This window comes from Sabethes cyaneus, chromosome 2, assembly GCF_943734655.1.
Source record: "Sabethes cyaneus chromosome 2, idSabCyanKW18_F2, whole genome shotgun sequence".
NCBI classification, from domain to species: domain Eukaryota; kingdom Metazoa; phylum Arthropoda; class Insecta; order Diptera; family Culicidae; genus Sabethes; species Sabethes cyaneus.
Window position 1 is genome coordinate 146684993 of NC_071354.1, and position 63094 is coordinate 146748086.

General features: G+C 40.1%; 2 protein-coding genes across 2 annotated transcripts; both read right to left on the bottom strand.

Annotated features, from left to right (window-relative positions):
• Positions 1-3585: 3585 nt before the first annotated feature.
• Positions 3586-38621, bottom strand: LOC128736155 (membrane-bound alkaline phosphatase-like). The gene is made up of 7 exons (XM_053830635.1): positions 38472-38621; positions 31699-31833; positions 30565-30757; positions 20858-21030; positions 20469-20615; positions 4200-4565; positions 3586-3987 (listed from the first exon to the last, which is right to left on the bottom strand). Exons 1-7 carry the CDS (start codon positions 38619-38621, stop codon positions 3586-3588), a joined length of 1566 nt encoding a protein of 521 aa, XP_053686610.1.
• Positions 38622-47170: 8549 nt separating this feature from the next.
• On the bottom strand, positions 47171-60505 carry LOC128736156 (uncharacterized). The gene is made up of 8 exons (XM_053830636.1): positions 60412-60505; positions 60003-60202; positions 59036-59270; positions 58551-58966; positions 53810-53831; positions 48109-48308; positions 47726-47960; positions 47171-47659 (listed from the first exon to the last, which is right to left on the bottom strand). The coding sequence occupies exons 1-8, from the start codon at positions 60491-60493 to the stop codon at positions 47232-47234; spliced, it is 1818 nt and encodes a 605-aa protein (XP_053686611.1). The 5' UTR covers positions 60494-60505; the 3' UTR covers positions 47171-47231.
• Between the last annotated feature and the right edge of the window lie 2589 nt (positions 60506-63094).

The window sequence follows — 63094 nt, forward strand, 5'->3', positions numbered from 1 at the left end:
ATTTATATAAGAGGCTTATGTCTGCACCGAAAACCAGGTCTCTGACAGGACGTCATAAGAGGTTTATCAGTAACTAAAATCAGGTCCCTGACAGCTCGTCATGCTTTCGTAGTAATGGGTTGTATTCTCAGTCACCTCACTGGTCGACTGTTGGACTGCTCGATTGCTCAACTGGTTGACTAGACTGCTCGACTGGACTCGTCGATTCGAGTGCTCGACTCAACTGCTTGATTGGACAGATCGACTTGACTGCTTGACTGAACAGCTCGATTTAACTGCTCGAGTGGACTACTCGATTTAACTACTCGATTCGACTGCTTGACACATTTGCTTGACTTACTACTCGACCCTACTGCTGGACTTAACTGCACGATTGAACTGTTCGACTGGACTGTTAGATTCGACTGCTTGACTGGATCTGCTCGACTAGAATGCTCGACTCAACTGTTCGATTCGACGCTCGACTCAACTGCTAGATTCAACTGCTAGATTCAACTGCTTGATTCAACTGCTCGACTGGACTACTCGACTCAACTGCTCAACCCGATTGCTCGACTCAACTGCTCGATTCAACTGCTTGATTCCACTGCTCTACTCAACTGGCAGCTTGATTCAACAGCTATAGTAGACTGCTCGACTTCACTGCTTGAGTTAGCCACTCAACCCAACTGCTCCACTGCTTGACTTAACTGTTTTATTCGACAGCTCGACTTAACTGCTCGACTGGACTACTCGACTGAACTGCTCGACTCAACTGTTCGACTTAACTGCTCGACTGAACCGCTTGACCCGACTGCTCGACTAAGCCATTCGATTCGACTGCTCGACTCAAGTGCTTGACTAGACTACTCGATTCAACTGCTCGGCTGTACTGCTCGATTTAACTGCTCGACTAGACCACTCGATTCAACTGCTCGACTCGACTGCTCATCTCAACTGCTCGACCGAAATGCTCGACTGAATAGCTTGATTTAACAGGTCGACTAGACTGCTCGGTTTGACTGCTCGACTTGACTGTTCGACTCGACTGCTCGACCCAACTGCTTGACACGAGCGCTTGATTCGACTGCTCGACTCGCCTGCTCAACTCGATTGCTTGTCGCGATATCATATAGTCGGTGATATATCAGAGCGAACCAAGTCGCAAAATTAAAAAAATTAGTTAATTATAGCAAACGATCAAGAATTTTCTAAGCAACATTTTACTCTAATAAGACTACATAAATATTGCAAACAGCCAGAGTTAGAAGATGAATGCAGCAAACTTTGAATGCGTTTTTCTCGAAGTCAGAATTTTGCTACTCGGTTCTGTCTGACTTAACACCGATCATATGAATCGGTTTGTGGCAAACAATAGACGACAAGAGCCATATTGCCCGCCTATAGAATCAGGACAGTGGAGATAATGTTTTTATTCCGTTAAATAAAATCCAATACGACCATAAAAACTATTTGTTTCAGTTTGCGGCTATGACTCTTTTATGTACAACGTGTTAGAGCTATATTATGCAATATAAAAACTCAAAGAACTAATATAAAGATTAAACGTCTTCGCAAACACTGGCCAATGGAATGTATCTGCAGTTTTCTAAATTCTGAACAGACATTTATATTTTCCGGATCGTAAGATTCGGGCTCAACTAGTATGAAATACGTTACAATTTTCATAATTCGCGACAAGTACAAATACAATACAAAGTGATACAAAGGAGGGAAAGTTCGTGTTTCTCACGAAAATTACTCTAGTAAACTACATGTTTTATATCAAAGCAGCATCGGGAAACGATGACATCCGATTCCGAACGCTTCTGATACCATTTGGTTCGGCCCTGGATGACAGCAATTTAAGCAACGTTACTTTCGGAACTAGGGGACGAGTGGGTATTTCCAGCCCATTAAGCGGTAGCCTGAACAATATTCAGGAACTACGTTGAAACTATATTTATTCGAGACAAGATTTTTATACCAATTGATAGAATAATATTTACTAAATATCGGCGTGTATTTTGGTCTTAATAAAACGCTACTGAATTTGAGTTATAGTCGCGAGAAATGATGAAGTCGCTGCGGCTAAATTGAGCCCATTTTCTATAGTGGTGTCTGTGTTTTTTTAAATCCGACAGGCCGAATTAGCTTGCACAGCGATTAAATGCTTTTCAAAAACAGATCGAAAGAGAAAGAGAGACCGACTGATAACTTCTCGCTATTGTCTACATTCCGGGCTCATTGAAGATAATCAGTTTTGCAGTGACAACACCTTGCTGCTGGCGCTAGTGTATCATTGAATCGTTCATATACAGTAGCGCCAGTTCACTCAAATACCAGATATGTCAGCACATATATTGGTAGTAGTGTAAATAACGCACCATAAGCTGGAATTAAAAACAAAATGCTGCTAACGGCTAGTGAATGAAAATTGATTTATATTTTCATATCAGAGGGGAATTTTTGTGTTCTTCCGTGATAAAAAGAAGTAGAATTGTTCTGTGATAGTATATTCACAGCTGTTTAGTTTTTAGAATAAGTAAACGTGATCATAATTGTGTGTTTTCCAAGCCATCATCAAGAGCGGATACGCGTAAGGGATTGCTGCTAGTTTTTTCAGCCTGGTTACGTGCTAGTGGAAAAACAGTGGTTTTGATGTTTATTGAATAAAATTAAGCAAATTACTTACATTTTTATGGAAATAGTTATAACACATTAAAGCCTATGAGTGCTACATTCGTTTCAGTATTGTTATATAGCGGTAAAGTTTTTATTTGGGAAAGTGCAGCCAAAAAAGGTAATGTATGCCGAAATTAGTAGCGTGATGAAAATACCCTCCCGTACCCTACTGCTTAGAGATCTCATTTTTAACTTACGCAATGCGCCTGAATTGATGCAATATACTGCTCATTCTTTGCTGTTTGTAATACAGATAAAATGAACTCAGCATTTCCAATCTGAAACGAATGATTAGAGCGAATCAGTTGCCTGCATGTTCGTTTTGTTCTCTACATTCATTCATTCTCGACAATAGTGAATGAAACCAAATGTGAATCATTCATTCAGTTTGAGCCGCCGAGAACGACAAACGAAATTACGATAAACGTAAACATTGCTGCGAAGTTTTAATTAATTTCTGGCAGGCAGTTTAAAAAACTAAATTTTAGGATTTGAATATCAGTCAAGACTTCAAGAGCAAAATGACTCATAGGTTAGTCGGGCAATCATTCAGCACTCATGAATGAATTGTTTTGAAGGCTAGAAAATTGAGAAAGACAAACACTGTCAGCAGTTCAGTAGTCATGTCCATGTAATGATAAAAAATACTACCAGCTACCATCAATTGTATGCGCTGAATGCGTATTATGTTCGCCTTCCTGCAGGGCCGTCAATTTTTTCGAGCACTACTCGGAACATCAGAGGAGTGACATAAGAGTTTTTCTTCCAATTGTGAGCTGGTTCCAAACGATTCGACTTCTACTACACACATTTATTTAAAGCAATTTAAGCAACAAATATCAATACAAATTTGATAAAATTATATCTTTAAGTTTCTAAAGTGGAGCTCCTTCGTGTGGTCTGATTTCATTTGTAATTATCTTAAGCGAGTAACTTTACGATGAGTGCGAATACTATCACGGAAGTAGAGATGACGACACTGGAAACTCCATCACAAACATCCGTAATACAGGATGCAAAAGAGATAGCGTGCGCGATAAAGTTTTGCTCATATCCGCCGGACAGCATGAACGCCCACGGTCCACTGGCATAGACGGAAGCGTCCTCCCCGCCGTTCACTCCCGCGCTCATCGGTACGGCAGCGCTGCACATTTGCTCCTTCTTTATAGCCGTGCCCTGCAGCACTGTCAGCGGATTTAGGCGACCTTCTGTTTGTTGATAATAGGAGTCATACGCTGGCCCGGTTGCGTAGGAAAGGCTAAGGTAAGGTTTCGAATCTTTGTCGCTTGTACCTGCCGCGGTGAGAATGTCGGTACCACAGGCCTGGATGAAAATAAAAACAGATTGAGTCGTTGTTCTATGATTTAGTTTACACAGACCGGCATTTTCGATTTGTATTTCCATTTTAGACCAAAAATGCTATTGACAGTGACGTCTGTTCAACACAGATAATTGGTTTTAGTATCACATATATCAACCACTAAAATGTTTATAATGTGTACAATCTTATTCAGCCTACATTATAGATAACTTACCGGATATCCAGGAATCGCCAGTGTGCTACCAACATCATTCATTGACACCACGAGCGTGTTTGTCTCCGAAACCATCATGACGCCCATGTTGATCGCCATGGAGTAATGTTTCACTTGTTCGAATGCTTTATACGGTTTATTCTCACGATGAGCCTCCTGAATGTTTCCATCAACCACCAGTAACAGAAAGCCCTCCGTGTGTTGCTTTTTCTGTAGCATCTCCAACGAGTAGTGGACCATCCTGACTAGCGGAGGAGTGTCCTCATTTTGACCCTCGCCGATGTCAGCCGCATACGGTAATCGGTCGTAGTCGAATAGACCCAGGAGATAGTCAATGTCAGTCGTGTTCAGCGCCCCCAGTTCAGCCTGTGTCATTAGAATAAAAAGCATACATCTCATTACATATAGCACATCTACAATTCAACAACCGGAAGGACGTTCGAAATACTGAAAGGCATCGGAGGCATACAAAAGCAGAATATATAGCCGAAGAAGGAGACACAATAATAACATCCTCATTATCTTTCCGCATCACTCATTTCCATGCCTACGAGCTAGAAAAGTGAACCGAGGTTCTACAAGGCACATCCGCGAACGACCGACCGAACGGTCGATGCTTTTCTGGGGAGGGTTCTTCTCCCGCCGTTCAAGCTCCGACGGTTATCGTGTTTTATTCAGCATTTTATACCTTTTAAAGTTGAGCGCACTCTTTAAAGTTGGTCCCCTCTGCCGAGCTCTGCACTCTGCACTCTCGGTTTCCAGCTTATACTTTTCGGCTGTTGGAATAATGAATTTCAGAATGTGGATGGAAGGTACGTCGCACAGCAGGAAAAAGGGGGAAACCTGTGACGAGGGAACCGAAATGAAATGGAATGAAAATCAAATTACGCTTCGGGAAGCGACAGTGTTTCCTATCGTTCATGCTCGGCAGAACACGAGGGTTTATCGCTGATATTTTTATTGTTGCAGCATATTTTTACGGAATAAGTGATGTGTCGGATTAATTAGAACTTTGTCGACGCTGATGGGAATGTGGAATGGTATGCGTATAGAATACAATCCCGTGCTCGTACGGGTTTGAAGCGAGTTGAACTCTCGCGTAACTTTTCAAAAGGTCCTAAGTAACAAATGTTAAAAAATCGAGTTGATAGTTGATCATAATTAATCACATGCCTATAAATATTATACGAAAACATCCATGCAAATTGATATTCATTAAATTGAGAAAATCAAAGCAGGCAAAATATCCTATGTACAATTTTGAATCATTCATGTTCCACTGTTACATCGGACATTTGCTTTGGTAACCAAGACAACGTCCAAAGTAACAAACAAATCAAACAACACAAATCTGTACTTTGGTCGTTTTCTGTCTTGAAGGGTATTGCACATCAAGTTCTAAAAATCTGATCTTGAACGCACCGAAGGCAGTTGCTTATTCAAAAGGATGCTCATAGGTTCTTCAGTTAGTGTTTATTCTGCACAGAATAGGGAAAAACAAGCGCTATCTAACCAAATGAACGGTAATTGTGTGAAATATAATAGTGATGTATTATGACTTATAAATCAATTTCAATATACTTTTCAGCTTTCTGAGTCAAGGACCTTGGACAAAATTTACTCATCCAGGTGTTGATCGTTGCACTTTCAATAATTAAAAAAAAATTGATGATTAAATATGATAGGCAATTGACTCCAGTTGTGAAAAAGTTCTGGTTGTGAAACAGTAAAGTTTTCCAGTTCTAAAATACCCAGAAAATAAACTATTTTATAGTTCAACTAAAATACTTTTAAAATACTATTCAGGCATACGATTTATGAAATTTGCCTATTACAAACTTGATCTTCTCGTTTTTACATACATTACGCGCAATTCAGATGTGGATGATTTGGAGGAACGGATAAATGACTGTATTTAAAGGGTTTTCGTTAATAAATGATTTTTATATATTATTTTCCATCTGTATTCCTTTGTTTTCTTTTCTGTTTAATGGATTTTGCAAAGTGTTTTACAACCAGGGGCACTTTTGTTGGCAAAAAATACCCTGTTTTCTAATATTATTATAACTTTTTTGTTTTAAACGAAAAAATACGCAGTCTTTAACAAAAAGATATGTATGTCTTCAAACTTTTGGATGATCCGATTAAAAAACTATGACCAAAAAACAAAACCTTTTTCATAACCGGGGACATTCCCCTATATGTTTTGTTATATCTTATGGAGAGATGGAAAATGAACGATATTTTGAAAGATATCGCCAACTTTACAAATCATGATCTGTATAACTTACGACAAACAGTGGAGCTGCGGTCGTAATCACAAGAATTTAATCTCTCAGCAGTCGATTACAGAGTAGAGAGTAACATCTTACCTAGCAGCGAGGAAACGGATACCAATGTGGCTTACATTGAGAATAGCGCACAGCACACAACTAATAGCTGGCCGATATCTGTTAAATTTGTTTATGCAATCATATGAATAAAATCATACGAATGAATCACATCTGTTAAACATAAAAATCAGATCTGTTAAGAATGGTAAATTAATCGTCAAAAGATGATAAATTATTTATTGATTACACATAGCGATTTGAACGAATGCCTTATGTTCCTAGACGTTAGAAGAAATTTTGCCCCGTTCCTGCTCATATGTACATATGTATATTGAATGTATGTTAAATATCATGATATTGAAATCATATTATAGAAATATCGCATTACCGGGAACGATGAAATGAAGATTCAAAACAACCAATCCAACAATAAGTTAATCAAAACGACCTATGTAATATGTCCAATGTACATTCCGGTTGAAAAAATGTACTATGTAACTTTTTGGGCTTATTCCATGTAAATTCTGCATAAAATTGCAAGATCTCTTTATTGTTACAAAGTACATTTATGCATCCTGACTTTGCAGAGGACAGAATAGAAAAAAATTAATTCAGTTTTAAACACTTTCAAATAATATTTCATCAATCTTTGCGCGCGCTTTACTTGCAAAAAGTGTTTTGTTAGATAGGTCCTTTTGAAAAGTTACGCGAGAACTGTTTTCTGTTTTACTAAGTTTTGCAATCAAAGATTACTTGTCATTTTTCCGCTAGAAGCAAAATTTTATATAAATAAAATATGTGACATGTTTTTGATATTATTTTAATAATTGTCAAAATAAAAACACTTTTAATGAAGCAGCGTAGCAGTTTTTCTTACAAGAACTGACTCACAGTGCAACATGAAAAGCGTTCATTAAACTTTGATCGATTTAAGCTTGACGCATTTCTTTTAATCGTGTATTTAGAAAACCTACACACTCCTCATTTTGTGCATGCAAATCGCGACTGCGAAATTGCTGATATTTGTTTAATTTTTGTGTGAAAAAAAGAGGAGGAAGTATTTTCGTGTAAGTGCGAACAGGTCTAAAAATCTCTTTTACTTTTGTAGTCGCGAAATGATGCCTCTATTTTGATTTTGACATTTGCTTTTCAGTTATTAAAATGGCGTCCAAGCAAGAGCAGCTATCCGAATTACTCGCACGTCGAGTTAGCGAAACTCTTAAAAGTGACCAAATTAACTGTTAACTACCTACTAAAGGTGTTCAGGGAACGTTTATCAACAGCCAGGAAGCCTGGATCGGAGAACATCGAAAGCCGTAAGCAACAACGACAAGAGTGACCAACACTTTTCAAGCGGAATTCCATCCTTTTCGTTTGCGATGTCGGAAACAAGCTGGGAGAGTTGTCTACAATCGCGTACCGAGCTAAAAAACGAACCGAACTGCCGCGGCATGCCGGCTGATAGGAAGGTAGTGACATCCAATCACTACAATGAACAAAACAAGACGACTAAGACACGCTCTTGGAAGCTGTACACGCTTATTAAAGTTTGATGGCGTAGCCTACCGACTTTCGCCAGATGTACGATGCTAATCTTTCCAAGCAGTGCCTGTCGCTCGTGATTCATACGCCTCCGCCACTCTCCGCTTTTAGTTTGTACTCCCCAAAATATCGTCCGCAGCACTTACCGCTCATACACGGCAAGGGAGCGTATGCCCTCCGTGAGCAGCGTAACATCTTTAAGTCCAGTAAGAACTACAGGTTTAATGAGGGGTTTGTACATTATCAGCTTCTAACTGTGGCGTATGCTTCTTGATCCTAGCATTTTGCGTTTGCTCATCTACAACTTCTAACTCATCGCCGCCAATGGTTATCGTCTATGGAAGGCACAATTTGTTTCCTTCGAGGCTCTTCCTTTCATGTGTTTGGTCTTCGATTTATTTTTAGCCCAACCTTCCAAGACTCCGCTTTCAGTCTGGTGAAGACTTCCTTCACCGTCGCAAAGTTCCTGGCTATGATATCAAAGTCATGTGCAAAGCCAAGGAGTTACCCTTGGAGAAAATCGTACCTCTCGTAAGGGTCTCTGCTCGTCGGATCACCCCCTCAAAAGCGATGTTGAAAAGCCTGCAGGATAAGCTGTCACCTTGTCTCAACCCTCGCCACATCTCGAAGGAACTCGAGAGTGTTTCCGAGATGCGCACGAAACACATCACTCACATTTACTCGATCCAATGTAGGTCTGACTGTCGTGTCAGTTTAACCAGCAAACCGTGTTCGTGCATTATCTGCCATAGCTGATTTCAATCGACTGTATCCTATGCTGCTTTGAAATGAATAAATATGTGATATGTGGCACGATATACATCCGACATTTTTGTGAGATCTGTCGGATGGCAAAAATATAGTCCGTAGCTGCACGAGCCCCCAGGAAGCCTCTGGCTGGTAATTTCCTACTAAACCATGTGCGTTCGGTGCCAGCCAGCTTAACAGGATCTGAGAAGGTGTCTTGCAGGCTGCGTTTACCAACGTTATGTCGCGTTCGTTGCAGCAGTCGAGCCGATCACCCTTTTTGTAGAGTAGTCCAAAACCAAAACTTGGTTTTAAGTTTACGGGAGCTTTTTAAAATTAAAAGTTCTATCGTTTGTCAACTCAAAAAATCAGAATTAAAATTTTGATTAATTCCCCTAAAAGTGAAATAATTTATTTTTCTACAGTTTTATTTTAATATATTGATGTATTCAGCAAAGTTTTAGAGCATATTATAACATGAAATTTTGCTGAAGACAGCAAAGATAGAAAAATCCTATTTCTTATATACGAGTTGTTAAAATCAATTTATTCTAATCTAGCTCTTTTTGTAGTTGTTGTATAACTTTTTCATGCTTTACAAAGTTGTACAAATGATAAAAATACGAAACTTTGCTCAATATAGTAAATACGAAACTTTGCTCAATGTTGTAAAAGTGTAGAACTTTTAATATAAAAAATACCCTAATGTTGACCCAGACTATGCGCAGACGGATACAAATTAAATCACATGAATCAGAAACTAGATAAAAAAAACTACAAAATCCATGAACTAGGTATACACAACCATAAAGCTGTTGATATTCGTTTCGTATTTGGTATTTTTGGAGCATATGCACTGATTTTTTCCGGTTTTCAAATTTCATAAGTGGAAATTTCTAGAGGGTGCCTGCAGAATTCTGGAGATAGTCTGGCCCCCAGGCATTCTCTCTTGCTACGCCAATGCGTATAACTGAGCAGAATATAATCCAGTAGGATTTCGTATTTGGCTACAAATGCCAAATGTGTCCCACATCAATTTGCACCACGGAAGAAACGCTGTAGAAAATTACCTAATTGACCGATCCTTTTCAAACGTTCAGACAACAAAAGCCATTAGTAAGGTTTTGGCATATTTGTTTCATTCAACATCAATACCATAACCGTATGCTCGCCCCTTATGCTTAACTCCACTCAAAAAGATTTGTGCAACCTAGCTGCAGCTTCATCTGTACGGAAATCCACTTTTTCTTCATGTCTTCCTCAGACTCGACCTCCTTGGGATGCTTCTGTGGTGTCTGCTTCATAATAGCCTAGTATTCTTCGATGAGCCTTAGTTCCGGTACGTTGAAGGTGTTCATGTCCTTGGGTACGAAAGTGACTCCGTTGGCTTCGTACCACTCCAATGCATCCTTTGAATATTGGCGCGAAGATAGATTCGGTCAGAAGATCGTAGGGCACTCGTGTTGCTTCGACAGAGAAGGCAGATGCTTCTGTAAACACTCCTTGAGGTAGATCTGTCCGTTTACAGTCCCGGTAGTCACGAATGGCGGATTCCGTTTGTCACAAGATGTATTTCTTGGCGAAATTATGTATTTCTTGGCAAACTATGTAGAGTCTGCATCCTTACTTCCTCTGGAACAATGCAAGAATATCATTTTGCCCAAATCACCCCCATATACATAAATAACCTAATTAACACAGTATAGAATGAATGGGATTTGATTCTTCTGATGTTTTGACAAAATTTGGAAGCTATTTGTGTTCGTTTCACTGGCGGCAAATAAGTTTTTATACTGTTTAATTAGCTTTTAACATGATTTTTGGGTAAAATAGGGCAAAATGGACCACTTCCTGAAGTCTGCGCAAGATGAAACCATCACCAATCGATTTCGTGCATTTTTTTTACATAAGAATAGGTATCTTGTAAGATTCTAAACCAGTGGCTTCTAATTCTTGGGATGTGAGCTCGTTTTCGGGTGACGCAATTTTTTCCAATTTTCGAAAAACGGGTCGCGATAAAAATAGAGTGTAAACAATACACTCTAAACTACTTCTACTCAAATTTTCAAGAGAAAATACCCAATGGGTAGTTTTCTACAGCGTTTCTTCCGTGGTGCAATTTGATGTGGGACACCCTTTATGTTGCCAAAATCGAAACCGTGCCAAAATCGAGATCCTTTTTTGATATGAAAAAATTAGAAATTGACTAAAAGCTATTAATCAACGAAGGCAACCTTTTTATGTTTACAAAATCCTCTATAAGAGCTATTCGTGCAGTGCAAGTAAATTTTTAGCGATCTGCAGTTAGTTCTACGGCAATAAAAATATTATTGTTTGAAACATTCTATAACCGCAAACTTATTTTCATAAACACACTTAGGGCAATATTTTTTCGTCATTTAAAGTATGTATGCGAAAACTGACTGATATTTAAGCATATTTTTAGAAGTAAAATATTTTGTGTTGCCAAAAACGAATACTTTTGTTACCAAAATCGAGGCTGATACATTGAATTGAATATTGAACCAATCCTTATATTTTTTGGTATGAGGTTCTATGACAATATCTAAAATACATTATGTAGACTTATCTTTTGATCAAAATAATGATTCTAGCTAAAATTGCACGGCTTTAAAGTTGATGGATATTTGGGGTTTCTCAAATAAACGGGGAATTGACGGTTCACTTGAATAGAGTAAGTTATCCTTTAGTGGACCCTTTACCTATAATGGAACTCGGGTACAGTTTCGGCGTTTATTATCTTGTGCTACTTATTTCCGAGAAAATATGACATGAAACAGAAAGTAATAAACATGCCACAAATTTCAGTTTATAAAGATTTGGCTGCATTCAATTATTAATGCCTTAAAATCGATATTTTCAGCAAGTTCATTATAGGTTAACAACGCAAAAAATGTCGCCATTAGTGGGCCCTCTCCATGCAAAATACACTAGAATTCCTATAATGGACCCGGTCGCTATCCTATTGTAAACCACAAGGTCCATTAAAGGAAAACGGACATTCCAATCTGTTTTCAAGAATGTGCAAAATATAGAGATTTTCAACATAAATGATATTTTTTTAGGCTTAATCGAAAGTTACTCGTATTGTAAGCGTCATCGGTATCGTGTTTAGCATTACCAGTTTAAAATAATTCATGGAAGAAAACTACTCAAGTACTAACTGGTCCACTAATGGTTAATTTACCCTAGTTTTTATTCAAATTTGTGATCATTCCAGGTTCATATAATATGTAATTTGCAACCATATATCACTGGGGTTGTTAATGTAGTACGTACTGCTAAGAAGAAGAAGAAGAAAAGAGGAGCGGCGCTAAATATTATTTATTCAAAATTTTGATGTGGATTAATACAAGTTTTAGAAAAAGTTTAGTACTTTTTTAACCAACATTTTTATCATGGTTTTCATTTACAGTCAGTCCACAATCATGGGTCACACACAATTGTGGGTCATTTTCGCTATACTGCAAACAACTCTAGGAAACATGCCCAGCAAACCACAAATCGTATAATAATATCTGGAAATCGTCTTAAATATCGCCAACCAACTCGAAATCGTACATAAAGCTTCATAAAGCGCACCTTAGTCTACATTTATTCCCACAAAATGATAGTAACTGATTCACATACGATTGTCGTCACAGAATTGTATAGCATTATGGAACTAATCATGTTGAGTCGGATTTCATCGTATACAAATACTTATGAATGTGAAATGTTTTCATATAATTTGAAGTACGTATATGGCCTCCAAAACAGTACGCATATGCTGGTTTCGTGCATCGAATGCGATTTTTCTATATACATATCGATACATATATCATATTGGTTACTTTGATATACGTACGAAAATGTTTGCTGGGTGGATATTTGGGGTTTTTCAAACAAACGGACATTTGCAACCCCAATTAAAAGGGGCTCGTGGAACTAACTTTGTCTAGAATTTTGGGGGAAGATGTAGATATCCTAATAGATTCAAAAACTGTTAAAAAGTCAATTATCAGAAAAATGGCGTTTGTGGGGTTTCTCAAACAAACGATTCAAATAATAACCCTATCGTAGTAAAGGCCCAGGCAGACAGAAATATACGTCAAAATAAAATGCACAGTTTTTACACGGTGTAACCATCAGATTAACGCTGACGGATGCGTTGACGCATAATGCTGTTTGGGCCTTAAGAAACACCAGCATTATGCTCGCTTTCTTGTGGAATGAATGGTGAATAAGATTCGAGTCGTTGAAAGTAACATTTCAAATTTGAAAAAGACTGGCAAAAATGTCAAAACTAGTCTTTAAGAAGTCTGTGCTGAAGCTCATAAAGAACGTTCACCAGAAGGTGAGTCAACTTGCATACAATTGATTGATATTTTAACCTATCTTAGATATAAAAATGGATTTCTGTCTGTCTGTCTGTCTGTCTGTCTGTCGGGATGTTCCTTATAGAATCGAAAACTACTTAACCGATCGGCGTGAAAATTTACATGTGGGTGTTTTTGGGGCCGGCGAAGGTTCTTATGATAGTTAGAGACCCCTCCCCTCCCTAAGGGGGGGGGGGGGGTTTCAATCAAATGTTTTTTTCATGTGAGTGTTTTTGGAGGCAAGAATTTTTTCTATGGTGAATTGAGATCCCTACCCTTTTTAATAAGGGAATTATAACCTCACTCCCCTTTAAGAGGGAGGAGCTGCCATAGAAATGAAATACAAATTTCCTGATGGAACCAAATCTGGTATGTGGGGCTTTTAGGGGACAGAATTTTTTTTCTATGGTGAATTATGACCCCTTCCCGTTTTAAAAGGGGGGGCTCCCATACAAATGAAATACAAATTTCCTCATAACTCGAGAACTTATCAAGCAAAGGGAACCAAATTTAACATGTGGGGATTTTCGGAGCCAAAATTTTTTTCTATGATGAATTAGGACCTGTTGCCTGTTTAGGAGGTGGGCTTCCATACAAATGAAATTCAAATTTCCTCATAACTTGAGAACTAATCAAGCAAATAGAACCAAATTTGGCATGTGGGGCTTTTAGGAGGCAGAATTTTTTCTGTGGTAAATTATGACCCCTTCTCATTTAAGAGGGGGGGGAGGGGGCATATAAATGAAATACAAATTTCCTCATAACTCGGGAGCTAATCAATCAAATAGAACCAAATTTGGCATGTAGGGGATATTGGAGTCTTGAATTTATTTTATGATGACTCTAGACCTCTCACCCCTGTGGCAGGGGGATATGGACTCTCATACAAATAAAACAGAAATTTTTGCGTATCTCAAAGACTAATCTAACTCGAGAAATTCTTGACTCTTCCATAAAACATTAGTCAATAACAAGATCACAAAAACTATCTATGGTAACACTAGCTCATTCAGAGCGACACGGCCGCGAGTGTTCAGATTGGCAAGAAGAATGCAGTATTTACATTTTTATAAACAGAATCCCGCCTTTGGGCTGAAAAACTGCTTCCGACATTAGGTATTCCGCCGAAAAGTTATTAACTGCTAATTTCCCGTTAAGGTTTTTCGCGAAATGGTATTCGGCGAAATGTTGTACAATCACGGCGAAGATTGCTATCCGCTTTCTGGCTAAGCAATGAGAGGAGTTGTTTTCTACTTTACTGTGGGGAAAAATTGCAAATTTGTATATTAAACTACCCATCCCAGGTAACCAATAAGCATTAACATAAGCAGCAAATCAGCATATCTGGCATTTTATACCGCACGTTGTTGTATATTAGCTTTTTGACTGCACAAGTGTTGTAAATTGGCATTCAAAATTCTATTCAAATTCTTCATGTCGGTAATTAGCTACAAATTAGCATTGTCAGCACTATAACAAGGTTAGCAGTAAATTAGCTGTATATTTTGCCAAATTAGCATTTAAATAGCATTTAAGGCGACTTAAATGCTTATCGGCTTGCATTTGAATAGCATTGGTGATGCTTATTGGATACCTGGGATGCTTTCATAGTTACGTAACTGCCAAAATGAATCATCTAAGGTTGAACTCCTCAGAAACTTGCAAAACTGCAGACTGTGACAAAGGTCATCCGAGATTCATGATTTATGTACAACACAGTTTAATTTCTGGTAATACGAAGTTTGTCGGATCAGCTAGTATCTAATAAAAATTGAATTTTTAGCATTTTTGTTAGATTTTTATAAAAAATTGGAGTCGTCTATACTTTCTGGAACAGTCTTAATTTGTTAATGAGTGTTGGCTGACTCAAGGCTCGCAAACTCTAAACTTTAAAAGTGTAAGTGTAATTCTAGTGTAATAAAATTTCAGCCCTTCTATAGGTACGCAAGGTGGAGAACCTGGAACTTTACTACACTTTGCTCAAATATTTAATTCAGACATAAATGCGTACCGCTTCGAATTAATTATACACATCAACTTATATAGAATGCATTACCAGTTGGCAACATTCAGAATGCTTCAGCATACTATTTATAAGCCAGTCAATTTAAATCGAAATAACTCAATGAAGGTGGATAACTGATCAAAACAAAGAAAAAAATGATTCGCCCGACATAGATGCTGTCGCTTTCGGCATACACGAACACGTTTTACATCCATTCATTATGCTGCGCTGCATAAAGGTACTAGTACACTGTTTGCTGAATCATCCAATATTTGATCTATTTCATCAAATAAATTTGAAAACCCGTGTACTGACCCAACCAAATATTCGAACAAATTTTATTTTTCAAAATGTCGCCGAGCTTTTCCAATAAAATTTGGCGGTTTGTAAAACAGTGTAATATGCCAATCAAATTAAATTTGTTTTCGCAACATTTTGCGCTGTTCGCCGGTTTGTTTGCTTGAAACTTATCAAAAAAGCTCTCAATGTTTATTATTTGAACTGCTGTCAAAATAGAATTTGGTACAGGAAAAATCGTGCAGAAAGGAAGTTTTGCAAAGGAAATGACACTGGAATAAATCAGGACATTATTAAATCAATAGTGAAAAGTTAAAAAGATTATGAATAATGAGGAGATCACTTAATATACCTGTTTTTCGAACATGATTTGTTTAACGGGAAAATAGCAGTCATTAACTTTTCGTCGGAGAGCCCAATTTCGAAAGCAGTTTTTGGGCCTAATAGCTGGGGTCTGGTTGTAAAAATATAAATACTGCCTTCTTCTTGCCAATCTGAACACAGCGAATATATTTTCATTAACAGAATTTTTGTTTCAAACAAAAAAACTGCTTTTGAAATTGGCAGAATCGATGACGACTAATTTCACCTTAAATACCCTCTAAAATTAGGCACTACCACGTATATAATACTACATATGTGAAACATTATTCTAGTAAATCTAGTAAATAGTCAGCATGTAAACGTTCATTTCAGGATCGAAAGGCTACATTCTGTTTCTGTTAACATGGATAATTTACTAGAAAATATGAACAATAATTGTATGCATATCCACCTTTTCGCGCGCTTAATGGCGGCTAGTGGGTACGTTTTTCGACAATGTTTATTTGCTTTTGGGAACTTCGCTCACGTATGCTTGAAAGTTCTAAAACGACAATTAAGGCTGGAAATATTAACTTAACGTGAACAAAGCTGCCAAAAGCATGCTAACGTTTTCCGAAAGTTGTATCCAATAGCCGTCATTACGCACGCGAATAGGTGGATAGCTGTGTGACATTCAATTTTATTCTGGTTTTGTGTGTCGCAAGTAGTGCGCTGTAATCGCACAGTGATGCGCTATCCAGCTTTTTACACCATCTGACATAATAACGGACGGTATCAGGATTGCTAATGTGCGACCAATACAGTGGTTTGTGTGCATCGTGAAAAATATTTCGCAGCGAAAAAAAATTTGGAGATGCAAACAAACCGCGTATACGTATACGCGGCGAACTGTGCGTGCGGTAAATGTCAGCAATCTCTATAATACGTACTAGTACTTCATAAACTATGTACATTATAGCAAAAATTAGACTGCAAAAATGAAATACTGCGGAAAAATAATATCCCAAATTTATGTGCATGCATAAATTTGGGACATTATTTTTCCGCAGTATTCATTTTTCTTGAATAGCAGGGGTATAGATTACCGGGTAATAAGCGCTTGATTAACTGTTATTCAACAGAAATGTTGGATATATCTGGCATCTGCTTACGACCTTTTGAAAAGTTGGTGCCGAACTTATTATATACCAAGCAATGCCCTTATGTAAAGAGCATTTTACGTGACAAAGCGACATGCTGACTTGTTGATATCGATGTTGCGCTTTCCCTGTGCTGTGCTGGTACTTTGACAATCCGCAGATGTCCCACGGGAAAGCAAAACAGAGCTGCCACAAATACAGATATTTGTGCATACATAAATTTGGGATTCATCAATTATTTCAGTTGCTGTGATTTCTGGCGCTACTAATGTTCCTGAATTTTAAAGTAGTCCATAAACTATTTATGTTATTTAAAAGAATTGGTGAATGACCAATTGGTTAAAACCACATTAAATAGCAATAAGCAATTATTTAAAAGATTAGATTGAGAAAATTAAATACTCCGGAGAAAACGGTAGGGTCCCAAATTTATGCATGCTCAAATATCTGTATTTCTGGCAGCTGTGAAGCAAAATCAATATCAGCAATGTTGTTATGGTTCGTAAAATGGTCAATTCGGCTGATATTCCAATACCAATATCAGCGACACGGCTGACATTGGTATTGATATTAGTGATGTCCGAAATTTTTAATTATTCGATTGCCGATTAATCGATCGAGTAGGCACTGGTCGATTAGTTCAGTGTTCGTGCTAGTAGTAGTGTTCGACGTCGGAACGAAAATTGAGGTCCGGGTTCCGGTCCGGTAAAAATCGGCACGAATTTTCTTATTCCGACTTTATTCCGGTCCGATTTGGCTCTGTTCCGGTTCCGGAACCTGAACAGAGCCAAATCGGACCGGATTATTAGTTTTTATAGTCGGAATAACAAAGTTCGTGCCGCCTTTTAACCGGACCGGACCGGAACCCGGACTTCAATTTTCGTTCCGATGTCGAACACTAGCTACTGTGTTACCTGACTCACTGCGCATAGCGTTGTATTCGCGGTATCGTGTTGGTTCGAAAGGTTTCGAAAAATATCGCCCTTGTATCGAAAATATCGTTAATTTTGATCACTAAAAATAACGTACTTAAACGTTATATTGCAAGTGCTAGTAGTACGCAATAATTGTATTGTGAAACTGAATTGTTATTTATGCAACTTTTTACAAGTTAAATGCAATAACAAAAGCACAACTTATAAAAAATCGGTTGTTATCGATATTAGCTGCATATGCGTTATAAACGAATAAAATGCATGGTGACGTTTTATTTCAATAACACGCATATTCGCAGTGAGTCAGGTAAAACAGTAGTAGTATTCGACTATAAATATTCGAATATTTCGTTAAATTATTCGATTAATCTTACGATTATGAACGATTAATGGGGATTATTCTCATTTTTTTAATCTTATTTAAACTATTCGATTAATGAATTACTCGTGCCGGCAGTATTCGATTACAAATTATTCGATTATTCCATGCTGTAATAGTGATGTCCGTTAGAGTGACTATATACAGAGTGGCGACAATGTCAAAATTGGAATGATAATTATCTGTCAGTGTCATTCCAATCGAGCAGACGACCTATCCAACGCGTATGCAGGAAAGAGAAAGAAAAACTTTGGAAAAACCGCATTGCATACATTTGGGATGACTTGTCGCCACTCTGTATATAGTCACTCTAATGTCCGTTAATCGTTCGATTAATTCAACTAATCGAATAATTATAAAAATATTCGAATAATTTTTAATCGAATACTGCCAGCACGAGTAGTTGAATTAATCGAATAGTTCAAAGGAAATAATATGAATGCGAATAATCCCCGAATAATGGCCGCTAATCGTTCATAATCGTTCGATTAATCGAATTAATGAAAAAAATATTCGAATATTTCTAATCGAATACCACTAGCACGAATAGTTGAATTAATCGATTAGTTCAGACAACGCTCGCCGATTAATCGCTAATCGAATAATTGAAAATTTCGGACATCACTATGCTGTAATCGATTAATCGAGAAATTACCGGACATCACTAAATGTAGAAATTGAATTTACACTCAAGTCGCTTTTTACGCGAAGGATACGTCCCGCGTAAATCAAAACCGCGTAAATTCAGAAAACCGCCCAAATTCCGAAAACCGCCTAAATTCCGAAAACCGCGTAAATTCCGAAAACCGCGTAAAAAACCGCGTAAATTCCGAAAACCGCGTAAATTGCGAAAACCGCGAAAAAACCGCGTAAATTCCGAAAACCGCGTGAAAATAGTCGCGTAAAAAATCGCGTAAAAAGCGACTTCAGTGTATATAAATTGCATTTTTTCATACCGCAGTAATTTGTATTAATTATTTTGAATTAATAATAATGCCTGTATTAAAACGTGTTTAAAAAAATTAAAATGGCTTTCAGCTTCCTGTTAAATGAATAGCCTCACTTTCCGAGCGTACTTTTTTTTGCGTATTTGCTCTGTTTGATCTGTACAGAAATCTGCTGGCGCAAACATTTTCGGGCCGAATGTATTTGATAATCTCACGAATTTCATGCTGTTTTGCAAACAGTGTACTGGCCCCACAAAATATGTCAAAATTTATTTGATTTTGTAACACAGGTAACGTCTCAGATCGAATTTTTGACATCAAATTTGACAAACAGTGTACTGGGCAAGACAAATATGTCTGTCAAATACCAAAATTTGCCCAAATTCTGACAGGAAGAAAATTTGACGATAAAGCAAACAGTGTACTGGTACCTTAAGAGACATACAAAGACCCCAAGGGACAACCAGACCGACGCGACGACGGACGGTCGGAACAGCAAAGCATACTGTCCAACAATCGAGCCAAGCGCAAAAGCTCTGAGCCGTCGCAGCGCAGATCGAAGAAGAGAACGCACCAAACCGAACACACCGAAGGGGATGGACGGCACTGCAGAAAGAATGCGAAACGAAAAAAAGCGATGCAAAAAATATACACACCGAAGAATGCAATTGACGTGAATGATTTATATCAGCCATTTTACATCGAGGCGATGTACGATAAATCAAATGCGAAATCGGTCGATTTGTGCATGCACGGCACGAAAACGATATACAAATGCGGCCGGCTGAGCTGTGAGTTGTGCCTCAGCCACAACGCACCACGGAACCGAGCACCGCCACGCCACGGCACCGCCGACCGGTCTCGATTGTAGGAAAAGGTCATGCCTTAGTCGAAGCTCGCAGCTTAGAACAATGAATTATAGTTGGCGACTGGATCGATGATGGGTGATGGGTTCAAGAGCGAGACTGAATCAATTGATTATTTACATTTCGGAACATCGCAATGTGGCCTAGGCAGAGTCAGGCGTTGCGTTTGCGGTAAAGCAATGCGGTTTCATGCGATTGAATGCATTTGACTACCTTTAACGCGGTTTCAAATTGCCACAATTTGCTATAAAATTTCAAGAGGCACTCACATACAGTCAAAAATCAACATTAAAAATAAAAACTGTTTTTAGGAAGTACCAAAAAATATTGAAGTATGCAACAAACGACTAGGTAAATAAAATGAAAATTTACTAACCAGAGTAGTTATGTAAACAGGGTTTCCAGCTTTGGACTGTTTCCATTCCTCGATAAGATTTTTACCGTCGGTACGCAAACCAGGAGCACCACTTTTGTCGGTTTCGGTGGTTGGAATAAAATTTTTTCTGCCGCCACCCAAAATAACCTGCAAATAAGATGTACCTGATTAACTAATTACCATACATGTTCAATCCAGCAAGAATTAACCGACATACGTCGGGTAGACGCAAGCAAAAAATTCGCTTGTGTCAGCCCGACTTCTAGCAAACAATTCTTACCGAAATCGTAAACCACAAAAATTGAGACCTACCAATCAAATTTTATCAGACTTATGAAAGAACATCATTTACGAAAGATTTTACTCAAATGCAGGTCAACTAAACTTACCTTAAATTGTTTCCCAATATCTCCATGGACTAGCTGATAAGCTATGTCCTTGACCTCGTCAGGGCGGCATCCAGCTTTAAAGACTGCTGCGTCGTTTTCCCAATCCTTATCACCGGAGTTTGAATACAGTGCGGCATTTGAACCGGCAGTTACACGAGATGTTGTGGCTAGACCTACAATTGAAAGCAGAAATGACTTTCAATACAGTTTGCCAATTGCTCTAAATATGACTAAACAAAGTATTTGTCTAACTAGCTCAAAAAGCATCTCCGCAATTTGTACAAAAAAAGAAGAAAGAATTACTATTTTTATCACAAATATGAGTAATTCTGAAGCTAATTACATTACAGTGTTAAACAATCGAACCAAACACTGTACACGAAAAAATTGATCACTTTGCAACCAAAAAATTGTGGATGGGGTAAAAATTGCTGGAATTTTGAGTGAAAGTAGCTAAGATTGTAATGTTTATGTTGAAAAAATTTGGAGCATCGGAACTAGAGCAGAGCCAAAATATAATATGCGACGTCGTGGAAAATTCGACTGTGTCGTACAGATGGATCAAGAAACACCTGGAAATTCATCATTCGACGCCCACCTCCCCTTTCACAACAAATAATAATAATAAATTACATTCCAACCCTTTCATTTCAATTCAATTCACTTCAATCAATCCATAAAATAACAAAAATTAACTTCAACAAATAAAAAAGGAAAATGTTTGAGGTTATTCGGTATCAATCCCCGGACGCTTCAGTAGTCGCTGATGTGTCGTCGAAACATTAGCGCATATCCACGTCATTTTGTATTTTATTCATCCACTCAAATCAGCCTGATCCGGTTGGAAAACCCAAGACTTCCTGCTGACGTCTTGCCACAACACATCTCGGAAGAACTTTTCTGACGGATTTTGTCATTCTGTGTATTTTTTACGATCATTCAACATTACCTGAACTGCGAAATATAGTCCGCAAGTGGCGCAAACTCTGTCGTACAGAGAGCTTTTGAGTGAGGGACAATATAGGTTATACGGAAGAACCTTAAAACCCGCCTTAGATTTCAGTATGATTTTATGTTCATCGATTGAATTCAACACGAAACTCGAGGGGAAATATTGCGCTTGGTCTTCCGTAGCCCCTCAAGAGTTTCTGCGACTGCTATGGCCGGTGGTAAAAATCTTCTAGGCAGGACGGTGCTCAAGGAGCCCCTCAGTGGTGTACAGCAGTTCTGTAAAGTATTATTGGGGAGTTCGTACTAGCACAAATAAATCAGTCATGTTCACACATATAGTTTTAAGATAAAAAGTTATCATTAAAACAAACTTAACTATGTATTTGTATTAAAATACATTAGTACGTTAATTTTATCAAAGCCTTCAACAGTTGTATCTTAACACGAAAACTCATATATAATTCCCCGAATAAATTTTCCACTTGAAAATTTTTTATGTGACGTCACAACCCCAACTTCATACCCCCCCTTATAGCCCTTGGCTGGTGAATGGCTATAACAGTGTAACCTGACCACTTTCAGTTATAGCAACTCTTACCCCTACCTCCTCGTGGTGCCAGCTGGTAATACAACCAAGTCCCGGGAAAAACCAGAAACTCCCCTCTGGTTGGACCCGTGGTTGTAAACAGACAGGGAGAGAGGGACACCTAGACCTTAAACTTCTGGTCTACCAGGTGTCTGAACGGTCCGTTGGGACCCATTGGGGCCGATGCCAGTAAGGTTTCAACTTCGGTAAACTGGCGGCTATGTTATTGGACATGATTCGGACACGATATACAACACGACTTAGGGCTGGCATTTGCGACGAGCTCCCCTAGTAAAGTCACGTGATAGCGACTTGAAACGGCGAGGTGGCAAACGGTGCATGTGTCTCCGTCCCGTAAAACCTGGCAGGCCTTCAAGTACGTTCCAAATCTATCGACCGGCGACCACCGGGCGGGAGTAGGTTCAGATGCTTTTTCCTGATTTACGCAGATCTGGCTCTGAGGTGCAGTTGCCCATAAGGCGCTGCCCCAACCCTCGCATGGTTCTCCCTGTTCCATAGATCGCCATGGGATCATTAAAGCGACTACTTCAAATGGGTTTGGATAGCGGCTTGAAGGGGGACCCTTTAGAATCAGAATGAGTCTTCTAAACAAATTTACAGCAAGTGCGGATACGGTGGAAAACCCGTTCGCGAGGGGAGGCATCCAACGTTCTCCACCAAGGGTGGAGAAGGATGCAACCCGAAGTGCTAGTGTGGGTGGCAAGGGCAGCGGTACGCCTGCCACGCCAGACACAGCGATGAACGGCCCATCGCTAATCAAGGCGATGGGAAAGAATAGAGAGGAACTACCCAAAGTGGTAGCCGCGTCACAGCAGCTCGATTTAATCATCGAGTTCACGTCAGGTCGCGGCAATTTCTCCAAGGACCTGAAGCAGAGCTTGCTCATGCTTCGGAGAACCTTGTGTGCTGCGACCAAAGTGCATAACGACCTCGTGGCGCATGTAGGAGAGGTGAAGACCGTGAAGGCGTCGAAGTCGGTACAAACGGATGCCTGCTCGTTGACGGCGTGTCGCAACGTGGCCCTGGAAGCCACGGAGAGCGCTACCAACAGCGGTAAGGCATCTGCTAAGCGTCTGAGACAGTCCCCGGGGGATGGCACCCCTGGTGGACTAAAAAAACGCCTGATCGGTAAAAGCCCTCAGGCTAGCGAGTTGGTGGAGCCAACCGACCAAGCAGCGGGAAACACCAAGACGGGTGGCCCGTGGATCGAGGTCACGGCCAAGCGGAAGAAAAGAAGAAGCTCCACCAAAAAGAAAGCTTCACCTAAACCGACAGGGAAGCGAGCGAAGAAGGGCGACGCTCTTATCCTGAAAACCGACGGGTCGAAATACTCGGAGGTTCTGAAGGCCATGAGAGGAGATGCCCTACTCAAGGACCTGGGCGCGGACGTGCGGAGCATCCGCCGCTCACGCACGGGCGAAATGATCCTTGAGTTGAAGAAGGACGCCACCAAGAAGAGTTCCGCATATAAGTCGATAGCGGAAGGAGTGCTCGGGGAGGGAGTGCAGGTACGTGCTCTCACACCAGAAATGACTCTCCAGCTTAAAAACCTGGATGAGATCACCGATGTGTGTGAGGTCGTACAGGCCCTCAAAGAGCAAAGTGGAGTGGTGGTGGCAACCGAGGCGGTTCGCCTGCGTAAGGGTCCTGTCGGGACCCAGGTAGCCACCATACGACTTCCGCTGGCGGACGGAAATGAAGCCCTGAAAGCTGCTAAGCTAAAAGTGGGGTGGTCGGTATGCCCACTAAGCGTGCTGAAGCAATCGGAGGCTTGCTTCCGATGCTTCGAGCACGGGCATAAGGCCTGGAACTGCAAAGGGCCAGATAGGAGCCAATTGTGCAGGAGATGTGGCAGTGCTGGCCATAAAGTAAGGGACTGCGCGGAGCCTCCCCAGTGCTTGATCTGTACCGGTAAAAGGGACGCAAAGCACGTAACGGGAGGTCCAAGGTGCCCGGCTGGTGTGCCGGCGACCAAGCCACGATCATAGTGCAAGTGACACAACTCAACCTGAACCACTGCAGCACGGCTCAGCAGCTGTTACACCAAGCAGTTTCCGAGTCGGCAACGGACGTTGCCATCATCTCGGACCCATATCGCGTCCCTGCCGGAAACGGCAACTGGGTGTCGGATGGGTCCGGGACGGCGGCTATATGGACGACAAGCAGGTTTCCGGTTCAAGAGGTTGTGTCAACCGCAGACGAGGGATTTGCGGTTGCCAAAGTGGGTGGAGTGTTCTACTGCAGCTGTTATGCTCCGCCGAGATGGTCTATCGAGCAGTTTACGCGGATGGTAGACCGAGTATCAGTTGTGCTGACTGGTCTAAGGCCGGTGGTTGTGGCGGGAGACTTTAACGCTTGGGCGGTAGAGTGGGGAAGTCGTCGCACGAACCATAGGGGTCGGATTCTGCTTGAGGCTCTGGCAAAGCTCAACGTAGATTTGGCCAACGTCGGCACCACAAGTACCTTCAGTAAGAACGGTGCGGAGTCTATCATCGACGTGACATTTGGCAGTCCTGGTCTGATAGGAGACTGGAGGGTAGATAATGGCTACACTCACAGTGACCATCAGGCGGTCCGCTATGGTGTCGGTCAGATAACGAGGCGGCAGGTGGCGAGTAGAGCCAACACTCCAACCACCCGTGGATGGAAGACATCATACTTCGATCCCGAAGTATTTGTGGAAGCGATCCGGAGAGAGTGCGGTGATCGCGGTATGCCCGATCCGAACGCTGATCATTTGGTTGAGGTACTGTCGCGATCGTGTGACGCTACCATGCCTAGGAAAGGTCGACCTAGGTATGGCAGGTCACCGGCTTACTGGTGGACAGATGAAATTGCGGAACTCCGCGGAGCCTGCTTTCGTGCGAGGAGAATTATGCAAAGAGCTCGTTCGGACGAAGGCAGGGTTGAATGTCGAGTAGCACTTGTTGCTGCACGCGCAGCGCTTAAGAGTGGGATAAAAGCTAGTAAACGAGACTGCTTTGAAAGATTATGTGCTAGTGCCAATGCGAACCCGTGGGGTGATGCCTACAGGGTCGTAATGGCAAAGACCAAGGGCGTAATGGCGCCCGCTGAGCAATCACCAGAGATGCTGGAGCGAATCATCGAGGGCCTCTTTCCGCGCCACGAGCCAAGGCCCTGGCCCCAGGCCGCTGAGTCGTCCCACGGCCGACGTTCCAGTATCTCAGACCATAGCGTAGGATGGTCGGCCTCCCAGCCGAACATCCAAAGTAACGTGGGCGACGGCGGTTTGGAAGTCGGGGAGGAAGTGACGGTTACGAACGAGGAACTCATCGATATCGCTAAATCCCTAAAGGTGAGCAAGGCACCGGGGCCAGACGGTATCCCGAATATGGCCATTAAAGCGGCTATTCTGGAGGCTCCCGAATTATTCGGGGCAGTAATGAATAGATGCCTGGAAGCTGGCCACTTCCCGGACAGATGGAAGCGACAGAACCTGGTCCTATTGCCGAAGCCGGGAAAACCTCCGGGTGTCCCCTCGTCATATAGGCCGATCTGTCTACTCGATACTGCCGGCAAGGTGCTGGAGAGGGTTATCCTTAACAGACTCGTACAGTACACGGAGGGTACAAACGGGCTGTCAAGGAACCAATTCGGCTTCCGAAAAGGCAAATCTACGGTGGATGCCATCTTGTCTGTCACTAAGACAGCTGAGGTGGCAATCCAGCCCAAGAGGACAGGTATTCGTTATTGCGCAGTTGTCACGCTCGACGTGAGAAATGCGTTTAATAGCGCTAGCTGGGACTCCATAGCCAGCTCGCTTCGGAGCGTCCAAGTGCCGGTGTCGCTGTACAGAATTCTGGAAAATTATTTCCAGAATCGTGTGCTATGCTACAACACGGAGGAGGGTCAGAAATGCGTTCCAATCACCTCAGGGGTTCCGCAAGGTTCCATACTGGGCCCGGTGTTGTGGAACGTCATGTATGACGAGGTGTTGAGGCTAAAGCTCCCGGTAGGGGTGGTGACTGTCGGCTTTGCGGACGATATCACCTTGGAAGTCTACGGCGAATCTATCAGAGAGGTTGAGTTGACGGCTGCCCACTCTATAAGCATTGTTGAAGATTGGATGCGATCCAGGAAACTGGACCTAGCGCATCATAAAACGGAGGTTATTGTGGTGAACAACCGCAAGTCGGTGCAGCAAGCAAATATCAGCGTCGGGGACTGCACTATTTCGTCAACGCGGTCCTTAAAACTCCTTGGAGTCATGGTCGACGACAAGCTCAAGTTCGGGAGCCACGTCGACTATGCCTGCAAGAAGGCTTCCACAGCTATTTCGGCATTGTCTCGTATGATGTCTAATAGCTCTGCGGTATATGGCAGCAAGCGAAGGCTTTTAGCCAACGTGGTCCAGTCCATACTCAGGTATGGCGGGCCGGTGTGGTCATCGGCGTTAAGTACCAAAAGCTATCTAGCCAAGCTGGAAAGCACCTATCGTCTCATGTGCTTAAGAGTGGCGAGTGCGTATCGCACAGTTTCACATGACGCAATCTGCGTCTTAGCGGGTATGATGCCTATTGGTATCATCATCAGCGAGGACGTAGAGTGCTTCAACCAACGTGGAACTAGAGGCATACGGAGTACCACAAGATCGGCCTCGATGATCACATGGCAGCGGGCATGGTCTGATTCCACAAAAGGCCGGTGGACACATCGACTTATCCCGGAACTATCCGGATGGGTCAACAGGCGCCATGGCGAAGTCAACTTCCACCTGACACAGATTCTGTCAGGGCATGGTTGTTTTAGACAGTATCTGCACAAGTTTGGGCATGCGGAGTCCCCCGAGTGTCCGGAATGCGCGGACGTCGAGGAAACTGCAGAACATGCTTTCTTCATGTGCCCTCGTTTCGCGGGCGTGAGAAGCAACATGATGGCAGTTAGCGGACAGGACACTACTCCGGATAACTTAGTCCAAAGGATGTGTTCTAGCTCGGACGTCTGGGGTGCGGTCAATGCGGCTGCTACTCAGATCGTACTTGAGCTACAAAACCGCTGGAAAGCCGATCAACGGCGAATAAACAGCCTAACTACCATAGTCCAGTAGTTATCTAAGAGTGTGCGTTAAGCACAATAGCCCCTCCCTGAAGTAATACCGATAAGGTTGTTCCAGGGGGGATTGAGGCTGGAGACTCGAGTAGGGTTTTAGTGGGTCTGGATCTTCACGATCTTCACGGGATACCAAACCCCACTCCCTGAGCTGTCTTCTCAGGTGTCTGATAGCAGATTTCCCTACTCGCTAAAAAAAAAAAAAAAAAAAAAAAAAAAATACCCCCCTACATCACGATTTTGTCAATCCCCTCCCCTTTATAAGCGTGACGTACTTTGTGGATGGCCCCTATTACTGGTCTCGAACTCCTTGAACACCGTGTACTCTCCGCCAGATCTCGACCCCCCCCCCCCCCCCCCCTAAAGTCTAAGCTGCTTATTCACTGCGCCCCTGGTTGCTTGTTCCAACCGGATTTGAAGCAAACATCATTTGTCCGGCTTCCTAGCAACATACCCTGCCCATCAAACCCGCCCAGCTATAGCCACCTTTTGAATACTGGCTTTGCCAAAGCACTGTGCGAGTTCATGGTTTATCCTCTGCCTCCTTACTCCGTTCTCCAATATCGTCGTCGAAGATTGTTCTTTCGAAAACTCCGAGCACTCGCAGGCTCTTCCCGAACATTATCCACTTTTCACGTCTGCATAGAACAACCAGTCTTATGAGCGTCTTGTACAGGATACATTTTATACGGGGGATTAGTCTGTTCGGCCGCAATTGCTTGTGACGCCCATAGTAAATCCGAACTCAGCAATGTGTACCATCCATCGTAAATCGAAACAGTTTGATCAGCTTTCTGGAGCAACCGTTATCGTCCATGATTGTCCATAGCTCTTGTCGGTCGCTGGTATCATTTGCAGATTTGAAGTCGATGAACAAGTCGTGCGAGGTAACTCTGTGTTCACGACCTTATTGGAGGATCTACTGCAATCTAAATATTTTATCCGTTGTTGAACGTTTTTCAATTAAGCCGGTTTGATAAATTCCCACAAATCTGTTGGCAATTGGTGATAGTCGGTGGAAAATGATTTGGAATAGCACATTGTAGGCGGCAGTGAGAACGGTGATCGCACGGCAATTCTCACAGTCAAACTTGTCGCCGTTTTTGTTGTTTGGACAAGTGGCCAGGGTTTCTGGTCCCAATTAAGCTAGTAAGCTCCTCTTCGATGCCATCTGTCCCAGCCAATTTATTGTACTTCCCTGCATGCTGGCATCCTAACTGCGTCTGTCGTTGCAGCGAGCACCTCTTCTCCGTTTGTCACCCGTCTAAATGGCTTTCCCCGCCGCCATGGTTCCACACCTAGGCGCGGAATCAGGTTTATTCAGCGAAGTTCTGCTTCCACCCTTCGGTTAGGATGTTAGGCGTTAAGGTTAAGAGGATGGCGTCGGTGCCGAATGTTGTTCATGACGCAGAGTTTTGGACGCATCTTAACCATCAGTCCGGTAGTCTGACTGAGTGACCTCCAGATTTACTTGTGTAGGAAGTGCTTGTGCTGGAAGACGATACGGCCATGTTCTTGGAGGCAGAAAAGTCTATAAGCATTACATCCATTTCGTAAACGACCTGCGGTCAACGGGTGTGCACCAAACCCTCCAATCAGCGGTTTATATTCCTCATCCTGGCCGACCTGTGCCTTGTAATCCCCGATGACAATCTTGATATCATGTTTTGGGTAGCGATTACTCGAGGTATTTACGCTCCAGCTGCGCGTAAGATTCCTCCTTGTCGTCATCAGTACTTCTGAGGTGAGGGCTGTGTACGTTGACGATGCATATGTTAAAGAACCGGCCCTAGATTCTCAACCTGCACATTCAAGACTTAATTGGCCACCCATCCATCCAATCACTTGTTTCCGCATTTCGCACATCACTATGAAAGCTGTACCCAACTGTGTGTGTTGCCGCTGCTCTGGTAGATGGTATGTTCATCTCTGAATGTACGTTGAGTCCTTCCAGCACACCTCCTGTTTCGATGCCACGCGACGTGAGATGCTTGTGGTCGTTGGAGTAGACACCAACGCCGACAACATCATGCAGAAGATGCGTGCAGAACAGCATGCGTAGACCGCCGCCGATAAGGCGATGAGAGACGTAATGACCGAGTTACAACGACTAGAGTGCGAGTAACGAGGGCTCACATAGGATAGCTGGAGCTGGGGTCGGCTAAAGGGCGAAGTAAATAGCTAGGTAGTACAGGGGCTAGGTGACAGGTGCAGTAGTTAGGGCATGACAGGTGGTGTTGCTTAAACCTACACGTGTAATGACAAACGACAGTGGAGTGCTTGGACACGTCCTACCTCCCGAAGTAATACCAAACGGTAGTTCCGAATGGGGTTGAGGAAATGTTGGGCAGGAGAGTTTTAGTAGGTAGGCCCAAGTTTGCACCTTTCGAATTCTACACAACACCATCGAGTTGTTGTCTTTAGAAGATTTTCTCAAATCTGCGTTATAAAAAACCTACCTCCTGCAGCGCTCGACGTTGATATTACGGGTCTTCAATACGATGGAAAGCACTCGAGTGCTCCCTTGTACGTTGAGAGATCGGCAGTTCCGCGTCCCGAGTTTCCAATCCATAGCCCTTTTTCATCACATGGTTCTATTCCGATAGTTACAGTCCGAATTTCTTTGTTCCTCACTTATTGCTATTTAGTTTTACTAAGACCAATCTCGTGTTTTCCTCCCAGGCCCAGGGCTTGAATCTGGTCATAATTGGCTCTAAAGATAAAACCAAAGATCTTTTCCATAAAATTACAAAAATATAGGATACGAAACTAGTTCTTCAGCCTATCAGTAATTCTTAGTTTAACTTTGATTGTTACCAATATACACTATCTACGATTCTTGTACTTATATTCGTTTCGTGGTGGCAAATTGATTCTTCGAGGTCGTGTAACACGAAAACGGAGTAGGCCCAATAATTAGTAGCATGCTGAAAATACCATTCCACAGCTTATATCAGTGATTCCCACCCTTTTTTGAGTCGCGAACCCCGTTTGATTAATTAAAATTATCTTAAAATAATCCCTCTTCTGCGCCTAACGTGATGACCTCAATAATTAATACTATTTTAACATACATTACCGACTACTTTTCCGGAATCCAGAGCCCACTTAGCGATAGATTCGAGCTGTTTCGCTTTGTCACTGACTGCCACGCAATCACCCCTATTAACCGTCGGATGGACAGCCACTGTGCCCAGATTCCCCTTCACTCCGGTCAAAAATGCTGTGCTAGCACAGGCCTCATCCGGCACCCGACTATCAACGCAATATGTCTGAAAGTGGAAATAAAAAAGCGATCAGACTAGCAATCATATCGGTTTTTTTTGCCACACACACCGAAACCCATCGTCCACATGCGGCACATCCCCAATAATTCATTCCAGCCTTTCACCGAAAATATGTTCGCAATCAATAAAAACTGACAAATCATAAAGCATTTTCCATCCAACCCACAATCTACCGTCCATCGTTTTGGTATTTTATTTTTTTCGTTTCGTCTTTCCGTGTGTTTCGCTTTACCTTTTCGTCTCATGGCACCAACCAACCTGACACATACGCTATGCTCAAACCTCAAATGCCTGAAGCACTACTTGAAATCCCCAATTTAATTCAATCGATCAACATAAAGCGATGGCAATGTTGCCATAACAGTTAGAATTTTAACCAAATGTCGTTTGAAATATGAAATAGTAATCTCGACAATAATAATACTCGTAAAGAGTTAAATTGTTTCAAACTAATTATTTAAAAACAATATCAAAATAATATAGCTCTGGCATCACTTGCTTTCAGATCATTAATCATGTTCCACTCAAACTTTAACTTTGTTCGGTACTTCTCTGACTCAACCGCTGCTCTTTAGTCCTTTGCAACCATTCCCATATAAAGGGAAACGTTATCCACTTTTCTGGTTGAGTCGGGACGGGATACAGAGACTAGATGCCCTACCATTAACTGTAGTATGGAAGGTGGAAGTGGCAGAGCGGGATTAAAAGGAACTGATTTGTTTCAATAACCACACATCACATTCCCCTCATACTGAAATTGCTGGCGTGAAGAAAATGGGCATTTTCTAATGAACTGTAGCCGAGATGCTTGGCGAGTAGGACTACTCTATTCGTGCATATGGAAGTAACAACACCGATTCTATCTCCCGAGTCGAAGCATATTTGGACATTTATGTTGTGTACAGAGATGATAGGAAACAGCTTACCCTTGCATTGCCACTCCATTTAAGCTTTTCGAAAGCAAACGTTGCGTTTTCGCCTCCATTCACTGTTCTGGCTGCAGTGATGGTTGCCTGTGACATTCCGGCCCCTACAAATATCATAATGTTCTTGGCAATATTCTGAAAGAAGGAGCGACTTTAGTTACGGGTTATTTATAGCAGCAGTTTTATATGAAGCTTGGTAATCTCGATGAATTTTAGAATACAATAGAAACTGAATGGATCTTCGTTACTTCAATACTTTTCTTTCATTCATTATTTGGTAATTCTGATATCATAACAAATAATTCTGATTATTTGTTGACAATACTGCCTGCCACACTTCGTCATATAAGGAAACTATAATACATTTAATATATGTTTTACCAAATCATTATAAAAAAAATGTTATTACAGATCAATCCCAGTTAATTTGATCGCAAAATCCAAACTAAAACCGTGCTAGAAAAAGAGACATGACATGATGAGGTACATTAGTTTGTAACTTCTAGCGTGTGGGTCAATAAATTGATAAATGTATTGATAAATAAATTGCATATACTAAAAAAATTGGCTTTTTCCGAATGGTGATAAAAGACAGCTAATTGAGTTTGATAAATTTTCCCATGGAAGGTAATTATATTAGCTTACTTGCAAAAAAATTCTACGGCTCTATCAGTCGAACTCTAACCGTGATGGCGAAACTACTTGAACTCGGCCCACTACTCGAAGTGATCGTTGGAAGAGATGGAGCGGCTGAATATCGAAGTTGGTGTCCGCGGAAGATGGAGACCGAATCAGATAGACGAATTAAGTTACGCAGGCCTTGTCATAAGACGTAACTCCAAGTAAATAAGTAAGTAAGTAAGTAAGTAATGAGCAACGCCAAAATATGTCTTACACAAGTGAACACAGAACGAAATCATCTCGGGCGCACATTGGACCTATTATTTTGCACTTCTGGATGCTTATTGTCTATCGACCGTTGTGTTACCCCGCTGCTGCCTGTCGACCCTCACCACCCACCGCTTGTGATGTCGATACCTGTCTGTGATAATGGTGATACTGCTACTGTTCTGATTGATGAAACAAAAAAATTGAATTTCCGAAAAATCGATTTCTCTGCACTGGATCTGCACTTGCTCTCTATTGATTGGAGGGCTCTACTGGAGTATAACGATGTGGATGAGATGGCATCGAAGTTTTGTGAAATTATTTCGCGATGGTTGAACTCCAATGTACCTCTTGTGAAACGACCGGCTTCGCCTGCGTGGAGCACCCCGCATCTTAGGCAGTTGAGAAGGGAGCGCAACCGAGCACAGCGCGCACATCGGAAACGTAAGACAATGCTGACACAGCGCAACTTTAAACGTACTAGCGATGAATTTCGTCGTTTGAATGCGGTTCTGTACAAATCATATATCCTGCGTGTGCAAACCGATCTCCGGAAACAACCGAAAAATTTTTGGAATTTCGTTAATTCGAAAAGGAAATGCTCCTCCATCCCTTCCCACGTGTGCCTTGACGAAATCGAATCCACTACCGTTTCTGATTCTTGTGAGCTGTTTGCAAACTTCTTCTCATCTGTGTTCGCCAATAAAACAACCTCTGATCGTGATGCACAAACCGCTGCTTCATACGTTCCTGCTGATCTGGTCGACTTGAATGTGTTTGAGATTACTACCGACATGATAATAACTGCTGCAAAAAAACTGAAGCGTTCTTTCTCTGCGGGGCCAGATGGCATTCCAGCTGTAGTCTTGAATCGCTGTATTGTACCGTTGGTCATTCCTTTACGCATTATTTTCAACAAATCATTCGAACAAGCTAAATTCCCGAATATTTGGAAGGAGTCGTTTATATTCCCAGTGTATAAAAAAGGCGACCGCCGGAATGTTAGGAACTATCGCGGAATTACTAATTTGTCTGCCGCGTCAAAATTGTTCGAAATAATTGTTAGCAGTATGATGTTGTCTCGTACAAAAAACTACATATCTGCAGCTCAGCATGGCTGGCCGTTCCGTTTGTACGAATTTAATGGAGTTTACCTCTACCTGTATTTCGCAAATAGAGAATAAGAAGCAAGTGGACGTAATCTACACGGACTTGAAAGCAGCTTTTGATCGAATTGACCATACAATATTATTGCATAAACTTATTCGACTCGGTGCATCTCAACAATTAGTGCAATGGCTCAGCTCGTACTTGCGTGACAGGGTATTGCGCGTGAAGCTTGGCTCGTGTATCTCTGCGCAATTCACCAATACCTCAGGTGTTCCGCAAGGTAGCAATATGGGACCACTGCTTTTTTCACTGTTTTTCAACGACGTTACGTTGCCCTTGGATATCGGATGCAGATTTGTGTACGCTGACGACTTGAAACTGTTCCTACCTGTTGGAAAAACTGACGATTGTTGCCGCCTGCAAGCGTTACTTGATACGTTTGTTGACTGGTGTAAACGAAACTGGCTCACACTAAGTGTGGCAAAATGTGAGGTGATAAGTTTCTACCGCATTAAAAACCCGATTGTATTCAACTATCAGATTGAGGGGTCTGGGCTGCGCAGAGTAGACTACGTTAGCGACCTTGGTGTGTTACTTGATACTAAACTAACATTCGACCTGCACCGTGAATCGATAATTTCGAGGGCAATGCGTCAGCTCGGCTTTATTTCGAAAATTGGGCGGAACTTCAACGATCCTCATTGCCTAAAATCGTTATACTGTGCCCTGGTTCGACCGCTGCTTGAAAATTGTAATATAGTTTGGTGTCCTCAGCAATTAACATGGATCCTGCGCATCGAACGAGTGCAACGAAAATTCATCCGGCTTGCCTTGCGACATCTACCTTGGCGCAATCCCGAGAACCTCCCGCCATACTCTGATCGATGCCGTTTACTTGATCTTGACTCATTAGAATACCGACGAAGAACCCAGCAAGCTGTATTCGTAGCCAAAGTCAACCATGGTGAAATCGATTCTCCCAGGCTTTTGTCACTACTGGATTTTCGTGCTTCACAACGGACTCTACGTTCTATTGGCCAACTACAAGTTCCATTCCATCGTACTGTTTTTGGATATAATGAACCAGTTACCGCATGTATTAGAACCTTTTTGAAAGTTGAAGAATTATTTGAGTTCGATGAGCCTTCGCAAGTAAAACGCAAGTATAACCATGCGAAAATCGGTATCTTTAGCGACAGCCAGGCTGCACTAGTGTCGCAAAAGTCCACTAAATGTGCATCCAAATTAGTTTAGGAGTGTAGCACAACTTTGACATAACTTTCTCGGCAGAACAAAATCTCATTATTCTGGGTGCCTGGACATTGCGGAATCGAAAGTACCCTTACTAACCAGGATCTTTGCTTGTAGAGATTCCCATCGTACACTTGGCCGGCCACGTCTCAAGGATGCCGGATGATTATGCAGTGAAAACCGTTCTCTTCAAAAACCCCACCGGCAGCAGGAATAGAGGGGCCTAACGTGCTAGATGGCTCGACTAGGTTGAAGCCGAGTTGAGTGTGTCTAGACGCTCGACGAGGAAAGAATTCTTGATACTGCCGGTTCTATGCTGGTAGAAGGAGAAGAAACTTACGACGTTGCACGCGGACATGCAATGTTGGCCACATAGGCACCAACTTTTCAAAAGGGCCAATCTGCAAAATGTAAACAAACCGAGTGACGGTTTCTTTTCCTATGCTAGTCCAGCAAAAAATAACCCTCACTCGGTTTGTTTACATTTTGCAAATTGGCTCTTTTGAAAAGTTGGTTCCGACATATGTCGAAATAACAACAACGCTGGACGACGAAGAAATTATTACCCTTGTCAAAGGCTTAGTATGAAGCACTCTTCATAAATTACCTTTTCTGATTGAACATCATTTTGTCAAAATCCGACCGACAAAAAAAATTGTAAAATAACTTGCCATCCGCCACCTGATATAATAAACGATCACAGCAGATGTGTTTTCTTAGAATTCAAAAAAAAATTGTGAGTGATTGCCGGTTAGTAATTAAGAAGTGTTAATTTTTATATACATCCAACGGGCTCAATGATAAAAAAGCCAAGACGAAGTAGTGAGAGTGGGGAGTAGCGAGTTTCGAGGACTGGTGATACCGGTAGACGTCAACCCTAGGACAGAGCGGTAAAACCAGGGGGGTGGTGTCAAGCGAAAATTTCGTACCTAGCATCGAAATCATCATCCCCATAAAAAATTCCTCCTATTTAGTATTTGCACTTTTTCGTTATATTCCAAGCAATAAGTGCGCCGAAGAGACCGAAACGATTTAAAGCAAAATAGCACTTTTAAGAGCGATATCGCACTTTGGATGATACAATTTTCCTTGCAATTGACAATAGTATTTCAAAAACAACAATCCCAGTTCTTCCAATGTTCGTTCTTCATAAAAACACAAATACTCAATAGTAAAAAGCATTCAGTCTATTCGTAATAAGCTAACCAAACTTGTTTTGTTTGAAGGTCATTGATAATTGAAGGTCATTGATTACAATTAATTAAAACGAGCTTAAAGTATCACAATCCATTTAGTTTTATATGTAAGTCAAATTTGTTCTTCGCTGTTATTTCAATTGCTAAGCAATTAAAAAATGCCTGATTGAAAGTAAAAAATATATAAATATTGCAAAAATTTCTTGGTCACTAATTTGGAAAAAATGGTAACCCTAAGAGCCAAATTTTTGGTGCAAATCAGTAACGCATCGAATATATGGAGTTTGACAAGTACACCATAGCCCTGGGTAAAACACAACATCAACAGAAAATATATCGATCTGAAAGTGCGAAGCCAGATTGTTAATGTGAAGTGCTTCATAACTATTAAAAATGCAATAACAACAGTCATATGACAAATTAAAGATCCAAGAAACAACAGAGGCTGCACAGAGCAATGTCGTCAAATTTAATATGAATGATAGCGCCATAGCTGCAAAATCATCTCAAGCAAATAAGACCAACCGAATCCACGTAAATTGTCCAATGCACCATATGGACCGCTAAAAGAAAGGCTGCTACCCAATTGTGCGGTAGGCCAAGGGGCGCGTAATTATGTTCGAAGCCACTAGACGATAATGAAGCCAGCATTAATGGCACTGCCCTTAACAAAAATCCTGCACGAAGATGCTTGAACCGCGGGAATACGAAAAGACGACAACCGAGTTACTACGATGCCATGATGCCACGGATGACACAGAAGAATCTGCGCTGGTCCGGCACGCTCCAAACTCCTATTATTCCTCAAAGTTCTCTGAGTTGTTTTCGAGAAAATATACCGAAACACCGGACCGGACGATAACCAGTTTCCGACATTGGAGAACTCAATACGGAATTGGACTTCGGTGCTAGAATTAACGAAATTATGTCATAAAATTTTGTATAACGAAAAATTACGAAGAGTCTCGAAGTACTAGTGCTAACATGACCATAAAGGCGAAAGCACTTCTCGATTGTAGAAACGAATTATATTGTATGTGATATTTACCAAAGAAATAACTACAGAAAATGAGTTCAAACTAAGAAGTTGTTTTTGTTTTTTGATAATGAAATCTAAAGCCCGTAAGGGAAATTGTATTAAAAGTTGTTCGTATAACGTCGTATAAGTCGTAGAAAGCTGCCTGATCAGCAATGGCACAATCACTTTGACTCATTTCGCATTCATTTGACAGTACCGTCTCAGTCAGAAGAACAAAACTGAATGTATATATGAAGGGAAATTGAGCAAAAAAGAACTGAGCAATGTAAATATTATTAGTGGAGAAAACAAATATTACCGCGGTGGTTCCCTATTTTTCCTACCCTTGCTGCTGCTCGCAATCTTGTTCTGAGATGACTTGCAGTTCGGTAAGGGGGGGGGGAGATGTAGCGCCGTAGGGGGGGAGATGACCCGCGCGTCATATTTTTACATATTCTGAGGGCATACTGTCCTTCTGGTGGTCTCATGAAGCCTCACGAAAATTTTGTTTTGGCTGAATCTGGCATCATGCCACTCCGGGCGACCAGTGCTAGACTTATACAGAGATAACAATACTGTTCTTGTACCAACCCACCAAACGCGCTGGAACTTGGTCCGATTGAGAAGTTTTGCACCATCATGATTAATAACTTTCGTAAAACACTCAAGGTGTTTCGGCTATGCAGAAACAGTGTGTAAAAGTATCAAAAAAAGTCGGTAACTCTGCATCATATTTCTATCCGTGATGTCTGACTATTAGGCAATTAACATGTAGTTATTGAAGTTAATTGTAGAATAATTTCTTTTTTTATAACGATTGCCTTTTAAATATGAAGGACGCTTTTTCGTCTATTGGAAAGATTATTGTTATAAAAAATTATTCAAATTTCAAACTTCACATATCAGCCAATACAAAAATACAAACAACAACTTTCGGTTGGCTTCGAGGTACGTCATTAGTGTAACTAGCAAGTTGTCGCATGTTTGAATCTCGACTGGGAGAGGCTGTAAGAGTGATTAGAACAATTTCTTCCACGATACTTAGATTACTATAAAAGTTATTCTGTCCACAAGAAGAAATAGGCATCTCCCTATACATGAATGGTAACATGAGTAACACTAACCTAATTTCAAAACAGCAGATATGACTAGTTGAAGAGCCTTCATTCATGAATCGTTATCAAGATAGAGAGCTTCTTATCAAATTTTGTTCTTTTTCATTCATAGTCTTAAATCGATTTGTAAATTAACACGCATCTCACTTTCGATTACCAAGTTTCAAACTACAATAGTCTACAATAGGTAGTTACAATCTTTTGCATTGTGTAATCCTTCTTCTCGAATAGCAGATCATGAGCCTGTTGATTCCAATAATCTGGATTATGGTCTTCATGAGTAGTCACTAAGTTGTTTCGAAAACCACAAATAATCACTAATGCTAACACTACTGAACAGTGCATTTTGTTGTGTATGGTTCAATATTAGTGCCCGGCGCGGCGTTGCAGAATCGTCGACAATAATCAATCCGTATCCGAATGCGAACTGGACGATACAACCAATGCGGTTATTGAATTTATAGACTGCTGATAAGTAATCTTATAAGCAATACATGGCCATCAGATATGAATAGAACCACTGCTCTCGAAAGGTATGTTAGAAAACAAGTAAACTTTCACTCTTATTTGGTAATTACCTGTCACACCTACCCAATTGAACGTGTAGGTATATTAAGATGTGAGAACAACATTAAATGAGATGCCGATCTTTGATAGCACGAAAAAGGCATCTCGGACCGAAGAAGATAGAGAGTGTAAGAATTAAATAATTATCCTCAAACCGGTCCTGCGCTTGTCCAGTTTTGGCATACTCCGGTTTCACAACCTCATCCCACTCGCATCCTTAGAAATGAAGCCCCCATTAAAATGAGAAGATATAATCATCTCCATGAATTGATTATTTCGTTTTATATTCAATTATTACTACACTATGGTTGTAACTAAAGTAGACTATTTATCCGTTAGCATTGTTTGCTTTAAAACAGAAAAAAAGCTGTTTGTAATTCGAGCATGAACTCGGTGAATTTATAGCAAACAACGTGATATCGAATTCCGAATGAACCGTTCGTTGCTTGGCGCCGTGTGCAAAATTGCTGCTCTCCTATCTGCCCACGGCACCAATGCAATGCACTGAACAATCGAAAAGCGATAGCCTACCTCCGGTGAAACGACAATCACTCAGGACTGGCACTTCGACCGCAACTTTTATTCCACTCGTAGCCTAGTGATTAGCACCACTTTCTAGCGACGATTGCTTCGAAGCAGGTGAACAAACAATAAGTAGAAGACCGGAGATATCTCAGCAGTTGCCCGTCATGTGACCGTTTGCTCAAGTGCGCTTCAGGGCACTCTAACGGGTTCATATAGCTGGGTTGTTGCAGTGATACGGATGCATGCAGAGCGCTTTCCAATGCCCCGTGTCTTGCCATTCACTAGTACTGCTGAGCAATGCAATTAAAACTCATCGGACATGAGAATGCATCCCTCAAAACATTGGATGCTGCAGAAGAAACTGCACCAAATATGCATACAGAAGCCTCATTCATAAAAATATGAGCTCGCTTTTAAACTGAAGCTTATTATACCAATTTAAATTTTCTTGTCAGTATTATGAAATCTATTTGCTGCTGGCATTGTTAGGGTCTAAAGGCTATAACTTGGTTAATTGTCTTGTGGCTGTATAATAGGCCCTATTTGCTTTGCTGAACATAGTTTCGGCAGAAAGTTTCTTTTGTAAAATGTTTATTATTCTGAAGTATCTACAAGTAATAAATATAGACTACTTTTAAACGCAGTTCAGTGCAATTACACATAGATTCAGTTCAAAAATCTGATAATTGATGCTAAACATTCGCCTTACCAGACTGCGGCATATCTATGCGCGTCTCGCACTATAGGCACAATAATTCCAATTTGAGGTCAAAAGCCATAAAATCCAGTACGAATGGTGTGAGTGCAGGTTAATGCATTTTTAATCATTTTTTATGGCCGCAATATACTGCCTATAATCGTATATCAGTCGCATATGCATTTTCATCGCTTTGCCTTTCTACTATTATATAAATCTATAGGAGTATAAAGGTATACCAATCACTCGAAAAACCGGAAATAGAAAGAAGGTCCTGCGGGCCAAATGTCATATGGGTCATTCCACGCGAAGTGACATGTGTAACCGACCTTCACGGATTTAAACCAAATTTTTCCAGACCAAACTGCGAAACACGAAGAAGTTTGAATTTTTGAGTTAAAATTGTCTTTATTGATTGTGAAAATTGTTAATTTAGTTTTCAAATTAAGTTTAAAAATATTTGGCGGCGATAAAAATAATATCTTTTTCGAATTCCTTGGGTAATTTCCTATAATAATGTGAAAATAATGTCCTTTTAAACTTAACATTTCCGGAGATATAAGCAAAAGAAAATAAGAGGTTTTGACAAAAACGAGTATTTTCCTCAAAATTGGAGGTGCTCCCATAAATAGAGGGAATGTCCGATCGGCACCAAATTTTGTATTTTTACTTTCTGTCTGAAATCGAACAATCTGGCAAAATCTGGAAAAAATGCGTGAAGGTCGATTAAACGTTTAAACTTTTTCTCGGTCACTTGACCATTCGACCCAGTTTTGAAAACTGAGCATTTTCTGTGTGTGTGTGTGTGTGTGTGTGTGTGTGTGTGTGTGTGTGTGTGTGTGTGTGTGTGTGTGTGTGTGTGTGTGTGTGTGTGTGTGTGTGTGTGTGTGTGTGTGTGTGCGTGTGTGCGTGTGTGTGTGTGTGTGTGTGTGTGTGTGTGTGTGTGTGTGTGTGTGTGTGTGTGTGTGTGTGTGTGTGTGTGTGTGTGTGTGTGTGTGTGTGTGTGTGTTGATTAAGCTAAAGTGGACGATTTCGCTGTGACTCTATATAAGTTAAATTGTCAAATGTTTGAAAAACTGCAGCAAGCAGATTTAAATTACTTTAAAGTAAACATTTTATATGAAAAGCAGCTTTTTGGACTGAAATACAGCCAGTACGGTAGGAATTCGAACATGACAACAAATGTGTGTCGCCTATGTTGATAAAATCGAGCCCTTTTTTGATATGGAAAAATGGAATAAAAATGGGTTATAAATAGGCTAAATATAATTAATTAATGATTTTTCTACGATTCTATCGAATTCCCGACTTAAAACTTAAAAACCCGACGAGAGGTCGACGCAAGCAAGTTTTTGTTATCCTGCGGTAAGACGTAGTCCTACACACTTAAAAAACTCAGCAAAATTTGCCGAGATTTGGACAGCCGAGCGTTCGGTAAAAATTTCAGTTTTTCAAATCGACGTTTACGGATCTTTACTAACGTTTGGCATCATAAAAAATTTTACCGAACGCTCGGGTCCAAATCTCGGCAAAATTTTGCTGACTTCGGCACTTTTTTTAAGTATGCACGTTAATAAAAATATTACCTTTCGAAACGTTTTACAACTAAAAAGTTTTTTATCATGCACTTAGTGATGTTATCATTTAAGGTAATTTTAAACATGTATGCGGAAGTTAAATGATGTTTAAGTATAGTTTTGAAAGCGAAATACTTCGTGTTGCCAAAAAAGAATCCTACTTTTGTTGCCAAAATCGAACTATACAAAAATCGAACTATGCCAAAATAGAAATCCAACTGTATACAGTGGTAACCCGATTTTGTCACTCCCCGATTTTGTCACCCCCGATTTTGTCACGTTTTTGACCCGATTTTGTCACGTTTTGTACCCGATTTTGTCACGCTTTTGATTTATCAAAAGCTTAGTATGTCAAATGTGTTAAAACACTGTGAAAAGAACTGTGTTCAACAAGTTGATTATCGTGGAGTTTCCACAAAAATTGTTTCTTATCTCCACAACTATAATAGCTAGAAGGTTACTTTTTTTGACAAAGTTCTTTATAATAATCTTCTCAAAAGTTTTGTAGAACATTGTTTTGCTCTATCTCTTAGTGCCTGAAAAATAAATTTTCTATCTTACTTTTAGGGGGGTTAATCAAAGAATCGTTCATACCATAAGAAAGAGCTTTTTACGCTGTGAAATTTCTCTGAACATAGTTAACCAGTATAATCAACCATTTCGGTGCAATTAAAAAACGCGTGTTTTCATGCCTTTGGAAGTGCTGTGAAAAGGTGACAAATGTCTACAGAGAGGTAGAAGGCAGTGCGACATGTCCTAAAAGTGATCAGAATGAAGTATTGTTGAAGTAAGTGTTGTTCGTTCTAAGTTATCTGCAAAAAAATAAAAATTGAAAAAATACCCGATTTTGTCACTGCCCCGTTTTGGTCACCCCTAATTTCATCATGGGGGTGACAAAATCGGGTCATTACTGTATTGAAAAACGACCATTTAATATGTTATAGAAAACAAAACAAAAGTTGTCGTTCGCTAGCGGTGCGGAAGGGCAATGTTGTGCTAAACTGTTGTCGCCATTGTACTAAAAGATTCAATAGCAGCTATACAATTAAGTAGGGTATGTTGCTGCTTCGTCGTAATTGCCAATTCCCGTACTATCCAACACAAATTATTAAAAATATCAGCGACACACAATGCAAAATTAGTTATTCCCGCGATCAATCAAAGTGAGCTGAGATCTATTTAAATGCTTTTTTTCATTAAAGAATTCCTACCAGCCAAATTTCCAACGTTTATTCGTGCGACGAAGAAGAAAATGTCGACTAATCGTTTCAAATTTCGTCATTCATAAAATGAAAATAACTCACGCAACGCATTGTTGTTATTCTGCAGCCGGGAAAACTTGCATGACCTGCAGAAATTTGGCAGAATAACATTGGTCATGCTGTCCTGTACAAATACATGCGCGCTAGCTTCGCAAACATTATTGTGATTTTTAGACGGACGATGAAAAATTTTGATCGATGGATTATAAAACGGTATGACGAATTTAAGATATAAAGTCAGTTGCGTAATTTCAATCAAATGCTGTATTAATCGCTTTTTAGTGAATTCAAAGAGCACGGATCGAAAGGTAAATATGTTTGAGTCAAATCAGCGGCAGAGCTTTTGGAGTATTCATTAAATCCACCTAAGAAATGATAACAATTAGAGTGGCTTTCCTTACTACGACGGGAATTAGAAATAAACCCACTGCGTTAAATTCGCTCAGGCGTCCCTCTTGTCAAAATGCTATCGGATTTTACCCGTACCACCCGCAAGCCACCCTTAACCGATCGATATACTCACGGAAGCAAAGCAAGGCACAAATCCAACAAGGATACATATGCCGAATCGCTAAACAAACGTGCCAACTAAACTCTCGCAGTTTTGAATATATTTTTTTCTATAAATTACTGTTTGCAAAAGAATTTCCTTTAGCGGAAGTCTTTTTCTGATTTCAAAACTGTTTTTGAAGTATTAAAAATGAGAGAAAAGTAGGTAGTAACTAAAAGTTATATTGTTGTTCATTGTATTGATGTTGTGAACCTAAGGTTATGGTTCTCTTGCAATGATCATATAAATAAAATGACGGCTTAGAATTCAAATTCTGCCAATTCAATTGTCAATTAAAACATAATTGAAAAATACATATTGAATACATATGAACCATGAAAGAAACGTAATCACCGAAGTGAAAAAGTTAAAGCAAGAATCTAAAACAATACCTTACGCGACATCTATTGCCAACAACTCGCAGTTTCTGTAGCCCTCTTGCAGTATCCATCCACAAACAGAAGGATGAAAGCTTGCCGCACAGCGGTGGCGGCAGTGCGGCTAGTAAAAAGAATGGAAGAATATTGAAAGCTTCAAGGGCTACCAGCATATCATGTGAGCTTCGGGTTTCAGAGATTATCAATGTTTTAATTTCAATGGTATTATTATTTTATGATAATTACAATAGACCGTTGTATTTTTATTACGGGATGTGGCTTTTCGGTTTCGGGTTTCTTAAGAAAACTTTATTTGACGGTTTCGACCGATGTTTCGAAGATCTTTGACTTTATCCTCGAAGCAAAACGTTAACAATTATTTTCTTAGTCAACTGTTGGGAACTATAACTATAAACGCACATCATAGCCAGATCTTCGAAACGTCAGCTGAAAACATCAAATAAAGTTTTCGTAAGAAACCCGAGACCGAAAAGCCATATCGTTTAATTATTATTTTATTTCTGGAAAAAGAAAGAATTTCTGGTAGGGTTGCCAAGTGGCCGGTTTTTGCCCGGCCCGACCGGTTTTTTACTTGCAAAGCCGGTGGCCGGTCAATCCGGCAAAAAGGCCGGTTTTCCGACAAATGAAGCCGGATTTGTACTTTTTGCCTGATTTGTTAATTTTATTTATTAGCAATCCTGAGCAGTGGATTATTGAAGATAGCCAGTTTTGCAGTGACAATACTTTACTTCAGGCGGTAATATACATTAAATTGTCCACTAGCACCAGGAGCAAGTAGTTGTCACTCTGAAACTATCTATCTTCAATAATCCATTCGTTGTGGTTTCGACTGTGATGTCCTACCGTTCGCTATCTCCACAGCTGACTGTTTATCCCATTTACACGGAAAACTATCAACCGACTTCCGGCGGCTACCCAAATAATGTCATCAACGCACATTACACGTTACAGGCAAATCCACTCTAAAAATATGCAAATATGCTGTACCACCCCCCCCCCCCCGCCCCCTGCATTTTTGGAAGGCAGGACCGACCGGCCGGTTTTTGTAATTTTCAGACTTGGCAACCCTGATTTCTGGAAAAGAGATGATTTCGCGAAAAAACTGAATGCTGATCGCTAGTGCGATAGATCCGGGGAGCTACAAGTGTTACGATACGACCCATTAGACAACCCAACCGAAGCTTCAAACAAATAGTGGCCAGAACCAGGTCTCGTAAGTGGTTCAACCATGTACTGACGAAGGTTACTCAAAAACCGGGGGTCAAATTCTATAAGGCTTCCGCTAGCGGCAAGGTTCCTAGCAGATTCAGTTTGTTTTAGCGGATGAGTTCTGTTACAGTGGCGAGAAAACCAGCGTTTTTATAACGGATATGGGGGCTCCGTAGCCGCAAGGTTACCGAGTCTGCTTTGACAAGCGAGTGGTCGTGGGTTCGAATCTTAATAGAATCGAACCATTCAATGTCCAGTGACTTTAGCATGGGTTTATTCTCAGGCCCCCCCATACCTCATTTACTTTTCCTTCATGCTGAATTCAAAATTCACCCACTCTTGACAGTGCAAAAGTCCCTCCTATAGTTAAGTGTACTGGTCAGAGGAACGAATGAGTCCTCGGACGGCTATAATATGGGATAGTACTGGCAGTGAGGAATAAATGGGTAAAGTAGATCAAGCTTTGAATGAAGGGTAATAAACCCCACAATACACACAAGCACGCATAAAATTTAATAAGCATATCGCTCATTTAGTAGCGATTATAGCAAAAAGAAATGCAGTGCAGGTCATACAGCAAACACCCGGGCGATATCACAATAGATCAACTATACTGGTCGCAGTGATAAGTCCACACAGGAAAAAAACGGATATGATCATGAGTTCAGAGCATACACTAGGGAGTACCTCAACAAACGGTTGTTATCCTTCAACAGTCCATTTACAGCAAGGATGTGCTACAATGGTAATGTTGCAACGACAATGGATCATTCCAAAATAACTGAATCCACCAAATTGTCCGCAGTTCCGTCTAATAGCGAAGTATTGGGCGTTAATGAAGCGGAAACTAACAATTGGTGGAATCCAAGTCAAGACGATTTAATATTTGTTGTTTTTTTTTCACGAAATATGATGCCATCCTTAGAAAGAGTTTGCTTGAAAGAATGGTTAAAAATACATGCATTCGAAAAAGCCACATTTCAAAAGATATTAGCATTAATGGATGGACCCCAACAAACACTTTTGTTGAAGAACGGGTTATCAAGCGCTTGTTACCCGGTAATTAGCTATACAACGGTTGAATAAGCTATTAATCAAAAAAATGATTGCTGGGACAGCGCCACCCATCGCTTTATTCGATGGATTCCTGTAACTCTCCTGTCAACTTAACCCTCGATTTTCAGAAAAAATATAAAAACGGATATCTTTTCAGGTATTACATCATGAAAAAACCAAAATTAAACGATTTTGAAATTATATCAAAATTTAATTAAACACTGGAGAGAAAATTTCATGTTAGTAAGAAAATAGCAAAAGCAAGATGAGATAAGAGTATCATTTGCTGTGTAATTTGTTGAAGCAAAAAATGAAGGTGTGCCTCGTGCCTGCTGAAGAAGGAGCCTTCAAAGCTGGTCCTCTTTCGCCCGCGTGCTCACGCGTCGTATTTTCGTGAATATCAGGGCAGCATACCATACATGTTCGAGAACGAACAGCTATGGCAGATAATACACTAGAACGGTGTTCCGGACAAACTGATGCGGTTGATCAAAGCTACCTTGGAGCGAATGATGTGCTACTTGCGTGTTTCGGTGGCACTCTCGAGTTCCATTGAATCGCGCAGAGGGTTGGGGCAAGGCGATGAACTGTCCTGTTATGTTATTCAATATCACTATCGAAGGTGTGATCCGGCGAGCGGGCGCCGAAACGAGAGGTACGAAGAAGTAGCCAACTCCTAGCCATCGCAAATGATTTCGAAATCATTACTAGAAACCTTAGGACGGCGAAAGAAATCTATGCCAAGTTAAAAACGGGAGAGCACTTCTTTCATGAATGATGCATTGCGCAAAGCCCTTGAGTTGCTGATGTCATTCTCCACCATCAACTGGAACCTAGACCAGCAGCGACTGATAGATCATATGTGTCCTTAAAGCAGAGCACTTTCGAGCAAACGATTCTTCTTCATGCCCGGTCAGTAATATTCGTACTAAATAATGACAGTCAAATAATTCATTTTAGATTGCTGAAACAATCATCATCTACGAATTGGTAATGAACAAAAGACCATGATACGACCATTATACCACCAAGATAGCAATTTTTAAACTCAAACGCATTTTATTGTGCATTGTCTTATTTAGAACTAAATGTAATCATTCGACAATCATATTGTTTAGTTTTCAATCAGCACTTCATAACTCTTGATTGGTACTTCACCACCGCCATACGGAATGTACAACGTCTGATGACTGGGATGAACCTTACCCGGGGTCAAACTTCCCATGTAGTGAGCACGGCCAACGTAAAGCGTTTCCCCGGTCGACGTGCGTCCTCCCAAGACAGCATTCGGGGGGACACTACCGAATCCGGACGGAACCCAAGTAACGTTTCCGTTGCAAAGCACCTCGAAGGAATGTTTCGGAATCTCCTGTCCATTGTAGCATATATAGGCAATTTGCTTACTCGGAATTACCTTGGCTGGTAGCTGGTCTCCTTCGTGATAGGCGCGGCCTACATAGATCGGAGCGCTGTCACTGTCATGTCCGGCTAAAATGGCACCCGGTGGAAGTGGTGCACCAGCAGCACAATGTGACCAGTTGGCTGTAAATACGCGATAATTAAGTTATTAAATACCGGTGGTACTTATTTTGAAGTGGATGAAATTACATCTCTGTGAACCAATAAGCACTTCATAGTGTAGAAAACTTTGTTCAGCTCCACCGAATGGAATATACAAGCAGCCATGAGATCGATGAATTTTTCCCGGAGTTAGACTTCCTTCGTGATGAGCACGGCCGATATGCAGAGGCTCTCCAGATATAGTATTTCCACAGAGTACTGCACCAGCCGGTACATGTCCGTTACTGCTATGCACCCAAGTAAATCCCTGACCGCTTAATACCTGTACGGTAAAGATATCAATTTCTAAAGTTAGAAAAGCTCCACTTATGTCACCAACGAACAAATATGTCTGGCGGACATGACTTTATCGATGAATGATAAAGTCAGTCGGGGATTTTTTTCGCTGACTGTTATCAGATTGAAAATACCTCAAAGTGTGATTTGAAAATTTCTTGTCCATTGTGGGAAACGTAGGCCGCTTGCTTGCTAGGAATAACTTTTGCCGGCAATTGATCGCCATCGTGGTAGGCACGCCCAATGTAGATCGGAGAACCATCCTGATCATTTCCGGCGTAGACACCGGCTGGTGGAATTCCCTGATGTACGGACCATGGCATCCAGTTGTACCCTACAAGAAACAGACGAAACGTATAACATTTCTTATCTTGAACAGCAACTGAAATCGATATGACTGTTTTCTGTTGCACAACTGCAAATCCCCGGTTGATAACATTCTGATCCACCCATTTAATCGTTACATTTATAATCATTTTCACCAAACATTTCAGACTATCATGAATCACTGTTCATTATTTTTTTAAGCGCTGTACTGCTATATGATTCACGACAGTTCAGTCGAATATTAGTATCACTTGTTCAAATATATTGGAACACCGATCAGAAAACGATGACTCACCTGCATTCATTTTGAATACTAATTTCCTGTAGTTAACTTTTCAAATTTCGACACCTGTGTCCTATCTGCCGGCTTGTTGGTTACTGGCGTGAGTCCTAAAAATGTAAACCTTTTCATATCACTTGATTCAATAGTATGTGCATGATGGGATAAACGAAACAGCGCAGCGGCATGTGTATGTATAATGAAGATAACGCTTATGATAAGAGACAGAAACACGCTAATTTTAGTTAGTCCAATTCTGGTTTTTGTTACGGGAATCACATGACGGGGAAATTGAAGTAAGATGATTATCACGTGAATGGGAAAAATGGTAAAAACCATCAAGGTATACAACCCTAAGGGTTGTACGAATGGGTGACGTAGGACTATGTCAGATCATCAGATCAAAGACTAATGTAAACTGCATTTCTGGCATATGTATGTTTATAAGAATCTGTGAGTGCCATTGTTTAAGTTTTAAACATTCACATTCAGAGAAGATCGAAATATTCAGATTCAATTCTTGAATTCTTGGCTTTGAAAATACGTGGACGGGGATTCACAAGTACAATGCCTGCAACCTTTGAGACATAGAAATTTCACCTAAAAATCACTTGTGTCCATCATAAAGGTTGAATTGGTAATCAATTATCCTCCTACCACAGGGGTGAGGGGCCTCAAAGTATCATAAAATAAATATATTCATGCCTCCAAAAACCCCACATGCCAAATTTGGTGCCATTTGCTTGATTAGTTCTCGAGTTATGAAGAAATTTATATTTCATTTGTATGGGAGCCTTAGAAGAAGAAGGGGTCAGAGTACACCATAGAAAAACATCTTACCTCCAAAAACCCCCACAAACCAATTTTGGCTCGAATAGTTCTCGAGTTATAAGGAAATTTGAATATTATTTGTATGAGGTGTCCCCCTCCTAAAGAGGGAAGGGGTCTTAATTTACCATAGAAAAAATTCTTGCCTTCTGAAACCCCTACATTACAAATTTGGTTCCATTTGCTTGATTAGTTGTTGAGTTTTGAGGAAATTTGTGATTCATTTGTATAGGAGCCCCCCTCTTACGTCCCCCTTAAAAATGCTCCCTTACACCCTTAAAAAATTGCTGGTCATTTTATCTATCCAACGACATATAAATTGTTCAGTTTCGTTCAGTAGTTTAGTTGTTATTAGCATTTGAAATCTTTCATTCAAACGTTACACTTCTATTTTCGTTTTCACAAAGTGCTACCCAGTCCCAGTATAGTCAACAAAGACGTAGTCCTACGTCAAAAGTAACCAGAGGTCTGTGAAAACAAACAACGTTTTCTTTATACACAGTAACAGTGCCCTCATTACTTTTTATGTGAAGGATACATTTCTTACTTTTCACCACTTTTCACTTCTCATTTGTCGCTTTTCACTTTTTGCCCTTTTATTTTTACTTTTCACTCTCCACTCTTCACATTTCGCTTTTCATTTATAACTTTTTAATTATCACTATTCATTTTATTTTACACTTTTCACTTGCTTGCTTTTGCATTTCACTTATCATCTGTCACTCTTCACTTCAATTTTTGGTTTTTACTTTTTACCTATTACTGCTTTGTTTTTTTTTTACTTTTTACGTTCCACTTTCCACCTTTCTACTTTAACTTATTACGTTTATCTATTTACTTTTTGTGCTTCGCTTTTTAACTTTTGCCGTTCACTTTTCGCTTTTTACTTTTCACTTATCGTTTATACTTTCACGGATTTCTTCACGTTTTGCTGCTCATTTTGACTCTCATTTCACTTTTAATTTTTCATTTCTTATTTCTCACTTCTCACTACTCACCAATGTTGCAAATTCTCATCACGATGAATGCTCATCACCTGTTCGTCAGTGATTTGAATTTCATCAACTGGCAACTCTATCGTATCCTGATTGCTCGCGATGAATCGCCGACGCAAAAACTGATGAGCAAAATATGAATTGATTACGCTCGCAAATACTCGCTCGGTATCTCTGTCTCACACTCATTGCTAATCATTGTTAATCGCCTTCATCCAACCAAGAATGTATTTTGCGATGAAACGTAAACAAGCATATTTTTTGAAAAATTACAAAAAAATATATTGCTCGTTCAAATATAAAACGTTATTCGTATCACATATAATTATGAACTTGTCAAACGTCAACATATTCTTGCGACGTCATACACTTAGCTTAGCTTAGCTTAGACTGATTGCGCATATCAATGGTTGCACTCAGCGATTGATCCGAATCAGTGAAATTGCACAATGAATCAAACGAATGTGGTGGGAGTGGCCGGTCATTCTCACTATGCAAAATTCAGTGACTCGATATATGAAGGATCAATAACTGCGCCGGCCACGTCCTTGCAATCAGGTGGGATTGGGGAAGGAGTGTTAGTGTCATCTTTGTTGGTTTAGGGACCGTGTTAACCTCTGCATCCCAGCAAAGATTACAGGAATGAGTTAAATTTTTTTAGTAAGGTAGGTTTCGTTGGATCGGGATTCACCTTGATAAGTGATGTGATCGGTTGTTTTTTTATATGTATTTTTTATATTTATTTTTTAGCGTTATTCTTATATTCGACCTTTATTGAGCCGGCCGTTTCGAAAAACTTGTTTAAGATAATTTAGTTATGTCGACAGATTTATGTTTGGAGATAGTTTAAACCAACAGTCGAAATATTGTAGGGCCCTTACCGATACATATTGTCATTATTAGTAGCAAATTGAACTCCAAACAGCCGGCCGTAGGGAGTTTTGCTATATTTTCATATCCACGATATAAAAACCCTGCAATAAGCTTTCGAAAGTACAATGAATGGGCGAAAGGAGGGACCAAGGGATACAGGTTCATGTTCATGAAAAAATATCCTTGAAAGTGTAGCCACGTACAGATTCAGCAAAGACACCAGACCTAGAATGAGCATAGTAGAAGGTTCGCATATACACAGCAAAGGACGATACTACTAACGCCATCTATTATCCCAAGGGAGTTACCACTGCTTATAAGTATTACTGATCGCCCGGGAACGCCGAAAAATATTCAAAATAATATTACCACGAAAAGGGTCTGCGAACCGGAAAATATCCTTTCAGACATAACTTTTCTATGCGCACGGCACTACCGGAAATCAGCACCAAAGGAAATACTTCTTTCAATGATTTATCCGATTTACATATTCAACGAACAAACGAAATTTTTGATAATTGAGTGTCGATACTTTCTATGTTTCGAAACGTAAGCTTTACTAAAATAAGCTTTTAACTTCACTTTTTGCACTAACGTAAGAACTGACGACACTATTAACACAAGGCATAACACTTATCGTTCTTACAAGCATAAAAAGTATATTTACCTTTTACCGACCGGTTTCGGGCAACTAGCCCATCGACGGGGTAATGCCCAACTGGGCATCCCGTTCCAAAAGGTAAATATACTTTTTATGTTTGTAAGAACGATAAGTGTTATGCCTTGTGTTAATAGTTTACTAAAATAGATCAACATATCTTGCATATAGAGCTTTCTGACAGCTCAACCACCCACACAGCAAACACGAAAAACGCGTGTATATACATGATATTTGCGTCATTTTGGCAAAGGGCTGATGCTTGTTTGCCTCATTTTCAAGCACCAACACACACAAGAATGGAAAGGTCTATATTGTGAATATGCATTTTATAATTATTTCATGCTATTGCAAATCTGGCATTGGTTTTCAAAAGGCCACACAATGCAAGCAAAAGGGTTGATTATGCGACCGTCCGAAAACCAATGCCAGAAATAACTACCGAACATATCTTATGCCATGATTCAGCGTAACTAATGCTTCAAACCAAACTTACTGATTTGTGCATATTTATGTATCCTAATCATGTTAAAAAAAACTTTCAAATAGGAGAAACGGTGGATGTTATATCTATTATTTTAGACAATGTGTATGAACAGAAAAGTTTCTTTCATCACTTCCGCTTTCCAATTAGAATCTCATGAAAATACTTGAATGGTAAAACCAATGGACACCTACATTATGGAGAAACTACCATGCAAAACTCACACAGGCACATATGTACCGCTACCTTCACCCAAGTTTTCAGACGAATGTTGCAAGAAAAGAAGCCAGTCCACATGCCCACTGTACCATCTATCAACATAAGTGTGCGTGTGCTGACAAAGCTATATAATTAGATATGTAATTAAATCTGATTAAAATAGATTGGAAAAATCTTACCAAATTCCTGATTGCGTCTATATAACATTTGATCATTATGAATACAAAGAAGTTAGCCCATCAAAATAACTCTAAACGTTTTATTACTGTTCGAATCCAATGTCGTTCAATGTTCGTTTCATACACTCAAAATAATCCGCACATAACTAATGGAAAATTTCCATATGAAAATCCTTATGATTATTATGTGCCTCATATAAACACAATCCGCCCAGAAGTACACATGAAAATTATATGCATATGAAAAGTATGTGCAAATTTTAAAGGTAAATTTTAAAAACACATAAATGGTAACTGTTTGGCACATAAAGTTCATTTATTGGGCACTTGGAAAAAATCTATGTGTGAAACACATAGATATTACTCAATATTTAGTGAACGGGACATAACACTAATAGTTCTTACAAACGGATAGTTTACCTTTTAAACCGACCGGTTTCGGGAAATATGTTTCCCAACAACGGGGTGATGTCCAACTGATTATCTTGAAGAGATGGAGCATTTACATCCTTAACTTAGTCAAACTGAAGAGCGACGATATTATTGGAGCATCGTCCTCATTGGCATAAAAATAGTTTTTATAGTGACATAGATATTATACGAAAAGTTTTCTCAGTGTACAAGCAGATGAACGCTTAAACATCCCTACTGCACTATACATAACAGTGCGCATTGTAACATAACGTTATCGCATATAGCACACACATCGGTTGCCTGCAAACGCTTTGTCATCATCACTTTGCTACACTTCAATGTGCCTTCTGAAGACACATAAAACAGGCGCGATCGCGTTGCTTATTCTACTACTACTTTTTTATTTGTGTTGGTTTGTCCACTCTTTTTAATCAAGCGCAACCGCGCAACGCCATCCGCTTCTCCCATATACTTTCACACATGACACATCACACTGCTATCTTGTACATTTTCCTGTTATCAACCTTTCGGACATTCTCGACAACTAATGCAGTCGATCACTGTGTGAAATACAGTACCTTGTTCCTTCTCACTTGTAAACTAATGAATTTAAAATTAAATAGCACGGTAATTTCATCAACAGCCCCGTTGTCTAAAAAACTAAAATCAATCCACAAACGTAGCGTACAAAACAGCAGCAAAAAATGAACGCGCACTCACACAAACATGTGTACATCGGCGAAATTTGAAATGTGTAAACATAAATCACTTGAAATTAACTAGATTCGCGATAGAATTCTTCAACTTTTTCTACTAATAGGTGACGGTAATACTTATGTTTCGTTTGAACCTATATTTTCGACGATTCGATCAAATTTTACTCCCGAAAAAGAAATTTTTAACGGAGCACACGCGAATATACAACCGCACCCGCGAGCAGTCAACCATCGCTCCCCCATGTAAGCCTATGGACGACGGAAAACTATCTAACGGAAAAACTTTTATCATGCAACTTAAGTTTATTACATCCTCTTACAACAATGGTACGGTACGGAATCAACATATTCTTGCGACGCCATACACATCCAGTAACTTCAAACGGCACACGGACAAACAGAATGGTTTCAACCTTTAGTTTCAATGAAATGCAAACCTGGTGCAATATTATTATTATTAATTGGTGCCTCGAAGGTTCGAAGCTATGAAAAATAATACATCTTCTTGTGTGACTAACAGGGCTTGTTCGTTCACTTTGACTCAATTTTGATTCATTTGACAGTACTGTCTTAGCCGAGAAAAATTTAACAAAGTTGTAAATGGAACATTTGTAGAACTAGTTATCATCTTCAATTTTGCTGAATAAAGTTTTGCTGTATCTGTTGTAGTTACGATGCTACAATGCTAGTACGTCATTAGTAACTAAATGAGCATTCATTTAGTCACTAACAAGGTACTAGCGTTGTAGCATCGTAAATACAAAAGATACAGTAAAACTTTATTCAGCAAAATTGTAGATAATAACTGGTTCTACAAATGTCCCATATATACCTTAGTCAAATTTTACTCGACTGAGACGGTACTGTCAAATGAATCAAAATTGAGTCAACGTGAACGAACAAGCCCTGGTGACTAACGATGAAGGCTGATAATAAAAATATCGTCGGCCACTGTTCAAAATTTGATCCTGCCAACATGTCTGAAAAATCGCTTGTATCTTGTAAACATTTGCAAACGTTGCTGGTGTTTGTCATTGTCACGAAAAAAAGATTTATGCTGCACTTAACGTTAATGTTGAAAAATTATGAATAACATGTCAAAATAATTTTATGAGATTAAAAGTTTTCTGGGTGTAGAAGAACGTTGATGTTTTGAAGTGCATTTATTTATTATATCGCAAAAATGAATATTCCAAGTATCTCAGGTGCTAATAGTCTAACTGAAAAACCAACATAAGTTTAGGTACAAGTTTTTTTGATGGTGTAATTCAATATCCGATAGCGCTTTCGCCTATTTTCAAAAATTGATAAATCATCGCTACTCATCGCGATGAGTCAAAACACGAGCTATTCGTATTTGATTGGCTTCACTAGCGATCAAATCATCAATGAAAAAGCACTTCTAAACAAATATCAAACTAAACGTTTCTTAGTGCACTTTTATAAAAAAGAAATACCGCGCAATTCAGGTATTGCAATTACAATTGGTTAGTGACCGGCTGGGTAATGCGTAACACCGATGTCTCGCGAATCTGCAGGTTTATAAACCGCATAGTGGTCCTTAGCCTCTTATCTAGCAACTCCTATCTCTAGCTCCTCGTGGTACGGTCGTATACCAACAGGTAAGGAAACGCTAGTGCGGATGTTGAGTGTTAAAAAGAGAAATCGTTTTGTCAGCCTTAAGCGCCTGTTTTCATGTCACGATTCCTCAACCAAGTGCGCGATTGTACTTCTGGTTTTGAGCGGCTCACGACAGCCACGGGACGACACGAAACGGGCGGCTGAGTTAGGAAATGTGTTGTCTCGGTACTAAACCCAAGATGACAGCCCTATCGCGAAACTCAGTAGCGTGGCCTAGGAAGGCAACCTACCTAAATCTACCTTACTACAAAAAATACAGGAAATCCGACTCAAATATTCGTCATGGATACAAGCGACGAAATAAGGACATGGATGTTTGATATTAGAAGCTGCTGATCGTTGAATTTCGAGGGTGGTGACAGGGTGCTGCTGTAACTGGTAGTACCCCGAAATGTTTGCAATCGTGACACTGCAGGAGATCTGTCGCAAAGGCGAGAAGGTGTGGAGGATTCGTGGCGGCAAGGCCTAATTTTACCAGAGCGGATGAGCGACCAACGGGCTGTGAAAAAGATTTGTAGTGATATGCAGAATGCAGGATCGCGTCATGAACAGGAAAGCGATCAACGAGAGGATGTTTTTGTTCAGGATAAAAGGCCGTTTCTTCAACTACACCATCATACAAAAGTAAAGTAAAGTAATAGTAAGAACAAAAATCAGAGGGGTTGTGTACAAGACACGACCGCATATATAGGTGACGCAGGACTACGTAAGTCTCTTTGTAGTGATAATAGCATGTATTCATGCTTGTAATCATTCGATTGTTCCTGTATACATGCTATATGCAACATATATACATGCTACATGCGTTGTATGTAACATTTATCAACGTAGTAACATTGCATACGTTCAATTCTCAAAAGATTGTGTATTTGAAAACAATTTAACAAAATCAAGAACACAAACTATTGCTTTCCTGCTACCTTACAGAAATTAAAGATTGTTTTTATTACCCATGGTTCCCCGCGTTGAAGGGATTTTATGAATTCAATCCTATTTTATCAACAGCACATCTTTCCACTAGCACTTCCTCGGCAAGCATACGTATTCATACAGAGTCGTATTATAACTGAACACTACAGCTGTAGCACATTTTTCCAAAACAGATATCAAATTCGCCTAGGTTTAATCGTCTCGCAGTCAAGAATTTTCGATCTGTTGGGACAACGAACTTGTGCCATTTTTTCTGGCACACTTCCCTAACACAGACATCAAATTGGAATAGGTTTAATCGCGTTCGTAAGAAATCTGTTGGCACGAGGGGGCTTTGTTACTCTCTCTGACGTACTTCCCAAGCAAGGACATCAAAATGGTCTAGGTTTAACCGCGGTGTTAAGAAATCTTGTTGAAATGAGGAAACTTGGTCACTTGTTTTGGCTTACTTCCCAAGCACAGATATCAAATTGGTATAGGTTTAGATCATCGCAAAGAATCTTCCAACCAATCACGAAGCGAGAATTCTGGTAAAACATAGGTTCATTATTTTCAATTTTTCAATAGTTCAACATCAAGAATCCATACTTTTCTTCATTTGGGTCAATTCTTAGAAGATTTTCCAATCGATTGGTGTAAGAATATTGAAAATCGATAGGAAAACCGCTGAACTATTAGCGCTCAAAACCTTTCATTTTTCGTGACGCTCGCATTTTTCGATTTTTTGGAATGACACCCTATCTCAAAACTTGCCGTAAGACGTAGTCCTACGTCAAAAGTAAAGTGTCCAAAGGTATTTAAGATACACCATCATAGTTTTCCGGACAGTGACTATCGACAGCGATGACCCGGAAGTGTCACCAACCACTTGCTATATCATATATTCATATATTTCGGATCTCTAGTCTCCTCCGACAATAATACGACTAAGGAGGTTCAACGACGCCTTCAAGCTGGAAGTCGAGCCTACTTTTCTCTCTTCACGACACTTTGATCAAGCTGTGATCCACCTGATTTTTGATAACCTTTTATAAAGCGAATGAATTGTAATTAAAGTTTAACCACTGAAAAGGCATCTAAACAAACTACTGTTAAAAGATTTCAAATCCAATCACTAGGAGCGCTATAGCAAAAGCTACAGTGCGTCCAGATATTAAGTAAATCGAGTTTTAAATATGCTTTCCTACACCCCGATTCTTCTCCCGGAGCATGTGGAAGACATCCGTATAATTTGACATGAATACTCGAAAAATGATTTCTATTTTCTTACGCCGACATTTTCAAGTTGAATGTTCATATTTAATTGCACTACAAAAGCATCGCAATATTTGTTCCCAGCAAACAATTTGCTTTGTATAGCTCGGTTACAACTGGGATGCGAAATCATATCCGCACGAAAAAGTTATATTTCACACCACATAAGAACATATAAGTACATACCAAAGTGGAGGCAATATACGTGCACAAATTTTGACAATTATTTGTAATTCTATCTTGCATTCAATACAACGGTTTTTGGAACACGCAACTTAATACTCCTCAATATACGATTAAGATATAACCTAATGTTACATCATCCATGCTGCTTTATAATTCACAGCCATAAGTTGTATATGAGGACATGCACGACTGTAAAATAACTTATTGTACACTTTGCTTTGGTATACTCTTATCATTATGCAATTCCAATGTAAAATTGTCTTGCATGCGACTTAATGTAAACTTTCTATTACAATTTTGTGTTATCTGGGTAGTAGTAGAAATGAACAGAAAAATTTCATTGTCAGGTACCTTGTACCTAAAGTACCTAATTACTTCTTCATAATTAAAAAATAATATAATTACTGGTTGTAATTGGCTGAACAATCATAACTTACGTTTATATTGGATCAAATAAGCAGTAATCAAAATACTATCAGAAACTGTAACTTTTAAACTTTTGTTAAACTTATATTCACGTACTTTATCGAGTCTTTTATCCAAACCACAAGTAAATCAAGGAACATTAAGTGCGCAATACTTAGTTTTCAACTAACAGTTCATAATTTTTTAATGCAATTTCGTTTCCACCATACGAAATGTACAGCGTCTGTTGAATAGGATCAACTTTGCCTGGTAATAAACTCCCCATATAATGGGCACGACCAATATAAAGTCTTTCATCGTCCGAAGTGTGTCCTCCTAAAACAGCATTCGGGGGGATGCTACCTAATCCCGAAGGAATCCAGGCGACGTTCTCGTTGTAAAGCACATCAAACGTATCTTTCGGAATTTCCTGTCCATTGTGGGTTACATAGGCAATCTGCTTACTCGGAATTACCTTAGCCGGCAACTGATCTCTTTCGTGGTAGGCACGACCTACGTAGATCGGAAAGTTGTCACTGTCATATCCGGCTAACGTTGCACCCGGCGGAATTGGTGCAGCAGCAGCATGATGTAGCCAGTAAGCTGAAAAAAAAATTACATTCGTAATGTCATCAAACGGAAACGGTACTCATTCTCAGGTTGCGTAATTACATGTCTGTGGGCCAACCAGTACGTCGTAATGTATACATTTGCGTTCAACTCCATCGACTGAAACATATAAACCGCCTTGAGACCGATTAATAATTCCCAGATTTAGACTTCCTTCGCGACGAGCACGACCGATGTACAGTGGCTCTCCAGATTTCGAATGTCCGCAAAGCACTGCACCGTGTGGAACGTGTCCATGACTGCTATGCTCCCAAGTAAACCCCTGACCACTTAATACCTGCACGTTTTAGCAATTTAGAGTTTTAAAATCGGTAGGGTAGATGATCCATTAGTTGCGCCACTAAGCACAATATAACTTCATTTTGCTTGTTTATTGAGCTATATGCTTCAATTAATGCTTGTGGGATATAAATTTATCCAATACAAGGTATTTGTCACAAGGCAAGACAATTGCTTTCGTTGTGCGAGAAGCTTTATAAAGAAAAAATGAATTTTCCGATTCAATTATATTGTACCAGCAGTTGCGCTAATGTTTCCTTAATTAAGTTTGATGTTCCTTTAATTGTGGTATTCCATATACATTGCTAGGTTGCTAAGTGAAAAAACATCGTAGCAAAACTATAGATGAGCACCTATAGTTGCGCGCTCCAACTGCGCGTTGGATTTTGGAAAATTGGCATTTTTGCAAATAATGCTTTAATTTTAAATTGTGTAGTCTAACTACCAATACTTCTAAAAACCTGTTTTATATAATGAATGTAATTGTTTTATCTAAAAGGCTACGGTGACGAAAATATGCATTAATAATGAATAGGAGCGCAACTATTGGTACTACCACAACTATTGGATCAACTACCCTACCTAGTTAATTTCAGCTACAAAGTTTCATTTCTATTACAAGCGAATAATTAATTCTTGCGGATATGATTTTATTCACTGACAGTTAGGCTAACCGGAAGCTATTTTTCGCTTATTATTCTCAACAGTACAAAAGTACAAAAGTACCTACCTCGAAATGTGATTTGAAAGTGTCTTTATTATCATGTGAAACATAGGCCGCTCGTTTGCTAGGGATCACTTTTGCTGGTAATTCATTGCCATTATGATAAGCTCGTCCAATATAGATCGGCGATCCTTCTTCATCATTTCCAGCGTATACACCGGCTGGTGGAGTTCCCTGATCAGTGGACCACGGGGTCCAGCTGTATCCTTTAAGAAAATAATATGCGTAATAATTCTTATCTTCAATCACAATGCATGTTTTTTTTTCAATTCATTCTAAGGACAGTTCAAAACAGCTGCAGCGAATCATACATCATTAACTGATTATGTTCCTGTGATGTATATTGTTGAGGCTATTAGCGGTTCTTTGAATGTGTTTCCATATCTGAAGCCAGTGAAATTGGCATTTTACTTACCTGCATTTAATCCCATTCCTAGTTTTAGAAATAAAGAAAAGTATAACAGTTTCAGTAAATGTTCAATTTTGAAATTCTGCATTTGTTTTGCCGGACTAATGGTAACGACTGATGAGCGAAGAAATATACCTTTTCATATCACTTCCTTTTAATATACTATCGATGATGATAGGAAAAACGAAACACTAATGGCGCTGCAACACGTGTATGCGTGAATAACAAATTGATAACAGAGAGAAGCACGCTCAATATTTCTCACTTCGTTTGCATTAGTCGTCCGCTAAATATAGACTATAGAGGATGTACGCGTTTACGGTTTTATGTTAAGTGGGCATTGCCATAGAAATTTTTTAAATAAACAGTAGTTCCAATTTGGTTTGTCAAAAAATGTATTTAGGCTAAGAATCTGTAGTATTTAATTAGTTAGATCAGTTTTATACCTGCGCGATGTTCTTTATGTCAAAGATTAATTAATAAATTAAATAAAAAATTAAAGATTCTCTTATTATAGATTTTGATTCTACAGACTCTTCTGTTTATTTTAATACTAGCTGACCCGACAAACTTCGTATTGCCACAAATTAACCTGTGTTGTACATAAATCATGAATCTCGGATGATCTTTGTCACTTCTCGAGTTTTGCAAGCCCCCCAGTGGGCGGCGCTTCCGACGGCGGGTCACCGGCAACACTCGCGACCGGCTCGTCCTGAATGATCTAGTGTTACTATAGATAGTTTTTGTGGTCTTGTTATTGATTAATGTTTTATGGAAGAGTCTCGAATTTCTCGAGTTGGATTAGTTTTTAAGTTTCGCAAAAATTTCTGTTTTATTTGTATGAGAGTCCATATCCCCCTACCACAGGGGTGAGAGGTCTATAACTATCATAAAATAAATTCAAGACTCAAAAGTCTCCTACATGCTAAATTTGGTTCCATTTGCTTGATTAGTACTCAAATTATAAGGAAATTTGTATTTCATTTGTATGGGAGCCCACCCTCTTAAAAGGGAAAGGGGTCGTAATACACCACAGAAAAAAAATTCTGCCATCTAAAACTCTCACATGCCAAATTTGGTTCCATTTGCTTGATTAGTTCTAAAGTTATGAACAAATTTGTATTTCGTTTGAATGGGAGCCCCCCCCCCTCCTAAAAAGGTAAGAAGTCCTAATTCATCATGGGAAAAATGGTTGCCTCCAAAAACACCCACATGCCAAATATGGTTCCATTTGCTTGATTAGTTCTCGAATTATGAGGAAATTTGTATTTCATTTGTGTAGAAGCCCCCTCTCTTGAAGTGTGGAAGGATCCTAATTCACCGTAGAAAATATTTTTGCCTCCAAAAACCTCCACATGCCGAATTTGGTTCTATTTGCTTGATTAGTTCTCGAGTTATGGGGAAATTTGTATTTCATTTGTATTGGAACCCCCCTCCTAATGTGGGAAGAGGTCCTAATTCATCACAGAAAAAATTCTTGCCTCCAAAAACACCTACACGCCAAATTTGGTTCCATTTGCTGGATTAGTTCTCGAGTTATGAGGAAATTTGTATTTCGTTTGTATAGGACCCCCCCTCCTAAAGTGGGGAGGGGTCTCAATTCATCATTGAAAAAAAAATTGTTTCCAAAAACACACACATGCCAAATTTGGTTCAATTCACTTGATTAGTTCTCGAGTTAGGATGAAATTTGTATTTCATTTGTACAGGAGCCCCCCCTCTTAGAGTGGGGAGGGGTCCTAATTCACCGTAGAAAATTTTCTTGCCCTCGAAAACCTTCACATGCCAAAGTTGGTTCCATTTGCTTGATTAGTTCTCGAGTTATGAGGAAATTTGTATGGAAGCCCCCCCTCTTAAAGGGGAGAGGAGTTACAATTCCCCTTATAAAGAGGGAGGGGTCTCAATTTACCATAGAATAAATTCTTGTCACCGAAAACACCCACATGCCAAATTTGGTTCTATTTGCTTGATTAGTTCTCGAGTTATGAGGAAATTTGTATTTCATTTGTATAGGAGCCCCTCCTCCTAAAGTGGGGAGAGGTTCTTATTCATCATAGAAAACATTCTTGCCTCCAAAAACACCTACATGCCAAATTTGGTTCCATTTGCTGGATTAGCTCTCGAGTTATAAGGAAATTTGTATTTCGTTTGTATAGGAGCCCCCCCCCCCCTCTTAAAGTGGGGAGGGGTCCCAATTCATCATAGAAAAAAAATTTGTCTTCAAAAACACACACATGCCAAATTTGGTTCCATTTGCTTGATTAGTTCTCGAGTTATGAGGAAATTGGTATTTCATTTGTACAGGAGCCTCCCCTCTTAAAGTGAGGAGGGGTCCTAATTCAACATAGAAAATTTTCTTGCCCTCGAAAACCTTCACATGCTAAATTTGGTTCCATTTGCTTGATTAGTTCTCGAGTTATGAGGAAATTTGTATGGAAACCCCCCCTCTTAAAGGGGAGAGGAGTTATAATTCCCCTTATAAAGAGGGGAGGGGTCTCAAATTACCCTAGAATAAATTCTTGTCACCGAAAACACCCACATGCCAAATTTGGTTCTATTTGCTTGATTAGTTCTCGAGTTAAGCTGAAATTTGTGTTTCATTTGTATGGGAGCCCCCCCTCTTAGTGGGGGGAGGGGTCTCTAACCATCACTAAAACCTTTCCTGGCCCCAAAAACCTCTACATGCAAA

Coding starts and splice junctions, on each gene's coding strand:
- LOC128736156 (XM_053830636.1), bottom strand. CDS start 60,493: ATGCAGAATTTCAAAATTGAACATTTACTGAAACTGTTATACTTTTCT. Junction 59,271..60,002: donor CTTTCAAATCACATTTCGAG/GTAGGTACTTTT, acceptor TAAAACGTGCAG/GTATTAAGTGGTCAGGGGTT. Junction 47,660..47,725: donor GCTTATTGGTTCACAGAGAT/GTAATTTCATCC, acceptor GCGTATTTACAG/CCAACTGGTCACATTGTGCT.
- LOC128736155 (XM_053830635.1), bottom strand. CDS start 38,621: ATGCACTGTTCAGTAGTGTTAGCATTAGTGATTATTTGTGGTTTTCGA. Junction 20,616..20,857: donor ATATTGGGAAACAATTTAAG/GTAAGTTTAGTT, acceptor TCTTATTTGCAG/GTTATTTTGGGTGGCGGCAG. Junction 3,988..4,199: donor TGGCGATTCCTGGATATCCG/GTAAGTTATCTA, acceptor ATTTTCATCCAG/GCCTGTGGTACCGACATTCT.